At 38.4% G+C, this 71,826-nt stretch overlaps 4 protein-coding genes and 2 pseudogenes across 5 annotated transcripts; 5 read left to right on the top strand and 1 right to left on the bottom strand.

The window, feature by feature from the left end:
* Nucleotides 1-5,254: 5,254 nt before the first annotated feature.
* LOC140870695 (uncharacterized) lies at nucleotides 5,255-6,808 on the top strand. Its single transcript, XM_073273086.1, has 3 exons — nucleotides 5,255-6,098; nucleotides 6,204-6,402; nucleotides 6,529-6,808. The coding sequence occupies exons 1-3, from the start codon at nucleotides 5,255-5,257 to the stop codon at nucleotides 6,806-6,808; spliced, it is 1,323 nt and encodes a 440-aa protein (XP_073129187.1).
* Nucleotides 6,809-8,858: 2,050 nt separating this feature from the next.
* Nucleotides 8,859-11,939, top strand: LOC140875700 (disease resistance protein RPM1-like; annotated as a pseudogene).
* Nucleotides 11,940-14,659: 2,720 nt separating this feature from the next.
* On the top strand, nucleotides 14,660-53,019 carry LOC140870686 (disease resistance protein RPM1-like; annotated as a pseudogene).
* On the bottom strand, nucleotides 43,611-46,593 carry LOC140875105 (uncharacterized). Of its 2 annotated transcripts, none has more exons than XM_073278650.1 (4): nucleotides 46,381-46,593; nucleotides 44,555-45,579; nucleotides 44,187-44,385; nucleotides 43,611-44,031 (listed from the first exon to the last, which is right to left on the bottom strand). In XM_073278650.1, the coding sequence occupies exons 2-4, from the start codon at nucleotides 45,552-45,554 to the stop codon at nucleotides 43,752-43,754; spliced, it is 1,479 nt and encodes a 492-aa protein (XP_073134751.1). In that variant the 5' UTR covers nucleotides 45,555-45,579; nucleotides 46,381-46,593; the 3' UTR covers nucleotides 43,611-43,751. The 2 variants fall into 2 exon arrangements, with proteins under 2 accessions (XP_073134751.1, XP_073134750.1); XM_073278649.1 differs by having other exon boundaries at nucleotides 43,612-44,031; nucleotides 46,301-46,593.
* LOC140875106 (uncharacterized) lies at nucleotides 49,771-52,648 on the top strand. Its single transcript, XM_073278651.1, has 3 exons — nucleotides 49,771-50,429; nucleotides 50,969-51,350; nucleotides 52,089-52,648. Exons 2-3 carry the CDS (start codon nucleotides 51,127-51,129, stop codon nucleotides 52,363-52,365), a joined length of 501 nt encoding a protein of 166 aa, XP_073134752.1. The 5' UTR covers nucleotides 49,771-50,429; nucleotides 50,969-51,126; the 3' UTR covers nucleotides 52,366-52,648.
* Nucleotides 53,020-54,105: 1,086 nt separating the features above from the next.
* On the top strand, nucleotides 54,106-57,698 carry LOC140870684 (uncharacterized). Its single transcript, XM_073273081.1, has 3 exons — nucleotides 54,106-54,701; nucleotides 54,771-56,353; nucleotides 56,452-57,698. The coding sequence occupies exons 1-3, from the start codon at nucleotides 54,106-54,108 to the stop codon at nucleotides 57,696-57,698; spliced, it is 3,426 nt and encodes a 1,141-aa protein (XP_073129182.1).
* The last annotated feature ends 14,128 nt before the right edge of the window (nucleotides 57,699-71,826 follow it).

The following is a 71,826-nucleotide window of genomic DNA, read 5'->3' as shown; positions in this document are numbered from 1 at the left end:
TTGTACCCCACATATTCATGTTGATGAAATTTGGATAGCTTTACACTATCTACACTGTTAAGTTTTTTAGCTTTAAATTTTAACTACCATTTGTTTTAATAAACTCAAGCTTCCGAACATGCCATGATATTGGCTTTAGCATAGGCTTGTTTCTGGAAAGTTCTTGTGATTTGATCTTGTGATGTGATCATGTTATCTTGGGGCATTGATAGTCACTGTCGAGAGATTAGGAGTTAGGACCTTGTTATTTACTATTTAAGGATGGAAAAGTATAGTGATACCTTTAAAAGTTCGGTGAAGTTAAAATTTGTTTTTCTTAAAAATCAATGATACGTAAGTAAATTCTCAATGTCTAAAATTATTTATATTGGAGTTTCTTTTACATTTGGTTTCAATTTTAACTTGTTTAGCTGATTTTTCTCCAGTGCTTCATTGTTATTGGTGAGGTTCATCTTCTTGCATAGTTTTGACATGTACATAGGAGTCCTTTAGCTTAGTTTTTACATGAAAGGTGACAATTTATTTATTTTTAATGGTAGTAATCAAGTTTTTGAAAATATCAGGACCTATACCATATAACATTGAATATTTCAGGATCCATACAATCTTGTGTACAATAGACAGTACCTTATATCCGCGCAGGTTTTTGAAATATTAGCCTAGCAACCAAAATATTAGCAAGTTTGAAACTGCTTCATCTGCATCCCTTTGATGAAATTTTTTTTGCCTTCATCGCCACCATCTCCTTTCGTCCTCCTAATTCTGAACAGAATTTATGCAGTGGATAAGAACATATAATCATGTTTTCTCATTCACGTCAATGGGGGTTAACATAAAATGCTTCTAAGCACTGAAACTGAATGAGATATCGAAAAGAAATTTGAAGAGAAATTCAAAAGTTCTTCACGATTCTGAAACAAATAAGGTGACGATGTAAATCTGGTTAGCAGTTATCGATCCTCTTACCAATGTTCTGCATAGTTGTAGTGGTTATTAATTTTTGTCCTTTTTAATTGTTACAAATGAAAAAAAGTAGCAATTGGAATAATATCTGAAGCGGTGGATGACCAAGTACATGAAGCGCTGAACATAAATCTACTTATGCTATATTGGCATAATGATTTATGCTCGGTATAAAATTATGTGTATATTTGCTAAATAAGTGTGCTCAGAATGAAATTGTGTGTGTGTATATACGCCCAGCATACACAAATATCAGGATTGATTTTGTACTTACGTGTGTGTTTACAAATCTCGGTACAATCATTAGAACACTGAATTGAAATTATTAAAATACCATAAATTGTCATCCTTTACCTGAAGAACATCACTGGACACTAAAATGGACAGCAGGATGTACCTTATATCTGTGCAGGTTTTTGCAATATTAGCCCAGCAACCAAATATGAGCAAGTTCGAAATTGTTTCCTCAGCATCTGTATGATCAAAAACTGTTTGCCTTCTTTGTTGCATAAAATCGAATGTTAAGAAAATAATAGAGGAAAATAATTAATTAACATACTCATGTACCAATAGTGAAGTTGCATGAAAAGATGTTAATGAAAAGTAATTCTCACTAATTCAAAAAGGAACTTGAGAACATAAAATTTTAGGCTATCAAGAAAAAAACAACATTGAATCAGCTAATCATCGGCCATATACGAAAACTTAGGATTAAGACACTATAACAATGAAGCACACAATAATATTAAAATTTATAGATGAATTCAAATCATGGCAAAACTACAAAGTAATAAACTAAATAATATTCATAGTGTATATTTACCAAAAATATATGAATAATTTTATTTATTTCTAGTTTAATGACCGACATATGATCAAATAGAAGTATAAATTGGTGTAATGAATCTAGTAAAGAGTTCATCGAACTACAAAAATAAAATCGATTGATTCTATAATTTTTTCCCAACACTCAGCAGTAGGATTTAAGATGAATTGAATTCAATCACTCCATGCGCTAGGAGATGGTACTTCCAATGACTTAAAAATAATGATGGAAGAAGAAATTTGCACCACACTCTCTACGGAATATTTAGTTCAAATCTGGGTGTTGGTGTAAATTATTTAATTAAGAGATTCAATGCAGTTTAGGTGAAAGAGTAGAAGAAATTGTTGGAACATGAAAATGAAAGGAAATCGAGGAGAAGTTACCTCAAATTGGTACTTACAGAGAAGAAGTAACAGTTGGTGGAAGACTCAATTAGCAGAGGGTGAGTTGAGGTATTTTTCTCGAATTCTAGGTTTGAGTTTCATCACAGTGGAGAATTGATTGGAGTCATTCTACCATACACATACGTACATGACCATTGGTCCATTTGAGTTCTCTGTTAATCAATCGTAGCATGTTCATGTTAGTGGAAGGAAACTGTTTATGGTGTGTGTTTTTTTATTATTTATTATATATATATTTTTGTAGACATACCAAGATACCAACTAAAAAACTCTTACATAATAATAGTAATAAATGATACATGCACATTGCTTTAAACAGAAATTTTTGTTAGATAATTTGAAAATTTTCAGAAATAAAACTTTAGAAAATATTTTTGGCTTATCAGAAGCTTTGGAGAAAAAAAAAAACAAAATCTCCCAAAAAGATAGCAATTAAGAAACACGAAAAGAAAACAGTATATGAAAACCAACTCATGAAAATAGAAAAGAAGGACAAAAAAAATCACCTAAATTTCAGAACCAAAAGAGTGTCAACCTCATTGATAAAAATTTGGAACAGCCCACAAAAGCAATTGTTTGTTAAGAAGCATATATCTACACTAAAAGGTTTAAAACTAAAGCAATCTTTTAATCTTCACACACTATTTAAGCGATGAAGAGAATGAATAAATAAAGAAAAAAAGTGAGAATATAATTCGATATAGAAGACAATAAAGTATAAGATCAAACCTTGGTTATATAATTTGGGATTCGTAATTTTTAACGTAAAAGTTAGTAACATTACATATTACACTATTACGAACCAATATTACGTAGAGTTAGCAACTTTACTTTGTATTTTTACTTTTTAACCACTTGAACTAATTTTAATTTGAGAACAAATAAAACTTGATTTTTGTAAAGCAATAGAATGTTGTGTTAAAATTTTTCAATAAATTACCTATGCCAATTCATGTCAGGAAAATAAAAGAAACGAAACAAAATATTTGTTAACCTAAAATTAGTACAAACTTGGCTAGCACATGACAAATATTAACTCAGATTGTCATCTTGCTTTCCAACTACTGGAGCTCATTTTTATCCCAGAAGAATGAAAACAGATTTTTGTAAAGCAACTGAAAGTTATGATCTTACCTATTCATAATATGTTCGTAAATGAAAGGGATGCACAAAAATCTTTCCTATATGGAGAGGAAATATGATTTTCGTAATAGTTCAGATTTTTGGGAAAAATACAGAGGAAATTATTTTACATTGTTGTTGTTGATTATGGCCAAAAATGATTTTCTAACCGTGTTAATTTTTCTGGGACTTTAGAACGTGTTTACAAAAATCTGGTTTGATAGGTATGATCATAGGTACCATATTAACGATAACATACTCCTTTCTTTCATTTACGAACATATTACAAAAATCTGAATCATAATTATACACTATTACGAAAATTATATTATATGCACATATTGTAATATGCTCGTAAATGAAAGGAAAATTATGATCGTACCTATTAATTTTTATCCCAGAATAATGAAATCAGATTTTTAAATTTTTTGGGGTTCAATCTTTTACAATAATCTATATCTATTGTTCAATCTTTTACGTTATTTTTTTTGGCCAGTATAACGTTAACATATTATTTTCTTTCATTTACGAACATATTACAGAAATCTGAATCATAATTATACATTATTACAAAAATCATATTATATGCACATATTGTATTATGTTCATAAATGAAAGAAAAGTTATGATCATACCTATTAATTTTTATCCCAGAAGAATGAAACCATATTTTTTATTTTACTTTAATTTTTTGGTCATAGCTATTAGAATCTTTTATGAAACCAAATTTTTTCTTTTACTTTAATTTTTTGGTCATAGCTATTAGAATCTTTTTTCCCCTAAACTCTACAGACTGCTTCTATATGCCATAATGAAAAATCCACCATCAGAAGACCTTCAATGATCGAATGAAATCCCATCAAATAAAATTAGAATTTATGGTTGTTTACTAAACTAAATACGTCTGTGAAACGCAGAAAATGAAATTCAGAGAAGCCGAAGAAGAGTTTTGTGTGTTCCTAAACTAAACGATACTTTTAAACACAGAGAATTGGAATTCATAGAAAGCCTCACCTGGAATTCATAGAAAGCCATTCAAGATTGGAGCCGATTCCTTTTAATGCTTCAACAGATTTAACCTGAATCATGCATTCATAATGATTCAACATATATATACACAAATTAAATCTGATTATAAATTCAATTAACATGTTGTTTACCCTAGAATTTAGATTAGAAAAGAGAATAAAAGAACGCACTAAGAAAAACCTTGGGCATCTGGGGAAATTATTTTGCCATAGAGATTGACCCACGAGTTTCTTCTTTGGGTTGCCGCAGAGAATTTTTGGAGTTGTCGTATGATTTTTGCGGATTTCATTAATGAGGCGATGTAAAAGTAAATAACCGATCGGTGTTCATAGTCTTCCACGTCAGCCACAATCACAGAACACGATTTGAGAAGAAGAAAGAGATAGCGTTTTTTTTTGTTCGGCCATACCAAAATGAGGGTCTTACCAAGCGCGAGGGATTTTATGGGTTGGGCCATACCAATTTTACAAAGCGGTTTTTATATGAGGCTGAGGCTTAATAAAATAGTAAGAGATAAATATATATATATATATTATATTATATAGTAAAAGAGATGAAAAAATATTGTTAAATATATTTATTCAAGCAATACATATATTGGAACAAAAAAAAAGTGACATATATATATATATATAAAGATTAAGATTGGGTGGAAATATATATAGCAGAAAAAGGTAAAGAAGAGAAGAGTTTGCATGCATCTCGGGAAATGCAGAAGAACTTCGAGAGTTGTTTTCATTCAAGAAAGAAAAGACCCTCCACCTATCTGATCCACCCGGGAAACGAAAAGTTCAGCTAGCCTACAAAAACGGTAGGAATTCCGAGAAAAAAAGGTGAAAAATCACACCCCTAGCTACTTTCTTGCTGTTTATAAAAATGTAGCTTCATTTGAGGAAGCTATTCAAGAAAAATGGGGATTAATCTCAATCTCCGCGGAGTTAATTCAGGCTGGAAAACAGAAGGCGACGAAGCTCGAAGGCCGATTTCTCCCAACCTAACCCCTCCTAATTTCTTCCAAAGATTAGGTGAAAGGTTACGCTGTACTTTGAAGAGGATTTGGCGTAAAATATGTTCCGTCCCAATTTCACTTTGGAAATGTTTGAAGGGAGTCTTTCACAGGATTAGGAGCCTTTTCTACCTTTCACAGCCAAGAAAATCAGCTGACCCGCCACTCCTCCCTGTTGAAAACCCGGCACCAAAACCAAGCGATCATCCTCCATTGGAGCAATCCCTTCTCGTTTCTAATGAACAGAACCACCAGGAGGACTCAAGCGAGACTTATAAGAATCATGCAACCATTTCTATACCCAGTTTCGGTAGTCACGTTCTTGATTCCCACAGTACTACAGGTTCCATCATTGACACAGTACTACTCGTCACAGACTCGGCTGCTGATACTACTCAAGAAAATGCATCCCGAAAGATTAATGTCTCGTACGCAGTGCATCAGGAGACGGGGATATATTACTCCGAAGCCGCGGGTTCAAGAATTGACACTGCAGACTCAGCATCAGCTATTGTCCAAGAAAATGTATCTCAAAAGAACGAGTACTCTTGCGCAGCAGATAAAGAAAGTGAAGGGGAGAAGGTGATAGAGACCGCGGTGGTGGTGGAACAAGCGAGGTGGATTATGCATTACAGCAGCCGCCACCGTATACTACTGGTGGGCGAGGGAGATTTCTCATTCTCACACTCTTTAGCAAAGGCTTTTGGTTGCGCTTCGAAAATGGTCGCTACTTCTCTTGATTCTATAGGTATTTACATGATCCATCCTAATTTTGACATCCTAATCATAAACATTAAAAATATAAATAACTTCATTATTTAACCATGCATTAATATGTCAACTGAATTGTCAGCCTTTTTGAAGAAAAATTATTCCATGGCTCCGTGGAACATCGGTCAATTAAAGAAAAGGGGTTGCATTGTTATGCATGAAATTGATGCCACCACCATAGCCACTCACCATCAGCTCAAACACATGACTTTCGATCGTATAATATACAACTTCCCGTTCGCTGGATTTTTCAAAGGGTTATCCCGAGATTCTAGTCTTCGGTGAGCCACGCTACAGTACACTTGTAAAAATCATTTTTCATATATATATTTTATCGACAATATTTGTGAGCTCTCGATCGAATATTTAGTTCCGTTTATAGTTTGCTCTTTATATAATTAATTTAGGATTCACCGAAGACTTGTGAGCCTGTTTTTGAAGAATGCCAAGGGGATGATAGATGAAGACGGTGAAATTCACATATCCCACAAAACCAATAGTTATCACAATGAATGGAATCTGGTGTCTATGGCTTCTTCACACAGGCTCCGGCTTATCGAGGAAGTCGCATTTAGGTTGAGCGATTATCCAGGCTACAACACAAAGCGTGGTTTCGGGGGAGATGAAAACTTCAATTGCTACCCCAGCAACACCTTCAAATTTGGACTCAAGTCCGTTGGCCATTGATATGGTACTAAATCATGTTAAGTAGAACAAAAAATGGTTACTATGCATGCGATTTGGTGTAAGAAAAAGTACCTACTCAAACCTTTATCATGATAAGCATCATATTTGGTTATTTACTAAAATCTCAATGATTATGAGAAAGCTAGTATTTGGAATTTTGGATACAATTTCGAAATTTGATATGAAATAATAATTATATCATTATTTAATAGATCCTTATCATATAAGATCAGATTTTGTTATTAATTACTAAAACCTCAGTACTTGTCACGAAAGGCCCAGAAATCATTAATTTTCGTATCTATTGGGCTTTTCTTCGACAATCGGGAAACTGGTGGACCAATATTATTAAATCCAATTCAATTAAACCCATAATTTGAGGATGACACACAATTTTAGAAATGTACGTACGTGCAGTGGTGTGCTAAAGATGCACATATATTATATATTTTTTTTCTTTAATTCATTGTCAAATGTCACAGTTATAATTTATATATATAATATATATGTTTCACAAAGATGCAGGAGTCTAGAAATGGAGCACGATAGCGTGTTTCCAACATATATACTGATACCAACCCTATTGGTCTTTGTTTAGAGACTTAGGTTTGCTGGTGGAATATTAGTTAAGAGTGTGCAGAACATCTTTTTTTAATTTTAATAGAATAGTGTTCGTGCATTTTTAAAATATTTTAAAAGTTTGAAACCATCCTTGAACACGAGTAATTACTCATAAATAATACATAAAATTGTAATTTTAGTCTTACAATTTTGTCTGTTTTAATTTTAGTCTTACAATTTTTCGAAATTTGGTTCTCATATTTAATTAACTAAATTTTTTTTCTTGTTTTGCTCATTTTTGTTGAAACCTCTAAGTCCAACGGATATTGCTTAGATGACACCGGTACTCTCATTTTTAACTTATAAGTTGAAAATAAAAATTATATTAGGCGCATTAAATTTTGTTTTTTTTTTCCTTTATTTTTGTCATGTATATTGTTATCATCAATGCGACAATGCCAAATAAGTAACTTTTGGTGAATTTGGTGATTTCAGGGTGTAAAAAAAACTTTAAAAAAAAAATCCATTTTAGCGAATGACCACCAATTTTTACATGATTGAAATCCAAAACATACTAACTTATAAGATTAAAATCCAAAACATATCTAGAGATTAAAACTGCAATATTCATTTGTGATAATTTAGTCCAATATCTTAACAAACACACCGTGGGGCATAGGATTTGGAGTTTTGATCATGATAAATGTAAGAAGAATATGTAATCCAAACGAAGTTGATACTGCATATTCTTTCTTGTTTCCATTTCAATTAAATTAATAAGATAATGGTTCAAAATTTTTTTTTAATAAGATAATTTCACCACTTGCTCAATCATCGGATTCCAACCAATTAAGTAACAACTTGATTATTTTACTGTCAACTCTACCCACTTGTTTGATCATCAATTAATGGTCAGTGTCAATAGATTTCGCCTTCTCGATTTTTATATGGAATTCAAATTGCTATGAGAATCTTTCTTGGCTAAAATTTTACATCGCCTAAAACAAGCTGCTTTCTTATTAATCAATGTTTAATCTCCAGGCTAAAATGATATATCATTTCTTTTTAATAAAAAAATTATGGCCTGAAAGTTGTTTGTTGTCTTCACTAATAAAATTGGGATCATTTTAATATCTGAGCTTGGTTACTTATAAGTTTAGCCTGAGTTAGTCCATACTATACCGAAATAATACGACTCCCCTATATTTTAATACAAGAATTCAAGATCAAAATATACATCCATGGTTCATCGTATACATATATGATCAATAAAACATGTTACATCGGGACATCGAGGAGTATTCAAATACAAGGGAGTTGACTTTGGAGTTTTGTTGTACGTTTTCCCTTTCAATCCCACAAGTGTATTTATGACGTGCTTGGCGTGACATACTTAAGTTTTGTGAATTGAATTCAACAAGTTGTTATCCATTACAGCTAGAGCTAGCTAGCTCATTTGTGTTTTCCATTTCAATTTGACTTACAAAATTTGATGTACTTGTGACTCATCTATCAAACAGGTTTTTGTAATAAAAAGAGCATCAGATTACAACTCTCATCCACAACCAGCGATTAGGAATCATGGCTGAACTCGCGATCAGTGCAGCAACGTCGATTTTGGTCGAGTTGGCGGTCACTAAAATCCTGGAAAAACTCGACGTCAATAGGGACGTGGAGAACGACGTGCAGTGCATGAGAAGTTGGCTGGGGACAATGCAGGCCTATGTAGAAGCCAACAGCGACCGCAGAGGGGACGACAGGAGGCTTGATGCAAAGGTGGAGCAAGTTCGAAACATCGCTTTTGAAATCGAGGATGTTCTTGATGAGATTGTACTTCACTCCACCCGAGTGTTTCACCGCCACAGAGTCACACAAAAGGCTTACAAATTGGGCCACAATATCCGTCACGGCTTCCCTCTTCATGGGTTTTCTGAAAAGATCGCAACTATCAAGAGGAAGCTAGAGGATATAAAGTCACAGACCGCAGCTTTTCCAGACCGCAGCTCCGGTTCTTCTGGCTCTCGGATTGGACACCAGCTGAGTACTCCTCTTCTTGACAATGAGATGGTTGATGGAAACGTTTACGAATCTATTGACTGCTGGAGAAAAGAGACTGGTCACGCTAGCCGTGGTCGGTCCTGCGGGGGCGGGGAAGACTACATTCGTGAATACAATGTTTGGAACGCCAAGGATTCGAAGACGATTCCATTGCCATGCTTTGGTTCATGTCTCCAAGGAGTTCGACTTGAAGGCGATTTACAACGATATGCTGAATCAATTTTGGGATCGGAGGAAGGAGTCATATTACACCGTTTCAGAGGCCTTGACCAGGTTAAGAAAATATTTGGAAAAAAGGAGATATGTAATTGTTGTAGATGATATTTGGAAAAAGGAACATTGGGATCGTATAAAAGATGCACTCCCTGATGGACTTTTGTGCAGCCGAATAATTGTCTCCACGAGTGCCTCAAATGTTGCCTCATTATGTGCATCCTCACCTCAATTTGTGCATGAAATAAAAGGCTTGGAAAGGCCAGATGCTTGGAGCCTTTTCTGCAAGATAGCTTTCAAAGACTACAAGGGGGAATGCCCTGCTGAATTCAAAACCTGTTCTTTAAAAATCTTGGATCGATGCGAAGGGCTGCCCTTTGCTATCGTGGCAGTTGCATGTGTACTTGTCCAGAAACCAAGGCTTCCGATCGAATGGGAAAAGTTTTACAAGGGTCTTGGATGTGAAATCGGGAGCGATCTCAACAATACTCTTCTTCCTGGTTACATGGATCTCTCTAGCAATCTTAAGAGTTGTTTCTTGTACTTCGGCCTTTTCCCTGAGGGTTACTCTGTTCAACGTGGTAGGCTAATACGCCTTTGGGTGGCCGAACTATTCGCGACAGGGACAGATAGCAAAACTGCAGAGGAGGTGGCCGAGGATTACCTCGGTGAACTGATTCACAGGAACCTTGTTCATGTTTCAAACTGGGATTTCGATGGCCGGCCTAGAAACTGTCGCGTCCCAAGCCCCGTGCTAACGTTTATTGTTCAAAAGTGCAAGGAAGAGATTTTTGCATCAGTTTTCCCTAGAGAAAATACAAGTGCAACAGACAAGATCAAACGCCTATCGATCCATGGTGATTGTTCTCATTTGCCACAAAGCAATGACTTTGCTCTTATTCGTTCCCTTTTTTTATTCAGGTATCATAACATCCTTGATTCTTGTTTTAATGTTGGGAACAACTTGATGATCTAACCTTTTTCTAACACCTCTTTCCCATGTTTTCGTTCAGGTGTGGTATATATTTGTCCGCTTGCCTTGGTGACAATTTTCGCGATTTCAAGTTGCTACGTGTCTTAGACTTGCAAGGTGCCCCTCTTGCTGAATTTCCCGAGCAAATCACCCGCCTCACCCTTCTAAGGTATCTTAGTTTGCGGGGTACTAATATCAAGACAATCCCCAAGTCCATCAAGAAGCTTATTTATCTTAAAACCTTGGACCTCAAGCAAACTGCTGTCACACAGCTTCCAGAAGCAATCACCCGACTGCATAATCTCCGTCACCTCTTTGTCTACAAATACAACGTGGACAATTATGTAGCTTTTGACTCTGTTCAAGGTGTTAAGTCATTTGAGGGAATTGGAAACTTGAAAAATCTACAGAAGTTGTGTTTTGTAAAGGTAGGCAAAAAGGATGGAATCATAAGGGAGCTTGGAAAGCTATCCCATCTGAGGAAGCTAGGACTTATGGGCATCAGAAGAGAGCACGGGAAAGACTTGTGTACGTGCATCTCTTGAGCAGTTGAAAAATCTGACGACTCTCGATATATGGTCGAACACGGAGGAAGAGTTCCTTGAGGTGGGAGAGATCAGAAATTTGAGTCCCTCTGGCCTGAAAGCATTTCCAGAGTGGATCTCCAAGCTTGACAATCTGCAAAGGATCGGCCTGAAATGGTCAAAATCAAAGGACTGTCCCCTGAAGGCACTTGGGCGTCTGCCAAACTTAGTGGAGATTCATCTAGTTGACACTTTTGAAGGTGATACACTGGAGTTCGTAGCATCATCTTTCCAAAAGCTGAAGATTTTAGTAATCGAAAGCTTTTCGCTGTTGAACGCTATTGTTATAGAAGAAGGCGCGATTCTGGAGCTTCGAAGGATGAATCTGTGCAGGTGTCCTAATCTGATGATGCTTCCATTGGGCATCAATAATCTTTCCAAGGTTGAAGAGCTAGTTCTTGGGGACATGGCCGAGGAATTCATTGCTCGACTGAGACGAAACGGCAAGGGCCGACAGATGGTCGAACGCATACCGGTGATCAACTCTTTTACTCTCGGTGATCAGGGCTGGACTCTTGAGAATCTTTCTGGAAGCAGCTTTTCTGCTTGATGGAATTGGATGCTTTCAACTTAAGACTTCATTTTTTCTTTCAACCTTGAATATAAAAAGTGTTGCATGGTTGTTGCTTTATCTTTTAATCAATCTGTTTTGAGTTCAGTTGGAAAGATTCTTTAAAATTGTGGTTTGTTAAATAAAATTGGTATGAAAGGAAAATGTATACAAAACAAAGAAAAATAGTGTCTGTTTTATGGCTTATTAAATACTACGTTTATTTGTAATGTAACTCAAACCTGAAGTGTATTAAAATGTACGTTTTTAAATTCCATTCATTACACATTAAAAATAATTTTTTTTAATAGTTTCTAAATTTTTTTTTTTTTTTTTTTTGTTTTCTATGTATTTGCATTCCAATTTCATCTACTCGGACGGTTTTAAAAACATAAAATTTATTTCACTTATTTATGGGAACTATTGAATACATTATAAAAACTAATTTTGATAGTACCATAGGATATATTTTAAACTAAATAATACGATTATGAATTTCATTTGGTTATTTCTGTTGGATTTTTTTGTTGAATGTAGTTTCATTTATACTTTCATAATTGATGGTACATTTTGATTATTACGGCCGGGCAGTAATCACACAACCGAATATAATAATACTAAATAATAAATTATTATATATACAAATTGTCACACCGTATTGTTATAAAGAGATGCAAAATTCTCAGAAAACACTCGTTCGTTTAAATGATCAAAATTCGAAAAAAAAAAAGAAAAAAAAGGAACAATATTTTCACAATATGATTACAAGTATTAATTAATCTATCCTGGATATACTAACTCAAAGTAATTAGAGAATCTTGAATTTTGCCCGCCACGTAATATATATACACTTCAAACGTATGATAGCGGCGTGTTCCAATCTTCAGCATCCCAACTAAGGGCATATTTTTAGTACAGTTGACCCTTGTGATAGTAAATGGTCTTTGTTTACTGTGTGTACATTAATATTAGAACAAATCTCTGTTCTGGAATTAAAATACTTCCATGAGCATTATTTATACGACAATTCAATCATCAAACTATTTGTTTTGAATGATAATTAATAGATTATTTTAGTATAAACTATCAACAACCTGTTTGAGGTATTATTATCAATACAATCATTCCATGAGTTAATAAATGGTCTGTGTCGTTATATTTCACTTTCTTGATTTCAACATGAGATGCAACTTGCTGCCAATAAAAGTACTCATTATTTTTTATTTATTTTTTTTCCCTTTTTTTTTTTGGGTTCGAAAGATGGATGTATTTTTGTCCTCACGACAAGTTTTGAACGAGTCGCTTAATTTCTAGTTTAGTTTTTCAATCCAACAATTGAATAGATCTGTATTTATAACGTACTTGTGAGTTGGGAGACACAAGGTTATGGATTTGGATCCCCTTTGATGTTGATGTGTAAATCTTTTTTATATGTATATATACAAGATGATCAGTTGATCGTGTAGCGGACGTATGTCAGTCATGGTTTGCAATTGCGGTCGCGAAAAGCGTTGTGAAAGCTGTCGTGGAGGTTCCATTGATATTTTATGGAACGGTCGCAGAGTATTTTAATAATAAAAATATAAATAATTATATAATTTGAAATATTTTTAATTCAAAAAAATTGATAAAATTACATAAAACGTTTCGCCATGACCGCGAAATCCGTGAAATCGTCGTTCCGTTTCGCGACGTCCGCGAAATCGCTGATATTTTAAAGAAGAAGAGTGTTATATTAATCAACCGCTTTCACCCGAAACTTTGTCGCGGCAGCTGCATTCCGAAACGGCCGTTCCAACCGTTTCGTGACCGTTTTTGCGAACCATAACATCAGATGAATTTGAAAAGTTGTCGGATCACTTGAGCTGATGATCATGTAAAAGAAAATGCACAGGCACATGAGCTGAGGATTTGGTCGCAAACCCATGGTTATAGCTTTTCAACGCAATAAAAATGCCAAGAATTGAATTCTTGATGTACACTCCATGCATTCACAACTTGTTATCCATACACCTTGAAACGAATATTTTATTCCTTAAAAACACCCTAATATAAAAAGATTTTATTTAATATTTTTTGCCTTTCTTAGACATGAAATAATCTTTATTTAAGTGTTTTATTTCATATTGATAAGCTGATTAGAATATTTATCATATCATATCTAATACTTATCTTTCCTTATTTTATGTAGATTTGATATGATCAAATAAAAGGAATTCTACGTCTACAAAAAAACATATTGAAGAAGTATTCTTTGCATATATATGAGATTAGAGATCGACGAAAACAGATTGAATAGAGAGCTTCACATATGTACGTGAGAACTGAAGAAATTCTGAAGTTTGTCACGATCGTGATTGCTTGAAGCCGTGAAGAACACTCGAAGATTGTTGAACGTGTTTTGGCTTCAAGTTTTTCTTTCTTACTATGTTTTCTTTATTCTATTTCATATAGAATTTTTAGGAGAACTTTTATTTTTTATTTCTCACTTGTATTGAGAAATTGATTTTTACAATAATCACTAGTTTTAGGGTTTGTAAAACTCTTTAAAAGTTTTTCTAGTGAAGTTTTGCTCTGAGGCGCTGCAAGAGTATTTTATACTCTTGCTTAAATCATTTGAGTCTATTAAATTGGTTGCATTTACGCTTTAATTATATTTCGCTGCAAATTACTCAAGATGTTATAGTAGGTATTGTCAACACCTTGTAACAACAGCTCAAACTGTTTATGTGCAACCCCCATTCCCTTACAAGTTGTATCATATGTGCTTGTTTACCGATTCAAGTGGGCTTACAAAATTTGTTCTATTGGTCAACACCCACGCACTTTCACCAAGTATCCATTGCCATATATAAAAGTGCATCAGAACACTAATTTTTTTCACAAGGAAAAAAAAAAAAGCAATCAAAGTGATGGCTGAACTTGCTATCAATGCAGTATCATCGATTTTGGTCGATTTCGTCGTCTCACGGTATCTGGAACAGCTCAATATTAATGAACGTGTAGAGAAGGAAGTCCAGAGCATGAGAAGTTGGTTGAGAACGATGAAGGCCTTTATAGAAGACAATGGCGTCGACCGTGGTCGTGGAAGGGCCATCAGAAAGCTTGAAGATAAGGTGGAGCAAGTTCGCGACATCGCGTTTGAAATCGAGAATGTTCTTGATGAGATTGTCCTCCACTCCACCCATGTATTTCATCGCCACAAGATCACAAAAGAGGCTCACAAATTTGGCCACAATATCTGGCATGGGTTTCCGCTCAATGGGATTTCTGAAAAGATAGCGAATATCAAGACGAGGATAGAGGATATAAAGTCACAGGCTGCAGCTTTCTCAGATGGCAGCTCCAGTTCAAATTGGGAGTCGGTGTACGGCTCTTGGAATGTTGGACACCGGGTGAGTCCTCTTCTTCTTGATGATGAAATGGTTGGTTACAAAAACTTGAAGGAAAGTTTTATGATTCAGTTGATGGATGGGGAAAAGGGTAAGTCACACTAGCTGTGGTTGGTCCGGGCGGGTCGGGGAAGACTACGTTTGTAAAGAACATGTTTTGGAAGCCGAGGATTCGAGGACGATTTGATTGCCATGCTTAATTGGGTTCACGTGTCTAGGGAGTTTGATTTGAAGGCACTCTTTATCAATATGCTAAAGCAATTCTGCGGTTGGAGGAAGGAGTCGTATTGTACACTTCACATTTCTGATGTTTTCATGCAGTTGAGAAACTAGCTGGAAACGAGGAGATATTTGATAGTTCTAGATGATATATGGAAAAAGGAGCACTGGGATTTTCTGAAAGATGCACTGCCTGATGGACTTTTGGGCAGCCGAATCGTAGTTTCAACGAGGGCCTCAAATATTGCGTCGTCATGTGCATCGTCACCTCAGTTCGTGTATGAATTAAAAGGCTTAGAATGGCTAGATGCTTGGAGCCTTTTCTGCAAGACAGCATTCAAAGACAGCAATGGGGAATGCTCTTCTGAATTAAAGACATGCTCTTCAAAAATCGTGACACGTTGCGAAGGACTGCCTTTTGCTATTGTGGCAGTTGCCGGTGCTCTTTCCCAGAGACCGAAACTTCAAATCGAATGGGAAAGATTTCACAAGGGTCTTGGATGTGAAATCGGGAGCGATCCCTATCTATCAGTATACATGGATCTCTCTAGCAATCTCAAGAGTTGTTTCTTGTACTTCAGCCTTTTCCCTGAGGATTACTCTGTTGAACGCGGCAGGCTCATACGCCTTTGGGTGGCCGAACGATTCGTGACTGGAACAAATAGCAGAACCGCAGAGGAGGTTGTTAGGTGTAAAATCAATTCAAGAATTTAAAGTGGGATGGTGGCAGATGGAAGGTGCTGGTTGGAGGCTGGGAAATGGAATTAATTGCCACGCGTTTTTGAGCCTATAAATAGGCTGTATCCCCCTTTAGTATTATCATCCCAAGCAAAGCTTTCTAAAGCATTCAAAGAGAGAAAAAAGAGTGATCTTTTGAGTGTTTCTCTTGTGTGAGTTAGAGAATTATTTCTCGGTAATACTCGGTGTTTGGGTTGGTGAGAGATATAGTGTTTTGTATACACTTGTAATATTTCTCTGGTAATAAATATTGTCAGCAGCTCCGTGGACGTAGCCTATATTGGGTGAACCACGTAAATTTTTGGTGTTCTTGTTGATTATTTTATTCCGCAATTATTATTATCGTCATGTTCGCACCGACATAATCCATAACAACTGGTATCAGAGCTGTTACGGTGTTCGGGAGCCTTGGCGAAAAATTTCTTAAAATTATGAGTTTGCTCTGTGGTTGCAGCTTTGTCTGATCTTCCACATCAGAAATTTTTTTTGAAATTTTATTAAGGCAGGTAAAGCGATGGCCGGAAATGACGGATCGGGACCGGGAATCAATAAGTTCGACGGTACAGATTTCACGTTCTGGCGGTTACAGATTAAAGATTATCTTTATAGCAAGAAACTACATCAACCTCTATCCGGGGTGAAGCCAGAAAAGATGGAGGATGATGAGTGAAAGCTTCTTGACCGACAAGTGTTAGGGGTAATACGATTGACCCTAACAAAGAACGTGGCACACAACGTGGCGGAGGCAAAAACCACGGAGGAGATGATGTTCATTTTGTCAGACATGTACGAGAAGCCATCAACAAATAATAAAGTGTTCCTCATAAAAAAGTTATTCAACTTAAAGATGGAGGAAGGGGCTTCGGTGGCAGCACACATCAATGAATTCAACACGATTGTTTCCCAACTAACATCGGTTGAAATTAAATTTGATGATGAAATTCGAGCACTTATTCTATTGGTGTCTTTGTCAAATGCTTGGGAGCCGATGCGGGCAGCGGTTAGCAATTTTGCTGGAAAGGGAAAGTTACAATTCAACGATGTCAGAGATCGAATCCTTGGTGAAGAAGTTCGCAGGAGGGATTCGGGAGAAGCAACATCATCGAGATCTGCCCTAAATCTCGAAAACAGAAGTAGGGGCAGAAGTGCTGAAAAGAATTCTAACCGATAGCGTGGCAGATCCAAGTCAAGGAATGGAAAAGACAAAAATACCTTGGAAAAGAAATTGAAGTGCTGGAGCTGTGGTGAAACTGGCCACATGAAAAAGGACTGCAGAGCACCCAAGAATAATGCAAATGCTGTTACTGAGGATGTACATGATGCCTTAGTACTATCCATGGAAAACCCGGTTGATTCATGGGTTATGGATTCGGGAGCTTCATTTCATACCACCGGTGATCGTGAGGTATTTAGTAATTACACTGCTGGTAATTACAGAAAAGTTTTCCTGGCTGATGGAAAACCGTTGGAAATAGCTGGTATGGGTGATATCAGTTTGAAAATGTCAAACGGATCCATCTGGAAGCTCAACAAAGTGAGGCATGTACCAAAGTTGATCAGAAATCTGATCTCAGTGGGACAGCTCGATGACGAAGGCCATAAAGTGACCTTTGGTGATGGCTCTTGGAAAGTGAGCAAAGGAGCCATGATTGTTGCTCGAGGACAGAAGACTGGAACGCTCTACATGATTTCCAGTTGCAGAGATGTGTTAGCAGCTATGGATGTTGGAGCTAACTCAAGTCTATGGCACTGTAGACTTGGACATATGAGTGAAAAGGGAATGAAGATGCTGATATCAAAAGGGAAGCTACCGGATTTAAAGTCCGTCGAACACAAGCTATGTGAAAGCTGTATACTTGGAAAGCAGAAAAAGGTTAGCTTTTCAAAGGGAGGCAGAGAACCAAAGGCATCAAAGTTGGAGTTAATTCATACTGATGTATGGGGACCATCTCCTGTGACATCCCTTGGAGGCTCAAGATATTATGTCACATTTATCGATGATTCGAGCAGGAAGGTTTGGGTTTATTTTCTGAAAAATAAATCTGATGTTTACGAGACCTTTAAGAGGTGGAAAGTCATGGTGGAGAATGAGACCAAATTGAAGGTGAAGTGTTTACGGTCTGATAATGGTGGAGAATATGAAGATTTTGAGTTCAAGAAATATTGTGCACAGAACGGGATCAAGATGGAGAAAACCATTCCTGGTACACCTCAACAGAATGGTGTAGCTGAGAGAATGAACAGGACCCTGAATGAGCGAGCCAGGAGCATGAGATTGCACGCTGGACTGCCGAAATCATTCTGGGATGATGCAGTTAACACTGCAGCATATCTGATCAACAGAGGACCTTCGGTACCATTAGATTGCAGAATACCAGAGGAGGTCTGGAGCGGCAAAGGAGTAAACCTTTCATTCTTGAAAGTGTTTGGTTGTCTCTCATATGTTCACATCGATTCAGCCAACAGAACGAAACTTGATCCGAAATCAAAGAAATGTTTCTTTATTGGTTATGGAGATAATGAGTTTGGTTATCGGTTCTGGGATGACCAAAATCGAAAGATTATTCGGAGCAGAGATGTCATTTTCAATGAGCAAGTTTTGTACAAGGACAAGTCAGACATTGCAGCAGGAGATAAATGTCCCGAAGTCCTGAAGTCAAATGAAGTGCCATTGATAGATATTCCTATGAATGAGTCGGAGAATAGTAACCAGGAAGAAGAAACTGCACAAGAAGTTGATCCACAAACTCCGGTGATTGAACTCAGGAGATCGTCGAGAACAATCAGACCACCTCAGAAATACTCCCCCTGCACTTCACTATATTTTGCTGACTGATAAAGGTGAACCTGAGACCTTTGAAGAAGCAATTCAAAATAATGATTCAATCAAGTGGGAGTTAGCCATGGAAGATGAGATGGATTCACTGTCATCCAATCAGACATGGGAGTTGACGGAACTTCCGAAAGGCAAGAAGGCATTACACAATAAGTGGGTGTACCGGATCAAAGAAGAAGTTGATGGCAGCAAACGGTACAAGGCAAGACTTGTTGTAAAAGGCTTTCAACAAAGAGAAGGCCTTGATTACACTGAGATTTTCTCTCCAGTGGGTAAGTTAACCACTATCAAAACAGTACTTGGACTAGTGGCTAAATATGATTTACATCTGGAGCAGTTGGATGTAAAGACGGCGTTTCTTCATGGTGATCTGGATGAAGAAATTTATATGAAACAGCCACAGGGATTCAAAGTACGAGGGAAAGAAAAAATGGTATGCAAACTTCAGAAGAGCTTGTACGGTCTCAAACAAGCTCCAAGACAGTGGTACAAGAAGTTTGACGGATTCATGAATAACAACGGTTTCCTGAGGTGCCAGGCGGATCACTGTTGTTATGTGAAGAAGATTGATGGTTCATATATCATTTTACTGCTATATGTGGATGACATGTTAATAGCAGGAGCGTGTCTAGAAGAGATTGATAAGCTCAAGAGAGAGTTATCAAAAGAATTTGATATGAAGGATTTGGGAGCTGCAAAACAAATTCTTGGTATGAGGATCTTGAGAGATAGGGTGAACGGAGTCTTGAAGCTATCTCAGGTAGAGTACGTGAAAAAGGTGCTTAGCATATTCAACATGGATGAAGCTAAACCGGTGAGTACTCCTTTGGCTAGTCATTTCAAACTAACCAAAGCCCAATCACCATCGACGGAGCAGGAGCATGCTTATATGAATAAGGTTCCTTATGCATCTGCTATCGGAAGCCTCATGTATGCAATGGTGTGTACCAGACCAGACATAGCACATGCAGTGGGAGTTGTGAGCAGATTTATGAGCAATCCAGGGAAACAACATTGGGAAGCAGTGAAGTGGATTCTCAGATATTTGAAAGGTACTATTAGTTCATCTTTGTGCTTCAGAAAGTCAAATTCAGGCTTACAAGGTTTTGTAGATGCCGACATGGGTGGTGACCTAGACGACAGGAAGAGTACTACTGGATATGTGTTTACATTGGGTGATACGACAGTAAGTTGGGTATCCAAGTTGCAAAAGATTGTTGCACTTTCGACTACTGAAGCTGAGTATGTTGCAGTGACAGAAGCTAGCAAGAAAATGATATGGTTGAGATCATTCCTTGAGAAGTTGGGTCAGAAGCTTGAGGATAGCACATTACACTGTGACAGCCAGAGCGCTATTCATTTGGCAAAGAATCCTGTTTATCATGCTAGGACGAAGCATATACAGGTACGGTACCATTTCATCAGATCAGTTTTGGAGGATGGAATCTTGATGCTTGAGAAAATTTCTGGAAGCAAAAATCCAGCTGATATGTTCACAAAGGCGGTGACCACTAACAAACTGAAGTTATGTTCGACTTCAGTTAGATTGCAAGTATAAGCGAGGAAGCATGAGCTGCTGCATTGACTGTATGAAGCCATGATTGAAATCAAGTCTTCAAATGGGAGAAATGTTAGGTGTAAAATCAATTCAAGCATTTAAAGTGGGATGGTGGCAGATGGAAGGTGCTGGTTGGAGGCTGGGAAATGGAGTTAATTGCTACGCGTTTTTTGAGCCTATAAATAGGCTGTATCCCCCTTTAGTATTATCATCCCAAGCAAAGCTTTCTAAAGCATTCGAAGAGAGAAAAAAGAGTGATCTTTTGAGTGTTTCTTTTGTGTGAGTTAGAGAATTATTTCTCGGTAATACTCGGGGTTTGGGTTGGTGAGAGATATAGTGTTTTGTATACACTTGTAATATTTCTCTGGTAATAAATATTGTCAGCAGCTCCGTGGACGTAGCCTATATTGGGTGAACCACATAAATCTTTGGTGTTCTTGTTGATTGTTTTATTCCGTAATTATTATTATCGTCATGTTCGCACCGGCATAATCCATAACAGAGGTGGCTGAGGATTACCTCGGGGAACTGATTCACAGGAACTTGGTTCATGTTTCCAACTGGGATTTCGATGGCCGGCCTAAAAGCTGTCGTGTGCTAAGCCTCGTGCTGACATTTATCGTTCAAAAGTGCAAAGAAGAGATTTTTGCATCCATTTTCCCACGGGAAAATACACGTGCAACCCACATCATCAGACGCCTATCGGTCCATGGTGACTGCTCTCATTTGCCACAAATATGCAGCAACTATGCTGTTATTCGATCTGTTTTCTTGTTCAGGTGTTTTAACTTTATCCTTTGTATCGTTTCATGATAATCGAACGATTTCTAACACCCCCTTCTCATATTTCTCTGTTCAGGTGTGGTACAATTTCGGCCCTTCACCTTGGTAACAATTTTCGAGATTTCCAGTTGCTAAGAGTCTTAGACTTGCAAGGTGCCCCTCTTACTGAATTTCCCGAACAAATCGCCCGCCTCATCCTTCTTAGGTATCTTAGTTTGAGGGACACTGATATCAAGACAATCCCCAAGTCCATTAAAAAGCTTATTTATCTTAAAACCATGGACCTCAAGCAAACTGGCATGACACAACTTCCGAAAGCAATCTCCCGACTTCACAATCTCTGTCACCTCTTTGTCTACAAATACAGAGTGGATAATAATTATGTAGCTTTCGACTCTGTGCAAGGTGTTAAGTCATTTGAGGGAATTGGAAACTTGAAAAATCTACAGAAGTTGTCTTTTGTAAAGGTTGGCAAAAAGGATATTGGAATCATAAGGGAGCTTGGAAAGCTATCCCAGCTGAGGAAGCTAGGACTTATGGGCATCAGAAGAGAGCACGGGAAAGACTTGTGTACGTGCATCTCTTGAGCAGTTGAAAAATCTGACGACTCTCGATATATGTTCCAAGACAAAGGAAGAGTTTCTTGAATTGGGAGAGATCCAAAATCCCAGTTCCAATATTCAGCGCCTATACCTGAAAGGGCGCTTGGAAGCTAGCATTTCCAAGGTGGATCTCCAAGCTTGACAATCTGCAGAGGATCGACCTGAAATGGTCGAAATCAAAAGAGTACTGCCCACTGAAGGCACTTGGGCATCTTCCAATTCAGCTAGTTGACAGTTTTGAAGGTGAGGACCGAGAGATGGTTCAACACATAGCACTTGTCCACTCTTTTACTCTCAACAATGAGAGCTGGACGCTTGAGAATCTTTCTTCTGGGAGCAGCTTTTCTGCTTGATGCATGCAATTAAGCACACATTGCTAAACATATATAGATTATTATTTTGTCTCGTTTTTTTTCGTTGTTCATTTTTTTTGGGTATTTTTATTTCCGTCCCGAAAAAATCTTAACCCGAAAGTTTTTCGACCCTAACTTTCGGGACTTTTTCCATCCCGATTAATATGGAGAGCGAGATCGGGCATAAGGTTTCAACTCATATAAGACTTAATTGTGGACTTAATTCGCATAATTTTTATTATTGGACAATCAAATTGTAAAATCACGAAATGTCATTTTATTTTTGTGTATTTTTTAAAAATTAAATTAATTCATATTTATAATTATATAATTAGAACAAAAATATGTAGAACAAGACTCAAGAGATTAATTTGACAATCTATTTAACAAAATTTATTTAGTAATTTTATCCAAATATTTTATTAATAATTATCCGATACATTTTTTTTCAATAAAATAATTATCCGATACATTTTTTTTCAATAAAAAACTTTGAAACATTATCCGAAATATTTTAATATTATATGTTTTAAATTGAATATTTATTTTTATTTATAAATATAAGTTTCAAAATATTATATTTAATAAAATTCTCACTTTTTTTTTTATTTTTTAAACGAATCTTGAACATGAAAAAAAATTCGGGATTTTATTTCCCTACCCGACGGAAACCCGATTAGTCGGGTCCCGAAATGTTTCGAGTACGGGATCGGGACAAAAAAAACTTTTCCGATTCTTTTCGGGACGGGAGTTGGGTAGGGAGTTTACGGGACGGATCCCGACCCTATTCCACCCCTAGTTTATTCTCACTGATTCGTGTGTTTTAAAAATTTACGCATGCATTGATTTTCTTTTTTGGATTTGATGAATGATTTCGATATTAGAAGTACTTACTGATATTCTTCTTATCGTAAGAATGGAATCCAAACAACTGATTCACGAGGTTCAAGGTATTATATGATCATGAATATAAGCCATTAATGAGAAGTTGATTTCGATCGACATTTTTCGTTTCCAGAAAATTCTATGGTCCAATATGAGTAAGCTAGAAAGAGATTATACTAATATAAATATATTTGTTTGAGAAATAAAAAAAAAAAAGGAATGGTGGAAATACAATTATTTATCTTAAAGATTGGAGCTGAAGATTCACACAACATTTAATTTTGTCGGCAAACGAGGCATCAAATTTAGCTATTTTTTGAAATTATCTAAAGGGCAAATTATTTAAAACTCCCCATTACCAAACTTCTCTTTAACTTAACTTCCTACCTATCCCTCTTTTTGTTTCCACTCCCTAATGGTCCCCATTTTTGAATATTTTTGAATTAACAATTAATTAAAACTAATCTTTTGTACGTGGCTTTGTTATACCTATCAAACCAGTCTCGGCCATGTAAGACTATCGGTTATGCAAGGTTTCCAGCCGATATACTCTAGATTAGGGTCCAACATGCTTCCGTAAGATAAATTAAATTCAAATACCTCTTTGACCATAATATCGTCGGGTCATACCTGCCGAGTTTTACGAAGTGATCCTCACACTCCAACCATGCAGTCGCAACAGATGGTTTCTGCACAAGCTCCTTCAACGACACCCAGCACATGCTTAATTCGTTTTCTACCTTAAGGCGTATGGTATATAAATTTAATTATAAAATATGAACATGAAAGAACAAGAGGCTTTAAAAAAATTATTCAGACATAATATTATTACATAAATCAACTCCTTTGAAGAGGAGAAACAACTTGTTTAGCTACTCATAGTAGCCTTATTCTTGAAATACATAAAGAAAACTTAATACAATAGAAAGAGAAATATTATAACAATTTATTTGTAAGAAAACTGAAGGGAATGATCGATGTCTTCGGCTTCCTCAAATGCCTATATTTATAGCTGTAGTTCCACTCGTTTCACCGAGAAACTTCAGGAAATCTCACAGCTGTCTTGTATTTCTTTATGCCATTATTGATGACATCTTTTACTAGTGGAGGAGGCAGTTGTCTTGAATTTTTTATGCCATTATTGATGACATATTTTACTAGTAGAGAAATCACATGTCTGCCACTTTCTTTTGGCTTTATTCTCCTCACATGGCTGCTTTATTGTTGTCGGGGCATCTTTTGCTTTTGAAGTAGACCCCTGTAAAAACGCATTTTTGGTGGTCCTTGTCCACCTTTGCTTGTCTCGGAAAAATTCTTTCGATCCGTTCGGGGTCTAAAGGTTTTTCCAAATTCTGACTCCTTCTGATTTGGGCATTCTTGGTAGATATTCTCTGATCATCGTCCAACATGAGCCATGTTACAAAATTTTCGGCGAGTTTCTTTACTCCCCCCGTCAGCTTGTTGTTCCACAAAAGATTTCTCTTCTTTTCGAAGAGTTCTTCCGCAAATGCTGTAGTTTTTTCCTGTCATTGTGTTCAACAGGAACGATCCATTCACAGAATTCTGATAAAATTTGAATGAAAACTTGACTTTGTCCATCTCAGTAAGACAGACCCAAATACCCCATGCCCTTCTGGTTGAGATCTCATTTTCCCCGAAAGTGGACACCAAGGGTATTTCTTCAGTTTTAGGATCCTTGATAAATTTATGGCTGTTTATATCAGGTCTCCTCAGCTTGATGAAATGAAAAGGTTCGTGTGATCCTTTCACTGTTGGTTCTGGAGCTGTACTGAAAAAATATAACTCAAGCACATCTCCTCTGGACAAATGATCATTATTTGCCCATGTTTCTTGGACTGCTTCCTGGATCTATTTTGGTAATTGTGATATCTCCGGGAAGCTTGGTGACGTTGTATAAACTGAGGCCAAAGCCCCAAATTCATACCAGAGTTTTACATCTTTAGGATTGACATTGTTTTTTAGCCAAATCCTTGGATATATTCCTGCAACATCAACCCTGCAAGTGTTCGGGTTGATTTCATTCCTTGTATTCAATTTCTCCCATCTCTGTTGATAAACCTGGAATGGAGAAATAATAGATGGATTAGTATCAATCTTAGATTTGCCCTTGTCAGTGTTGGGCCTAAGATTGATCTCTTCCTCTTTTACCCCAGAGGCGGAGGGTTGACTTGATGAGTTATCCTCATCAATTGTTGCTTCATCCAGATCATCAAAGGCTGATGGTAGATTAGCGCTTGTTTCTTGAGTTTTAGATTCCTCAACATCTTGTTTCACAACCGATGGTTGTATTTTTTGTTCTTGTAAAACCAATGGTTTTAGCATATCTTATTTATGATAAACCAATGGTTTCTCTATAGCCTTCATAATTGGCCCTTGAATAGCAGATCATAGTTGTGTTTGAGCTTGCATACATCCTGTAATTCGATTAGATACTTTGATCCGATCAGCTTGTTGTAACCTGTCTGCCATTTCAGCATTAATGGCTAACTGGTTGAACTCGTTTTGAAGCAATCCAAGGTGTTCCCTGAGACGCCTCTGCATTTTCATGATGGAATCCACGTCACTGCCTTCCATCTCTTGTTAAGAAATCTGCAAGAATATTTTCATGAGATTTAATAATAACAATATCAAAAATATAATTTTGACATAATGCTTGTCATCTTAATAACCTAGCTTTCTCAGGTTTAGATTCAATCTTATTCTTTAGGAAAACTTTTACCTGAGTGTTATCAACCTTCAGAGTGAATTTTTTAGCAAGTAAAAATAATGCTCACTTTTCAAAAGCCCTTTTAACCGCATAAAATTCCTTCTCGTTGATATGTCATCTAATGGCCTCAGATTCTGAAAAAAGACCGCTACAGTATCTGCATGGTATTTCCCCATCTGGAGTGATTTTGGTAAGGACTGCTGCCCACCAATCGTCGCTGGCATCCGTAAATAATATCAGATCATCTTCATCTATGGGTATAGCCATTTTTGGGAGATTCTTACATATCTCTTTTAATTGGTTTACCCCTTTAGTATGGTCATCGGTCCATATAAACCTAGCATCCTTTTTTAACAAAGGATTGAACACCTTTCTGTACATTGCTAGATTATTAATGAACATTCCTGCAAAATTAACTACTCCAAGAAAACTCTGGAGTTGTTTTACATCTTTGAGTTTATCTGGAAAATTTTTTACCTTTTCCACAATATGGGGTTGTAGAATTATTCCTGTTTCATCAATCTCAATACCGAGGAATTCAATTTTCCTTGTTGCTATGACTGCTTTCTTTTCAGATAACACCAGTCCTTCTTGTTTACAAATTTTAGAGAAAATCTCTAAGTGTTTAACGTGTTCGTCTATATTTTTTGATGCTATAAGAATATCATCAATATAAACAAACATAAAGTTGAAATAATCTTTAAAAAGGTTATCCATATTTTTTTGAAATATCTGGGGTGCATTAGCCAATCCCATAGGCATAACTTCCCAAATATAGTGTCCTTGTGGAGTAGAGAAGACTGTGAATTTTTTACTTCCTTCTTCCATTCGAATCTGGTAAAATCCAGACTTACAATCAAATTTTGAGAACACTTTAGCATTTCGTACACAACTAATTAGGTGTTCTCTACTTGGTATGAAGTACCCATAAAACTCCAAGATTTTATTAATACCTTGGTAGTTGATAACTAACCTGGGTTTCCCTCTTTTTATTTCACCATGATTTCTGATCAGAAATCCTGGGCTGCTATATGGTGAAACTCCTTCTTTGATTAGACCAAGGTCCAAATGTTTCTTGATAATTATTCTCATATCCCTTTGATCTGTTATGTTCATTGGGATAGGCTTATATCTGACGAATTCATACTCTTTGCCTTTCTTTAGAGTAAGGCTGGCTTTGAGTTGATTTCTATCCCACCATGCCAAAGGATGCTCGTTATAACTTTCCTTGAGCCTCTTTTTGACATCTTCAAGGGATACCTTATTCTTTAACTCTATATCTCTGTGATTTAGAGTTACCTTGAGAAGCTCCATATCATCCGTTTGGAGTTCTTGTTATGTTGTTATTTTCAACATGATTTCTCCAAACCTTCTTGGATCTTTCATTTTTGGGTGAAAAAGTTGTCCTTTATCACCACGCTGGCTGCGAAATATTATCGGCAATTGTCGATAAAAAGCAACCTTGAGTCTTTGAACGATAATTTTATGATCACAAATTGTAGTGAACATAAGTCTTCTTGACTCATTGTTTTGTGTGTACTTCTTAAACATTTGTAAGAAGTTATTTCCTAACAGGATATCAGCTCCTGTATCATGAAAATAAATTGGTGGTGTCTTTACATTGTACCAAGGTGTCTGACCTGCTCCTCCCATAAGGATCTCTGCTTGTTTTATTCCTTTGCAAAGAATTAAAATTCTGAAAGAGAAATCTCGTCCAGAAATTTTTGGCAATTCTTCTTCACATTCTTCAGGAAAGACTCCTCTTTTTGCTGTACAAATTCCTGCTCCTGAATCAATATAAGCTGCAAAGTATTCAGCCTTATATTGTTCATACAACATTCCTATCGGAATGTATATGGAGAAAGGACTTGTTGTCATATTTTAAAGGGATTACTAAATGGCCCTGCCATTTTTAACAGACTGTGTTGCAACTCAGTAATCTGATTAAGACTATTCACCTTTAGTCTTTCTAAAGCTTCAGAAGGTAGAGTATGGTTAATCCTTTCTGCCTCTTCAATGCGTTCTAGTAAATCATGTTCATGACTTACTAATTTCAACAGTTTCTTCTTCCTCTGTTTGTAAACAGAGTTTTCGAATCTGATTAAGAGATTGTCCCTTATCCAATTCTCTTGGTTTTCCATCTCGCAGAATTTTTATTGAATCCTCCAAGTCTTCTCTTTTGCCATGAACTCTATTCCTTTTTCAAGATGTTTTCATGGTTTATGGTTCTCCAGAAATTTTAGGCCAAGAATGAGCTGATCCATTTTTTTTCCTGGAATTCCACATATTTGAACTTCCAATTCTCCAATATTTATCACTCCTTGGTAAGTTCCTTTTTCTTGTTGTTCCAAATAGTAAATCGAGTTACAAGAGAACTGATTTCGATGACTTGTAATTTCGAATACTATTTTCACTTCTTTCCATCCTTCTGGAGATCTAAATTTTCCTATTATAAAAAACTCCTTTTCTTCTGATTGAATTTCTTGAATAGGAGATTTGTCTCATCTCCTACTTGTCATTCGGTCTCCTTGAAACGATAACCTTCGGGGTTCTATTTTAAGATCTCTGTATAGAACAAGTCTGTCTTGAATTTGAATGTCTGTTTCCTGAATTAAAGGAAACTCAATTCTTTCCGGGTATATTGCATGAGCAACTTTCCCAAATATCTCTGGAATTTTAATGAACTCATTTCTAATAAATAATTCAGAATGATGAGTATTAGAAAGAGCATATGAAATTTGATATGTAATAGAATATGGCCTATTACCTTCCTTCATTAGTCTTTTTTCCTTGAAGTTTTGATGTAACGTCAAGGCTCGACTAAAATCTCTATCAGCTAAATTGTAGGCTATTCTTGGATAAATAACTCCCACAATTTTTCCTGCGCACAAATTTCCCGAGATAGTTCCTAGAACCGCATCTTGTATATTCCCCATCCTTTTATCGCATACTACGATGTCTATAGGTGAATCTATTCCTTCTTTAAAAGTAGCTTTGATCATAATCTGGATTGCTCTAATATGAATCCAAGACATTGTCTTTGCTACTTCTGCTTTTAATTTCTGTAATTCCTCTCGAATTTCTTCAAAGGGAATTAACTGCATCTCAATTTGATTACTGGTTAACTCCATAGGAATCGCCATTTCCCTTCTGGATACCTTATAAATCAAATTATGTCTTCTTTGTCTTAGCCCTAGGTTTCCTAAGACTCTTTCAACTTGTCCTGCCGAAAATCCTTGGTACTTCTGTAATGTTGGATTTTCTCTCATAATCCTTTGGACCATATTATGAGATATCGTGGTTTGACTAAAGAACCCAGCCAAACTTTCATGTGTTTCATGTCGAAACACCTCCTTTTTACTCTGATTCTGATTCTGATTCATCTTCATCCTCAGAAACTTCTTGACTAAATAATATCTCTTCTTCGTATATACTTTCATCCGAGGGGATATCCTCAAATTGATATACTTGGACTAGATCTTGAAAGAAAACCGCATCATCCATATCTGGTGTTGCTTCAAAGAGTTTGACTCTTTTTTTCTCGTTTTCTGGACAATTTGTAGATATATGTCCTCTTGCTCCACATGTAACACCCGGTATTTTAAATTCGTGAATTCGCATGCATAATTAGGAAATTTATTTATTTAGAATTTTAGATTATGGGTTAAATAATTATGTGGAATTATTTGTGCATGTTTTAGGTTATTTTAAGCAATTAACCCATAATTAGTGATTTTTCATGATTTATGGAAATTTAATGGTTTTGATCGCGTAGACGGGACCGTGGACGGACGAGATACCAAAATTTTTAGCCAAAAATATTTTGTGAGTTTATGAGTCTTAAAATAATATTTTAAGGTGTTTTGTCAAGAAAATTTTAGTATTTAATTATATATTTATTTAGGAGTTTATTTTTAGCCAAAATAAGTCATTTTAATGACTTTTATTAAATTTTAAAAATTCCCTATTTTAATATTTCGGGATTTAGCTTTTTCCATCAGATTATAATTATTATTAGAGGTTTTTAAATATTTGTTTTAGGGTATATTATCTTCCTAAATAAGTTATTATCCTAATTAAATTCTAATTAACCAAAAATCTATCCTATCTACCCTAAACTCACGTCTCCCTCTCCCTTAGCCGCCTCCAACCTTCTTCATCAGCCTCCCTCACGCTTTGATAGAAAACCACAAGCCCTTAGCCGATCAAGCTCTAGATTTGAAGGTTTTTGGTCCGTTCGTCGTCCCGGAGCCCGTAAACGCATCTATCTTCGTCGATTTAATTATCAAGGCATGATTCTTTCTCTTTTTTTTCGTGCCATATCAGGGATTATATGTGTGAGTGTGTAGACATCAGATTGTTCCATGAAATTTTCAAGAGAGGATCGGTTTTTACGATATTTTGCACATTGTTCTTTGGTTTCTTAATCATGCTCACGTTTTTGGTTAACCATGGCTTGTATGACTGCTGGTCAGGGTTCCTAGGAGGTGTGGGGATGGCCTGGACTCAAATGGCTCGAGTGGTTCGAGCCAAACGAGCCCAGGAAACCAGCTCATTCAGGCCGGTCATAGGCGTGCGCAGGTTAGGGTTTATAGGAAGGTGGCTCGGGCTCGGCTCTGTGGGTTGCATGGGGCTGGGCCAAAGTCTAGGTTCAAACCGCCCAGACGTGGGCTACGTCTGGGCGGAGGGGCTCCGGCCAGGGGCGGCCGGAGCAGGGCGGCAGCAGCCCTAGAAGGGCTTCTGCTCGCGGCCGCGGGCTGCAGGGAAAGGGGGGGGAGGGGGTTCGGGGTAAGGGTTAGGGTTGGTTCCGGGTCGGGTCAAGGGCCTGGGTCGGGTCTGGATAGTAGTGGGTCAAGTCGGGTTGGTCCGGGTTCGGGTCAAGTTAGTCGGGCTCGGGTATTTTTATTTTTAAGTCTTAAGTTTAATTAAGTTTTTAATGGGCCTAATTAAATCTCAAAAATTTATTTGGGCTCCATTTAATTATTTTGGGTTGAGTTAATTATTTTTGGGCTTGAATAATTATTTTAAGTTAGTCCACTAATTTTTATGGTCTTTTGAGCCCATGAAAATTATTGGGCCAGTTTTGGGCTTTTGGGCCCATCGGGCCAGATTAATTATTTAATGGGCTTAAGAAAATTAATTGGGCTTACATATAATTATTTGGGCTAAAAAAGTTTAAGTTATTGGGCTTAAGTATGTTAATGGGCCAGTCTCAGTGTTATTGGGCCAAATTTAAGTAATGGGCTTGAGAGTTTAGGGCCAGCAGTCCAGTACAACTCATGAAAAATTGCATGTGTCCTGAATATATATTTAATTATTTTTATGCATGGAAGTTATTTTTAATATTTATATGTTAGAATGAAATTAAATTAAATATATATGAAGGACACACATTTTAATTAAGTACATGCATTCATGAAATAATTTTTATGCATGATTTAATGTTTAAGGTTGAGCAAAAGAAAATATTTTATGTTGGAAGTTGAAGTAGTGTGATAATTTAAGGGGGACTCGTCCCCATATGAGAACTATTGAAGGGCAGTTTACTGCCAATTTAAGAGGTGATTCGTCACCGCCACGTACGTTGATTTCCACGCTGATCAGTATTTGATGTATGATTTAAGGTTACACTATGGATACAACCATGCGATGTTAGAAAATAATTTGTTCAACAATGTTTATGTATTATGTATGATTATGATATTTAAGTTAATTTATGTTATGTTATGTCATGATATTATTTTAAGCATGCTCATTCATGTATATGTTATGTATTAGTATTAAAGTGATTTAAATTATTTTAAACCCTTGTTATGTTAGCATGTTGGGCCTCTAGGCTCACTACACTAGTATGGTGCAGGTGAGTACGTGGAGGAGGATGTAGCTCCTACCGGCGGCGAGGACGTATGAGCAGACTGGCAATGATCCCCCGTGACCGTTGTTTGAGTCTTTATGCATGTCTCGAATTTTTAGCATGTTACATTTTAATTATTTTCAGTGGTTGTGATTTGGGATATTTTATTTTAAGAAATTTTCAGTGCATGCGAAACTTTAATTTATTTCACTTTTGTCAGTATTTTATTTAACGCATGACTCAGATATTTAACTTATGAAATGTTAAGTTTTCGATTTGTTGCATTATTTTTATTCAAGTTATTTATTTTTAAATCTATTTATTCTGTGCATATATGTACATATTTTTACTTAGAAAAAAAAAAAATTCCGCATATTTATTTATTAATTATAGAGTTAGGGTCATTTCAGTTGGTATCAAAGCACGGTCCTTGGAGGGGTCATTACTGCTATGCGAGCTCAGAAATCCACGCTACCGGTCTGTAAGTTTTAAGTGTTTATAGTATGATTTATTTTTTTTAGGATTTAAGTTAGCATTAATTTTAAACCACTTAGTTATGCATGGCGATTTACGTAAAGAAATATGTGGTGGTGCAGAATGCCTCCCAGACCGATGAACAGACGTGGGGGATCTCCACCTACACCTCCACCTCCACCTCCACCTCCGCAGAACCCACTTGCAGCATTGGAGCAGGCCAATGCTACTTTGATGGCAGGAGTTACTGCTCTGTTAGAGCAGCAGGCTTCACGTCCCAGAATGTCCCATGAGGAGGACGTAGCTGAGCGGTTCCAGAAGAAGGGGCCGAAGGAGTTCCTTGGTACCACCGATCCATTGGTGGCTGAGGGGTGGATTCGTTCTTTGGAGTCCATCTTTGCATATATGGGGATCACAGATGCGGACAGGGTGAACTGTGCGACGTATATGTTGAGGGGAGACGCAGCTCTTTGGTGGGAGGGTGCTGCCAGGGGAGTACACCTCCCTACACTGTCTTGGGCGGAGTTCAGGCGTGTCTTCTACGCCAAGTATTTCACGGAGGATGTGAGGAGTCGCATGATCCGGGAGTTTATGAGTCTCCGGCAGGGGGACAGGTCAGTGGTGGAGTACGTGAGCTAGTTCGAGAGGGGTTGTCATTTTGTGCCTCTGATTGCAGACAGTCCACCGGAGAAGATGAGGCAGTTTGTGGAGGGACTGAGAGCGGATATTAAGCACGACGTACGTATGATGGACGTCGCTACATATGAGGCGGCAGTTAGTAGAGCACTGAGGTCAGAGGAGGGTAGGAGAGAGATGCAGCGAGAGCAGCAGGGGAAGAGACAGATTCAGTCGGGGTATCAGCGACCATCTTCGCAGCCTCCTGCGAAGAAGCAGTTTACTGGGCCGGCTAAGGGCCCGAATCCGCAGCAGAGGCTGCAGCAGCAGAGGCCACAGCAGCAGAGGGGCGGGGCCCCTAATGCTATAGGTTTTTCTACTTGCCCGAAGTGTCAGAAGATGCATTCGGGACCTTGTCTATTGGGAGCAGGAGTTTTTTACCATTACCGGGAGCCTGGGCATCAGATAGCTAACTGCCCGAGGAAGAAGAACACAGCTGGTAGAGTGTTCGTCATGCAGGCGGAGGAGGCAGACCCAGACACCTCCTTGATCACCGGTATATCTTATCCCTAATATTTTATGATTTTTCCTTTGGTTAAGAATCTCGTTTTCTTGCGAAATTGTTGTTATTTGGGTTATCTATCTGCATGTTAGAATAAAAAGCATGTCTTACTTGTGATTAGAATTAAGGGTTAGTAGTGAATCGTTGGGGAAAGGTTTAGTAGTGGTATGAAATTGTTGGGAATTTTCTGCGTGCAGGGAGAATTCTAGTTGGAGGCAACTCCATGTTTGCATTGCTAGATTCAGGGGCTACGCATTCGTTTATCTCCCTGGAATTTATCAGGCGGATAGGCATCACACCTGAGATTATTGACAGTGGGTATGATGTTACTATGCATCAGGGCAGATTATTACTACCTCTAGTGTCATCCGAGAGCTGGAGTTAGAGCTACAGGGACACTCCATTCGCGCAGATGTAGTGGTTTTGCCGTTAAGCGGCTTTGATTTGATATTGGGTATGGACTGGTTGACAGTCAATGGAGCTTCGATTGATTTTCGTCGGAGGTCAGTGTCAGTGAAACCGTCAGGAGGCGACCCGTTTACTTTCCATGCATCTCAGAGCAGTGATTTTCCTCAGGTGATATCTCTTATTCAGGCGAGGAAGTTGTTGAGACGGGGTTGCCAGGGGTTTCTAGCGAGTATTGTCACGGCCTCAGAACCATCTAGCAGATCATTATCAGAGATAGAGGTGGTTCGTGACTTTCTAGATGTCTTTCCGGAGGATGTTGCAGGAATTCCACCAGTGAGAGATGTGGAGTTCAGCATTGACTTAGTGCCAGACACCGTGCCTATCTCTAAGGCACCATACAGACTTGCTCCTACCGAGATGAAAGAGTTGAAGGAGCAGATACATGAATTATTAGAGAAAGGCTTTGTTCGTCCTAGCTTTTCTCCATGGGGAGCTCCAGTGTTATTTGTGAAGAAGAAGGATGGCAGTATGAGACTGTGCATCGATTATCGAGAGCTCAATAGGGTCACAGTGAAGAATAAGTATCCACTGCCGAGGATAGAGGATTTATTTGATCAGTTGCAGGGAGCGTCAGTGTTCTCCAAGATCAACCTGCGATCTGGTTACCATCAGCTGCGAGTTAGAGATGCAGATGTGTCCAAGACTGCTTTCCGGACACGTTATGGGCATTACGAGTTCTTGGTGATGCCATTTGGGTTGACCAATGCTCCAACGGTTTTCATGGATCTCATGAACCGGGTATTTCAGCCGTATCTTGATCAGTTCATCATAGTCTTCATTGATGATACCTTGATCTACTTTAGGAGCGTTGAGGAGCATAGACAGCATCTACAGACAGCCTTGCAGACCTTGAGGGAGCATCGTTTGTATGCCAAGTTCAGCAAGTGCGAGTTTTGGCTCGAGCAGGTGGCATTTCTTGGCCACGTTATTTCGAGAGATGAGATTGCAGTGGATCAGTCGAAGGTTGAGGCAGTGCAGAAATGGGGTATTCCGAGGAATGCTTCGGAGATTCGCAGTTTCTTGGGTTTGGCAGGATATTATAGGAAGTTCATCAAGGGTTTTTCCTCTATTGCAGTACCCTTGACTTCCTTAACCAAGAAGAATGCGAAGTTTATTTGGAGTCCAGACTGTCAGAGGAGATTCGATCAGCTGAAGGAAGCACTCACTACCGCACCGATTTTAGCGATGACAGTACCGCACGAGGAGTTAGTGGTGTACACCGACGCGTCTAAGCTAGGTTTAGGCGCAGTACTTATGCAGTGTGGTAAGGTTATTGCTTATGCGTCGAGGCAGTTGAAGATTCACGAGCAGAACTACCCGACACATGATTTGGAGTTAGCAGCAGTGGTCTTCGCTTTGAAAATCTGGAGGCACTATCTGTATGGTGAGAAGTGCAAGATTTTCACAGACCACAAGAGTCTCAAGTATTTCTTCACTCAGAAGGAATTGAACATGAGACAGCTCCGATGGTTGGAGTTAGTGAAGGATTATGACTGTGACATTAGCTACCATCCAGGTAAAGCTAATGTAGTGGCCGATGCTTTGAGTCGGAAGTCGTCAGTGGTATCATGTTTGTCAGTGCAGCTACCCCTGCAGAGTGAGATTCAGAGGTTTGATTTGGAGTTTTACTTGAGTGGTCATGCACCGAGCTTGTCAGTGTTGACGGTGCAGCCAGTTCTGCGAGATCGGATCAGGGATGGACAGTCTACTGATGAGGAGTTGCAGCGATGGATACAGAGAGATGAGGCCAAGGGTAATCTTCTGTATACAGTTGTAGATGGCATTGTTCAGTACCGTGGTAGGATGTGGGTACCGAACGTCGATCAGTTGAGAGCTGAGATTTTAGCAGAGGCTCACACATCTCCGTACTCCATTTACCCCGGAAGTACGAAGATGTACAGAGATTTGCAGCTATTTTATTGGTGGCCCGGGATGAAGAGAGACATCGGGAGAGTGGTGTCAGAGTGCTTGACTTGTCAGCGAGTCAAGGCAGAGCATCAGCGTCCAGCAGGACTTCTTAGACCTCTTCCTATTCCGGAATGGAAATGGGAGAATATTACGATGGACTTTGTGGTTGGCTTACCGAGGAGTGCCAAAGGTTGCACAGCGATTTGGGTGATTGTGGATAGACTCACCAAGTCAGCTCATTTCTTGCCGGTGAGGACTACTTACTCATTGACACAGTATGCAAAGCTTTACATCAAGGAGATTGTTATGTTGCATGGCATACCAGTGTCGATTGTGTCAGACAAAGATCCGAGATTCACATCCGCGTTTTGAAAGAGTCTGCACACAGCTTTGGGGACTAGACTTTTGTTCAGCACAGCATTCCATCCCCAGACAGATGGTCAGTCTGAGAGAGTGATCCAGGTTCTCGAGGATCTTCTGAGAGCTTGTGTCATCGATTTTCAGGGCTCGTGGGAGACTAGACTGCCATTAGTGGAGTTTACCTATAACAACAGTTTTCAGTCGTCTATAGGTATGGCTCCTTATGCAGCATTGTACGGGAGGAGATGCAGATCTCCTGTGCATTGGGATGAGGTTGGTGAGAGAATTTTACTTGGTCCTGAGATTGTGCAGCAGACAGCTGACATTGTGACTCAGATTCGGGATCGGATGAGGACTGCTCAGAGTCGTCAGAAGAGTTATGCAGATACTCGACGACGAGATTTGGAGTTCGCTGTAGGTGATCACGTATTCCTGAAGGTGTCACCTATGAAGGGAGTAGTGCGGTTTGGCCGGAGAGGCAAGCTTAATCCGAGATATATAGGGCCATTCGAGATCTTGGAGAGAGTTGGTACGTTGGCCTACCGTTTAGCTTTACCACCAGGGCTTGCAGCAGTGCACAACGTTTTCCATGTATCCATGCTTCGGAGATATGTCTCCAACCCGTCGCATGTGTTGGATTTTGAGCCTCTTCAGTTGACACCGGAGTTAGCATTTGAGGAGAGGCCTATACGGATCTTGGCTAGGGAGGAGCGGAGGCTTAGGACGCGTGTCATACCGATGGTCAGAGTCCAGTGGCTGAATCACTCGGAGGAGGAAGCTACTTGGGAGACCGAGGCAGATATGAGGACTCGCTACCCGGAGTTGTTCGGGTAAGTACTTTAATTTCGAGGACGAAATCCAATTTAAGGGGGGGGGGGGGGGGGAGAATTGTAACACCCGGTATTTTAAATACGTGAATTCACATGCATAATTAGGAAATTTATTTATTTAGAATTTTAGATTATGGGTTAAATAATTATATGAAATTATTTGTGCATGTTTTAGGTTATTTTAAGCAATTAACCCATAATTAGTGATTTTTCATGATTTATGGAAATTTAATAGTTTTGATCGCGTAGACGGGACCGTGGACGGACGAGATACCAAAATTTTTAGCCAAAAATATTTTGTGAGTTTATGAGCCTTAAAATAATATTTTAAGGTGTTTTGTCAAGAAAATTTTAGTATTTAATTATATATTTATTTAGGAGTTTATTTTTAGCCAAAATAAGTCATTTTAATGACTTTTATTAAATTTTAAAAATTCTCTATTTTAATATTTCGAGATTTAGATTTTTCCATCAGATTATAATTATTATTAGGGGTTTTTAAATATTTATTTTAGGGTATATTATCTTCCTAAATAAGTTATTATCCTAATTAAATTCTAATTAACCAAAAATCTATCCTATCTACCCTAAACTCACGTCTCCCTCTCCCTTAGCCGCCTCCAACCTTCTTCATCAGCCTCCCTCACGCTTTGACAGAAAACCACAAGCCCTTAGCCGATCAAGCTCTAGATTTGAAGGTTTTTGGTCCGTTCGTCGTCCCGGAGCCCGTAAACGCATCTATCTTCGTCGATTTAATTATCAAGGCATGATTCTTTCTCTTTTTTTTCGTGCCATATCAGGGATTATATGTGTGAGTGTGTAGACATCAGATTGTTCCATGAAATTTTCAAGAGAGGATCGGTTTTTACGATATTTTGCACATTGTTCTTTGGTTTCTTAATCATGCTCACGTTTTTGGTTAACTATGGCTTGTATGACTGCTGGTCAGGGTTCCTAGGAGGTGTGGGGATGGCCTGGACTCGAATGGCTCGAGTGGTTCTAGCCAAACGAGCCCAGGAAACCAGCTGATTCAGGTCGGTCATAGGCGTGCGCAGGTTAGGGTTTATAGGAAGGTGGCTCGGGCTCGGCTCTGTGGGTTGCATGGGGATGGGCCAAAGTCTAGGTTCGAACTGCCCAGACGTGGGCTACGTATGGGCGGTGGGGCTCCGGCCAGGGGCGGCCGGAGCAGGGCGGCAGCAGCCCTAGAAGGGCTGATGCTCGCGGTCGCGGGCTGCAGGGAAAAGGGGGGGTTCGGGGTAAGGGTTAGGGTTGGTTCCGGGTCGGGTCAAGGGCCTGGGTCAGGTCTGGATAGTAGTGGGTCAAGTCGGGTTGGTCCGGGTCCAGGTCAAGTTAGTCGGGCTCGGGTATTTTTATTTTTAAGTCTTAAGTTTAATTAAGTGTTTAATGGGCCTAATTAAATCTCAAAAATTTATTTGGGCTCCATTTAATTATTTTGGGTTGAGTTAATTATTTTTGGGCTTGAATAATTATTTTAAGTTAGTCCACTAATTTTTATTGGCTTTTGAGCCCATGAAAATTATTGGGCCAGTCTTTGGGCTTTTGGGCCCATTGGGCCAGATTAATTATTTAATGGGCTTAAGGAAATTAATTGGGCTTACATATAATTATTTGGGCTAAAAAAGTTTAAGTTATTGGGCTTAAGTATGTTAATGGGCCAGTCTCAGTGTTATTGGGCCAAATTTAAGTAATGGGCTTGAGAGTTTAGGGCCAGCAGTCCAGTACAACTCATGAAAAATTGCATGTGTCCTGAATATATATTTAATTATTTTTATGCATGGAAGTTATTTTTAATATTTATATGTTAGAATGAAATTAAATTAAATATATATGAAGGACACACATTTTAATTAAGTACATGCATTCATGAAATAATTTTTATGCATGATTTAATGTTTAAGGTTGAGCAAAAGAAAATATTTTATGTTGGAAGTTGAAGTAGTGTGACAATTTAAGGGGGACTCGTCCCCATATGTGAACTATTGAAGGGCAGTTTACTGCCAATTTAAGAGGTGATTCGTCACCGCCACGTACGTTGGTTTCCACGCTGATCAGTATTTGATGTATGATTTAAGGTTACACTATGGATACAACCATGCGATGTTAGAAAATAATTTGTTCAACAATGTTTATGTATTATGTATGATTATGATATTTAAGTTAATTTATGTTATGTTATGTCATGATATTATTTTAAGCATGCTCATTCATGTATATGTTATGTATTAGTATTAAAGTGATTTAAATTATTTTAAACCCTTGTTATGTTAACATGTTGGGCCTCTAGGCTCACTACACTGGTATGGTGCAGGTGAGTACGTGGAGGAGGATGTAGCTCCTACCGGCGGCGAGGACGTATGAGCAGACTGGCAGTGATCCCCCGTGACCGTTGTCTGAGTCTTTATGCATGTCTCGAATTTTTAGCATGTTACATTTTAATTATTTTCAGTGGTTGTGATTTGGGATATTTTATTTTAAGAAATTTTCAGTGCATGCAAAACTTTAATTTATTTCACTTTTGTCAGTATTTTATTTAACGCATGACTCAGATATTTAACTTATGAAATGTTAAGTTTTCGATTTGTTGCATTATTTTTATTCAAGTTATTTATTTTTAAATCTATTTATTCTGTGCATATATGTATGGGCATGTATGTACATATTTTTACTTAGAAAAAAAAAAAATTCCGCATATTTATTTATTAATTATAGAGTTAGGGTCGTTTCACCACATGTCCAGCAGTTGCAATCCTTGAAACTTTCACTTGCTCTTGTATGAGTTCTTCTGAAAGTTCTTCTTGATGGTGTTCTTCCCTTGCTTTGTGATGAGCTTGTTACTGGGGATGTTCTTGTAGGTCTACTTCTTCTTCCTGATCTATAAGATCTGGCCTTTTGTTTGGACCAAAATGTTCTTGGTTTTCAAGAACTTCTCATTCTTTTATTATGGGGATTATTTCTGAATTTTTTCCTTTTAAATCCCTGTGATCTGTTCTAATGATCGTTGGAAGATCATTTTCTCTACAACATAAAGGTGTACGTTTGTCTATACCCCTTATTTTCTTGTAGTTATTCTGTAATGCTGCCATATGGCACCATTCTGCCAATTTTCCTTTCAAAAAGGACGCGCGTCTTGCCAATGTATCAAGATGACCTGGAACGTATTCTTTAATCAGCATTTCTCTCCAGGAACTTGGCATTTTTGCAAAAAATAGCTGAATAGCTACATTTTCCTCGACTCCTGAATTCCATCTGTATTTAGTGAATAACATAATGTATTCATCAACTAAATAGATATTATGTAACTCGAGGCTATACAGAGCTTGAGTATATCTTCTCTTTTTCTCTGTATCTTGATTATTGAAATAGTCTACTCCTATGAATTGTGCTTTAAATATGGTGGCCATTCTTTCTCCAATCTCGCTGAGGGATTCTCCTGCTAAGATTGATTCCTTCGTATCTGGCATAGTCATCTCCCATGCAATCTTGACTGATCCTATTAGACTCATTTCTAGAAGTTTAATGAATCCTTCTTTATTGAGATCTAATGTCCCTGCTACAATTCTCATAGCTGACGTCCAATCATCTATAAGATCTTCTCTGTTTTTTAAGTCCAAAACATCAAGGTTTAACATAACCCCGTAAGGATGTATTGGATCTAAAACAGTTTTTCCGTAAGGAGTTTGATGGAGTGGGATTTTACTCCTTCTTGATCTGGTTCCTGCTGAATGTGAATTTTCTCCAACCTAGAACTCACTATGTGGTTATTCTGTTTTAACCACATATCTTGGGGGATTCCCTATGGGTTGTTCACCCTCAGGGGAATTCATTTTTAGATCTACTACTTTGAGATTCGCAAAAGAATCCGCAAGATCTTGTAGATCCTCGAGATTTAATCTTTCTAAAGTAGTCATCAGATAGTGGTTTTCTCTGATACTGCTTTTATAAGATTAATCATCCTTTCATCATCAGTTAAAGGTTTTTGAACCATTTTGGTTTTACCTTTCTGATGTAACAAAGATTCGGTATCAAACGAGAGTGGTAACCTTCCTCCTGTATTACCTTTTCTAGAACCAGAAGTATGTTCTAGATTTATGATTTTATTTTAAAGATCCTTTAGAGTCCCAAGAATTTCTTCTTGTTTCTTAAGGATTTCTTCAATTTGCCGAGGTATTTCATACAGCTGATTGCTGTAATATTGTACCGTCTTTTGAATTTTTCTAAGATCTCCGGAGAGTTTAGAGGAATCTGGGGTAATCTCTAAAAATTTAGAGTTAGAAATCATCTTTCTTTATCTCTTCAAAATTGAGAGTATTAATCCCAACCTGTCGTAAGTAATCTATTGTGAACAGATTAACTTGTTTATAGGATTTCATATAAATATAATCATCTTGATTCAAACCTTCATTTGAAGTCATATTTTGTAAAAATCTTCTCCTCAACAAAGAAAAGCATGAATTAACGAATAATATTACGTCTGAATAATTAACCTAAAGTTCTGATACCATTTTTACACAAATTCTTTGTACCATGATTAAGCACGAAATCTACAGATTTTAGCATAAAGTCTTTAGATTTTGAGCATAAAAAAACATAAATCCAGTACAAGAATTAAACAATTTAAATATTCAAGTTTGGTGGTCCTAGGGAGCTATTGCAAAGAATCTTATGAGTAGGGAGCTAGGATAAAGTTAAATTTAGGTTTGGGGATTTATCACCAATTTGCTCTTATCTAAATATGTCTTAACTAATAGGAAAATGGGAAAATTGGCCAATATTCTTTTCCAGAAAAGTTGCCTCGAGTTTTCCCGGAAACATGCATGCAATGGAATGCCCTTTTGTTTTTCTATAAATTTCTAATATTAAAGTAAGTGTTTTTAATTTTCTATGCATGGAATGCCCTTTTAATTTTCTATAAATTTCTAATATTAATGTAAGTATTTTTAATTTTTATACAAATTAATTTCATCCTTCTCGATTATACATGACATCTTTCTTTTTTTTTTTGTCCTAATTATATAAAATTACATTATAATTAATTAATAATATTTTTTTTACTAATATATCCTATTAACTATATCTTAAAAACTGTTAAATAATTTGTTGAATACATGGAGTATGGATAAAATGAGAATGTTATATATAATTTACTTTACAATGATTTTTCTTAATCTATGTGGGAAAAAATATGAACTATATAATCAGAACGTAGAGATAGGAGTATTTATGTATAATCATTCTGAATTTATTCTATTTTGATATATATATCATATATTATATTTAAATTCAAGTGATCATAAAATAAACAGAATTATTTTAAAAACATAAATTTTGAAAGTCGTCTGATGTTTATTGAATAATTTTACGATTTTAATTTGCAAATCAAATTCACAAGTGGTTTCGCATTGTATTCTAATTTAAACCGGGTTATGTTAGTAAAATAAATAATAAACTGATATCTGATCATGACTAGCTAGCTATAATAATAAGCAGTGACTTGTAGGTTGTAATATTCATGGATAAGCGAGTTCCCTTAAAAAAAATGCTGTAGACAACTCCACCACTTGCTCAATCATCAAACTTGTTTGTGAACTATTTATTTATTTTTTTTATGTGGGAATCTGCAGCCGCTGTCTTTATGTGCGCTCTGGGTAAATCTCAGAACTAACACAATAGCCTGCAAACTACGCTAGTCAGATAAACCACACTAGGTAAACTCTGTGCGAAAGGCTAGTGCAAACTACGCTAGTCAGGTAAATCACACTAGAAAAACTCTGTGTGAAAGGCTAGTCCAAAAAAGTATTGGCAGGGAGAATCAAACTCCTAAACTTTGACCAAAAATTCATGTGCTCCACCAACTTGAAATCCTTAGGGCATTTGTGACCTATTTATTATATTATCAATAAATGGTTAGATTTCGCTTTCTTGACTTTTAAATGGTCAACTGGCTATAAGAATCTTTCTTGGCTTCGCCTACACGCGCTTTCTATCATGCTAAAATATTCTGGTGATCTCAAAGTTGTTTTTTGTCTTCACGAGTAAAACTGAAACGTGTATACCAACAAATAAAAAAATCCGTGTTTTTTTTTTGTTTATATATTATATGCTAATGCAATATCCTGTAAATTATGTTAACTTAAACGGAATCATACAGAGCATACGTTCGCCAAGAAAATGTTGTTACTGATTAGTGAAGTCTCGTGATAATTTATCAATGACAAAAAAGGTGATAAATATGTATTTTTGACGTACTTGGGGTGACATAAGTTTACGTCAAAATTCACAACTTGTCACCCATACAGCTCATGTGTGGTTAATTTCCCTTCATCTTCCTAACTGAAGTGGACTTTTTATAGAATAATATTTTTGTTTTCTAAATGACGATTTATATTCCATTTGGTATGTAGTATTTTAATTATTTATTCAATTGCTTAGATTCGTTCATCACATGAATGAAATACTGATATATGTTGAAAACACGCTGTCGTGCTCCATTTCTAGACTCGATCAGCCTGCACCTCTATGAAATATATATATAAATTTTAGAGGAAAATACAATTGTGAGATCGAATTAAATTAAAGAAAGAAATTCTTGAATAATATTTGTGCATCTGACTTTTAGCACGGCATGCACATGAATTTCTTAAATTTTGCGATTGTTATCCTCAAATTATAGGTTTAATTGGATTGGAATAGTATTGATCCCCCAGTTTCCCGATTGTGGAAGAGAAAGGCAAAATGATTTCACATCTCAAAAGGACAGATGATTGATCTTTCTTATACAAATGATACTATACATAACCAAACAGCAAACATTTACCATATCAATGGCCAACGAACTTGAGTCCAAATTTGAAGGTACTGCTGGGGTAGCAAACGAAGTTTCCATCTCCCCCGAAACCACGCTTTGTGTTGTAGCCTGGATAATCGCTCAAATCAAATGTGACTTCCTCGATAAGCCGAAGCCCGTGTGAAGAAGCCATAGACACCAGCTTCCATTCATTGTGATGTTCATTGGTCTTGTGGGATATGTGAATTTCACCATCTCCATCTATCATTCCCTTCGCATTCTTCAAAAACAGGCTCACAAGTCTTCGATGACGCCTAAATTAATATGGAGAGCAAACTACAAGAATCAGCCATTAAATAACAGAAACTCATTGGATAGCTCACAGATCGTTGTCCAGGAATGTCGATAATATACAAAAAATGATTTTTACAAGTGGATATATACAAGGCAGCTAGCTAGTGTGGCTCACCGAAGAGTGGAATCTCGGGACAACCCTTCAAAAAATCCAGCGAACGGGAAATTGAATATTATACGATCGAAAGTCATGTGTTTGAGCTGATGGTGAGTGGCTATGGTGGTGGCATCAATTCCATGCATAACAATGCAGCCCTTTTTCTTTAATTCACCAATGTTCCATGGAGCCATCGCATAATTTTTCTTCAAAAAGGCTGAGAGTTCAGTTGACTAGATCAGATTATGTTACATTAATTAAGTAGCATAAGAACAGTGAAATGGTTTCTAAAAAATTCAATGCAAATCGAGGGGAACAATATTTTTAAAGTTCAGGATGTTAAATATCCGTGTGAAGGATGAGACTGGATAAATTTTGATAAATACCTTTGGAATCTAGAGAAGTAGCAACCATTTTCGAAGCGCAACCAAAAGCCTTGGCTAAAGAGAATGAGAATGAGAAATCTCCCTCGCCCACCAGTAGTATACGGTGGCAGCTGCTGTAATGTTTGATCCACCTCGGTTTTTCCTCCGCCACCACCGTCGTCTCTATCACCTTCTCCCCAGCTTCATTACTTTCTTTTTCTTCATACGATCCTTCGTATTTCTTTTCTGTCGAGATACATATTCTCTGATCCTCATGTTCCGCTGCGTATGACTCGTTCTTTTGAGGTACATTGTCTTGGATAATAGCGGCTGCTGCTGAGTCTGCGTAGATGCTTAAACCCGCGGAGTACTCAAGAGCATTATCCCTGAAATTGGGTACAAAAATTGTAACAGAATCTACAACATTCTTGACCTCGCTTGGGTCGGAAGAATATCCTTCGCAGATCTCTCCTGCTGAAATATACATCCCCGTCTCCTCATGCATTGCGTATGAGACATTCTCTCGGGGTGCATTTTCTTGAGTAGCAGCAGCAGCTGAGTCTGTGATCGAACTTGTACTGTAGGAATCAAGAACGTGACTACTGAAACTGGGTATAGAAATTGTTGCGTGATCTTTAGTATTCTTAGTCCCGCTTCTTGAGTCCTCCTGGTTGTTTTGTTCAGTAGAAACGAGAAGGGCTCGCTCCAATGGAGGATGATCGCTTGGCATTGGTGCCGGGTTTTCAATAGGGAGGAGTGGGCCAGCTGATTTTCTTGGCTTTGTAAGGTAGAAAATGCTCTTAATCCTGTGAAATATTCCCCCCTTCAAACATCTCCAAATTGAAATTGGGACGGAACATATTATAAGCCAAATCCTCTTCAAAGTACAGCGTGATCGTTGACCTAATCTTTGGAATAAAGTGGAGAAAGGAGGGGTTAGGTTCGGAGAAATCAGCCTTCGAGCTTCGTCGCCTTCTGTTTTCCAGCCTGAAACTCTGCAGAGACTGAGGATAATCCCCATTTTTCTTGAATGGTTTCCTCAAGGGCTGAACAAAAACAAAATAGTAGCTCGAAAGTTCAAATTTCGGGAAATCACGTAACTAGAATTCAAGCCATACAAATTCTAGAAATATTAGCATAATTCCTTCGTTTCTAACTCAAATTACCAGATGTTGGTGTCAGTACAAGTTTTATTCACACCATGTCTCCAGATTCTTAATCAATATTACCCAGAATTCACAACAACACACTGCCTGGACATGAACTCGAGTAACATTCCTACACAGAACCAATTTCAGAAATATTATCATATCTCGCTCAATTTAAATCGAAATTGGGCAATTCCAAAGACATTTTACTGTAAACTTAAAGGACTATAACTTTCATTTGAAAAGTACTTTCAAATTCCAAGTATATAATGCCCAGAGTTTCGAAATACAGTTAGTATGTTCGCGACCTCAAACAGTGAACACAATTTTGACATATTTCAGTGGAAAACTCGTATCTAATTCATATGTTAACGAAATTAGGTCATTCCAGCGCCAAATTGAAGCCAATACAAAATATTATATTTTACTTTCAGACTACAAACAAAATTCCCAACATATAAAACACAGAAATTCGAAATTCATCCATACAATGTATTGTTGCACACCAAACCATAAATGCTGTTAGAACACACTTCATCTTATATTTCGACCTATTTGTATAAATGAAAAGAAAAAGGCACAAAGCAGCGCTCAAAAGAGGGTTTGAATAACCACTAACCAGTAACCACTACATCCACAGCCCAAAACCTACGAAATCGACCAACACTTGACTGAAATTTTGGAAGAAACCGTGTTTACCGAACTTGCGCGAACAAGTTGTTCGAACGGATCGATTTCTTGCTGTAATTTGACGATTCAAGGCTTGAAATTAAGCCATAGACCACGAGCTACCTTCATCCAAGTTCGTTGCACCATTCCCGGTAGTGAACAGGTGTTGATTGGCCGGAGTCGAGAAGGAGACGGGTTGGGCAAGGGGTTGAGTACGAACTGGTAAGGTGTTTTCTCTTTTACTTTTTTTTTTAAGAAAAAAGTTAAAAGACAAACTTTTTACTTTTCAGACTCTGTTTTTTAGGAGCTTATAATAGTTAGAGTAATCCTACGTGTATAATCAAATTTGTACATCAATTTTTATATCACAAAAAATTCAATACAAAATTTTAATTTATCAAATTTTACAATACATTGAATGCAAAATCTCACGAGATAATAGCAAAATATCACGATATAATTGTTGTAAATATCGTTGTACGATATATTGGTTGTACCTCTAGCATTATTCTAATAGTTAATAGCTTATAAGCTGTCGTGTTTTATTTTAAAAATAAGTTGTTAAAGTGTTTGAATGAATTTATTTAAAACAATTTAAAAATGTTGATGTGTTTGATATTAATATAAGATCTTTTTATTGTCGAAATTACCAAAAAAGTAAAATACTATTAAAATAATTTAAATAGTAATATGCATACAAAAATAATTTTAAATCTATCATAAATGTTAAACATATAATAAAAAATTATTTTTAATTAATTTATAAAAAAAATTTTGATAAATTTTGTATACAAAATGAGCAGAGGGCATGATGAAAATTTAATAAAATATATATAGATAATATGAAGAAGTAAAATATCGAAATAAGATTTTTTTTAAAAAAAAAGAAAAGATAACCTTACTTTTTTTAAAAGCAGCTTATAAGTTGTTTGACAAAATATTTGTCAAACAAATTTAATGAGCTTATAAGCTATGAAACAGTCAATAAGTTGTTTATAAGAGCTTATAAGTTCTCTCAAACACTTTCTTACTTATAAACTGATGTTTTTTTTTTTTTTATCTTGAAAACAAGCTGAAAGACAAATGAACTATTTCTTTTACCCTACAAATCCATTAAAAAATTGTTACCATTGTCTTTCACCCTTAAAAAATGGTTTTTTAAAAACCGTTAATAAAAATTTTTGTCCTAGCCCAAAAAAACACGCTTTGCGTTTAGTTTAAGAAGTCAAAAGAAAAAAATAAGTGATTTTATTATTTAAAATGTGTTTGGATAAATTTGAAGTGCGCGCTTTTAAAAGCATTTATTTAAGCCAAAATAAATGTTTTTTTAAAAGCTCATTATTTATAATTTTTCAAATGTTTTTTTTATAACCCAACATTAAAAAAAAAATTCAATATATTCATCCAAACACAAAAATATTATTTTAGCTGTTACTTAAAAAGTGTTTTTAAAAGTCAACTTAAAAAAACACTTATTTCTAATAAAAAACTTTAGAAAGCAAACGGGCTCATTGACAACAGTTTATTAAAAACCGTTGTCTTTTGAAAAACCGTTGTTTTTTACCTCAAAAGACAACGATTTTTAATAAACTGTTGTCTTTGAAAAAAAACAGCAGTTTTAATTAAAACATTTGTTAAAAGGAAAAAAAAAGACAACATTTTTTTATTAAACCGTTGTCTTTAAGTGTTGTTTCTAAATTTTCTTGTAGTGACTTCAAGAATTAATTTATAAATGTTGAGGTTTGAGTGTGGATTTTCACCTTTTTCTCAGAATTCCTATCGTTTTTATACGCTGAACTTTTCGTTTCCCTGCCGGATTAGATAGGTGGTGTCACGCCCCGAGACCGACACGTGACATCGGCATTGTTTCAAATCCACACAAATTATAAAACAACCAGCCTCGTAGTACAGTATATACCAAACCAGTCTTTTTCATAAATAAATTCCAAAAACGTCTTTACAACTCGATAAATCCAAAAATAACAAAACAAATTCTGAAGCGTCTAAAAACTTAATAACAAAATATTAATGCAAAAATCCCCAAAATAAACATAACAAAATTTAATGTTAATATTTCTCTATCATCATCCCCAAAGGAAAAGTAAGATGTGAGTATTTTGGAAATCACTCAGCAAATGGGGGCCGATCGATCATATCAAATATATACATATATATTTATTTCAAAAACTCATAGCATAATTCAAAATGTAAACAATTCATATCATGTTTTAACATAGCATAGTATTAACATCATCATAACATAATTGACATGACATAACATAGCATAACATAACTTTGGTCAGACACTGAAATTTCTATCATTATTTGTGGCTAACTGATCAGTCCCTATATGTAATCCCTCTAAGGGGTGAGGTCATAGAACGATTATTATTACCCGGGTGAGGTCATAGAACGGTTATTATTACCCACCGCATCAGGGTCATAACATAACATGGTTCGGAAATTTCCTTTCCACTCATAATTTGAGTCATAACAGTGCCAAAACATATTCTTAACGAATCTTATCATGAATAAGAATTATATAGCAAAATTCCAAAGATTATCATGAACGATCGAATTTTAAATCATACATAATATTTTAAAACAAAGGCCACTTACCTTGATTTGCTAAAAAAAATAAAGTAACCGAAGCTTGGAACCGATTTCTCGAAACTTTACTGGTTGCTTCCTTGAACTTTCTTCCCGAACTCCTAATTGACAACCTTCGAATTTAAGGTTAAATTGGCCCATTAGCGAGGCTTAAATACTAGCTTAATCATTTCGAAAATTACGCAGAAGAAGTGGGCAAAAGACCAATTATACCTCAATTTTAAACTGTAGTGGACATCTTCTTAGAATTTTCTTCTCAATATCTTTAGCCAAGACCCACGTGCACAAGAGAAATTGAGCAGATTTTCTAACTCCAAGTGGCAGCCTTTATTCACGTGAATATGAATGAAAGTTGACAGAATTCTTGCTTCAAATTTTATTGCTTGTCTCGGTAAAATGGAGAGAAAAAGTAAGGATGAAAGAGATGGCTTCTAGTGTTTAAATAAGAGACTAAAATCAGACGACTAAGAGCCCGTTTGGATTTTGTAGACATTTTTTAAAATAAGTGCTTTTAAAAGCTATAATTTTTGGCTTTTAAAAAAGCTTTAATTTTGACTTAAAAAAATGCTTATTTAAGCACTTTTTTGGTTAATCAAACATCTTATTAACTGAAAAGCACTTAAAAAAGTGCTTTTTTGGCCTGACTTTTGAAACCAAACGGGGCCTAAAAGGAACGAAATCTGCCTTGATTTCTGTAGCAAGAAAATAAAATTTTTGCAGCTTATTATTCCTCGATTTGTTTGCCAAATAAAAGCTGATATGGTGCTATGGTTTCGGCCAATATCTCGCACCCCGGGAAGGAAGAATTTTTCCATGTAGAGAGTTTATTCCTTATTGAATAAACTTGGGGCCAAAGTTTCGGGTTTTACAGGTGGAGTGTCTTTTTCTTTCTTGAATGAAAACAAATGTGAATAAAGATATGGAGAAGGACGTGAAGAGTATGAAAAGTTGGCTGGGAAGAATGCAGGCTACGTAGAAGCCAATAGCAACAATAGGAGCATTGATGAAAAAGTGAAGCTTGCTCGAGAGACTGCTTTCGAGATTGCGGATGTTCTTGATGAGATTGCCCTTCACTCCACCCATGTAGTCCACCGCCACAAGATCACACAAGAGGCTCGCAAATTCGGCCACAATATTCGCCATGGGTTTCCGCTTAAAAGGATTTTTGAAAAGATAGCAGATATCAAGAGTGAAAGATATATTGAATTTTGAAGAATTTAACTTTAGAAGAATTTAAGATTTGTTTCCTAAAGCGTGACTCAGTCAATATTTGTTTTGCCTTTCTTTCTTTAAAATTCTCTTTGCAAGACGATATTAATTTTACTATCTAAATATTTGTGTTTTCAGGATTTACAAGATCGGTTATATACAAGGAAAAACAAAGATCGTTAGAGATTAACTAAAGTGGAAAGAAGATTTAGCAAAAGATATAGAGAAAAACAGCAAGGATCAATCAGACGGTTCTTTGGGTAAGAAGTAATCGAAGCAGAAGAAAAGAGGAAAGGGGTGAACGAGACTTTAGGCAAGAAAAAATATTGATTGAAGAATATCAAGGCTTTTTCATATAGCTTACTTTTGTTTCGTTTTTTTTTTTACTTTGTTTAAATTACACTCTTGAAGTTTGTTTTTCAATCTAGGATTGAATTTAGAGCGTTGTTAGGATTTCTCAAAGTGTTGAGAATCTAACTTTGATGTGGTTACTAGGATTGGTTTTTATAATTGAATATTACTTTGTTCTCGTAATAATTTTTGCCATGAGGACTTGTGTACTTGTGCACATTAAAGTTTGTATTATTCTTTCCGTTGCGTACTCATGCATACATGCTATAATTACTTAAATTATTTTGAACGATGTTGTTCCTTGATATTATTGACTTCGTAAGACAATATCGGGGTATTTGACTTTATATGTTTTTTTGTTAATAACCTGTGAATATAATTCTTACAAATGGCATCAGAGTCTTCTCTTGATACACTAAGAGTGATTCTGATTGTTTTATTTTCTCAGGAAATTCATGGATTCTGCCTCAAATAATTCATTCTTTAAACCACCAGTGTTTGATGGAACGAATTATGCTATGTGGAAATCCAAAATTCGTTTCACAATAAAAAGACTTGGATGAAAGAGCATGGAAAATCATTCTCAACGGGTGGACACCTCCAAAGATGCAAGGACCTGAAGGAGATTATATCCTCAAACCCGAAGCTACATGGTCTACTGAGGAAATCTTGATTTTGAGTTTTAATGCAAAAGCCTTAAATGCAATATTTTCCACCGTTGATATGAGAATGTACGGAATAATTGCTGACTGCACAATTGCAAAAGATGAATGGGAGGCTCTTCAGAAACACTGTGAGGAATCGAAAAGTGTGAAACGGACAAAGATCAGGTTAGTTAACTCCAAATTTGAATATCTCAGAATGGAAGAAACTGAAACAATTGCAGAATATGATCACCACCTTCATCAGATTGCTACTGAAGCCTACTATCTTGGAGCTCCTATCGCCAATGAAGCCCTTGTGAATAAAGTCCTTCGGTCTCTACCAGAAAAATTTAATGGAAAAATTTGGGCTTTGGAGGAAGTCAAGGACACATCTAAGATGAAGTTGACTGACCTTATCAGCACTCTTCAAGTGTTTGAGTTAAATTCCAAGAAGGACAAAGGAAAATCTATAGCACTTGAAGTGTCAAAAGAATCCTATGGTGATATAGTCAAGTGTTTGGGTGACCGAACGATTCGTGACAGGAACAGATAGCAGAACTGCAGAGGAGGTGGCCAAGGATTACCTCAGGGAACTGATTCACAGGAACTTGGTTCATGTTTCCAACTGGGATTTTGATGGCCGACCTAAAAGCTGTCGTGTGCTAAGCCTCGTGCTGACATTTATCGTTCAAAAGTGCAAAGAATAGATTTTTGCATCCATTTTACCACGAGAAAATACAAGTGCAAACCACATCATCGGACATCTATCGGTCCATTGTGACTGCTCTCATTTGCCCTAAATTAGCAGCAAATATGTTGTGATTCAATCTGTTTTCTTGTTTAGGTGTTTTAACTTTATCCTTTTTATTGTTGCATGATAATCGAACGATTTGTAACACCCCCTTCTCATATTTCTCTGTTCAGGTGTGGTACATTTTCGGCCGTTCACCTTGGTAACAATTTTCGAGATTTCCAGTTGCTACGAGTCTTAGACTTGCAAGGTGCCCCTCTTACTGAATTTCCCGAACAAATCACCAACCTCATCCTTCTAAGGTATCTTAGTTTGAGGGACACTGATATCAAGACAATCCCTAAGTCCATTAAAAAGCTAATTAACCTTAAAACCTTGGACCTCAAGCAATCTGGTGACTCAACTTCCGAAAGCAATCTCCCGACTGCACAATCTCCGTCACCTCCTTAACAAATCTGCAGAAGTTGTCTCTCGTAAAGGTCGGCAAAAAGGGTGGAATCACAAGGGAGCTTGGAAAGCTATCGTAGCTGAGGAAGCTAGGACTTACAGGAATCCGGAGAGAACATGGAAAAGACTTGTGTGCATCTCTTGAGAAGTTGAAAAATCTGACGACTCTTGATTTATGTTCCAACATAGAGGAAGAGTTCTTGAATAGGGAGAGATCCAAAATCCCAGTTCCAATATTCAGCGCCTATACCTGAAAGGGCGCTTGGAAGCTAGCATTTCCAAGGTGGATCTCCAAGCTTGACAATCTGCAGAGGATCGACCTGAAATGGTCGAAATCAAAAGACTGCCCACTGAAGGCACTTGGGCATCTGCCAAACTTAGTGGAGATTCAGCTAGTTGTCAGTTTTGAAGGTGACAAATTAGAGTTCGTAGCATCATTTTTCCAGAAGCTAATGATTTTAGCAATCAAAAGGTTTTCGCGGTTGAACACTATTGTCATAGAAAACACGACATGGCAACGGAATTCGTCGCTGGACTGAGAAAACACGGCGAGGACCAAGAGATGGTTCAACACGTAGCACTTATCCACTCTTTTACTCTCAAAATTATGAGAGCTGGACGCTTGAGAATCTTTCTGGAAGCATCTTTTCTGTTTGATGCATGCAATTAAGCACACATTGCTAAACATAGATTATTTTGTCTTGTTTTTTCATTTTCATTTTTTTTTTTGTTTATTTTCACTCGTGTGTGTTAAAATTTACGCATGCATTGATTTTCTTCTTTGGATTTGATGGATAGTGATAGATGCTTATAATTAAAATTGATACCCGGAAGAGGAAATTTCCTCAGCTCATAGATGACCCTAAGGTAAAGATCAATCCTTAGCTAGCCAGAATCGTCCGGGGGGTCAGCTCGGGTCGGGAGTTTGGGAACTCGGGAGCTCGGCCAAGCTCTCCCATTGTAATGTCCAGCTCAGCTCGGGAGCTCGGGAGCTCATCCAAACTCCTCCACCATCACCTCCAGCTCGGCTCGGGAGCTCGGGAGCGCAGCAAAATTCCTTCACCATCCTCTCCAACTCGGGTTGGGAGCTCTGGAGTTCATCTCAGCCCCGATGTTAGTAGGGAGTTAGCTTAGTAGAGGGGTTGAATAACCTTGATGAGCTAGCTAAGATGTTAGGATCAGTGTTCAGGTGGAGTTCAGGGGTTCAGCAATAACTCACTCACCCCTTTTCCATATGACCTCAGGGAGAGCAGCAGTATAGCATCCCCATGATGACTGTTCAGCTCAGATTAAGTGTATTGTTATTTTCTTTGTCAGACAAGATTCGGGCGAGATCTCAGCCTAAATATTCGGGATTGTGATCCCGGGATTCGCGGATTTTTGATAAGAAAAGTAGGCGCTAAACCCGGAGCCCTCTCCTATAAATACCAGGTACACTTTCATTATTTGGATCCTAATTTTTTCACTCGTGTGCACACACCACTCTCTATATTTTCGCTAGCCTAGCATCTGACTTGAGCGTCGGAGAGAATACGCCGAAACACCTTCCGGCCCCCCTTAACACTCTTGTTAGTGGTTTCAGGTCTGCAGCAGTTCATCTTTTATTTGGAGGAGCTTCTTCAGCTCATCCAAGAAGATCATTTTATTGAGGTATATCAATTGGCGCCGTCTGTGGGAACTTCAAGCTAAGACGTAGATATGGCAGGAAGAGGAAGATGAAGGGGAAGAGGAAATGTGGCGGATATGACTATAGATCAGCTCAGCCAGTTCTTCACTCAAACGGTGCAAGCGGCCATGGGTCAAAATCCACCACCTCCTCCCGTAGGTCAGCCAAACCCAATGGATGCGGTGTGGGAAGAGATCAGGAGACTAGGTCGGCAAGTCGAAGGTCGGCCTGGGCCTATACAGAGGGAAAGTCCTTTTGCTCGGGCTATTCTAGATGAAGAACTCCCTGCAAATTTTAAGCAGCCTACTTTAGGGGAATATGACGGGAGCTCAGATCCGGAGGAACATTTGGGGAGATTTGAAAATGCAGCCTTGTTGCATAGATATTCAGATGCAATTAAATGTCGGGTCTTCCTCACTACTCTGGTAAGGTCAGCCCAGCAATGGTTTAACCTTTTACAGCCTGGTAGTATTCAGACTTTCAATGACTTCAGCTCAGCTTTTCTACACCAATATGCGAGTTGTAAGAGATATTTGAAGACTTCTCTCAGTTTGTTCAATATGAAGCAATCTGAGGTGGAACCGTTGCGGGAGTATGTTCAGCGCTTCAATACAGCAGCTCTGGAAGTACCTGCTGCCACTGCTGTCACCTTGGTCAACTCTTTCACTCAAGGGTTGAGAGGATGAGAGTTTTTCAGATCCTTGGTCAAGAAGTCTCCTTTGACTTATGATGAGCTCCTTAGTCGAGCTGAGAAGTACGTGAATTTGGAGGATGCACAGAGGCAGAGGAGACAGGAAGGAACGTCTGGGAGTAAGCCCAGTGCCAAGGTGGGAGCAAAGGCAGAGGGGAAGACAGAAGGAGGAAGGAAGAGGGTTGCAGAAGAGATGAACAGGGTAAAAGAACCCTACCCCTATGTACCACTCTCGGTAAGCCTGGGGAAGGCAATGCAAGTATGTGAGGATAGGCGAGCACTTGTGAGACCCCGTAATGCGGAGAAAGGCCCGCGGTTACCGCCATCTGACAAGTTTTGCGATTTTCATCAGGAGTATGGGCATATCACCAGTGATTGTCAGATGCTAGGTGAGGAGGTTCAAAAGATCATGTATGATGACCCTCAAATCAGAGCTGAGCTGACTCGAAGGGCAAATCCTCCTCGCCAAGGCCGAGCTCCCCAATGGAGGAATCAAAGGAATGAAGTTAGAGAGAATCAAGGTGATCGTCAAGGAAGAGCTCCTCAAAACGGTCAAGGAGATAGGGTGCAACAAATTGCAAATCATCCCAATCGGGGTGTTATCCATATGATCTCAGGGGGTAGTACGGATGGAGATTCGGGAAGGACTCACAAAGCTCACGGGCGTAGGTTGGAAAATTTTGAGGTAAATTCTCAGCTCAGCTGTCCCATTGATCCGAACATCAGTTTTGGAAGGGAAGATTTAAAGGATGTGGTGCTACCTCATAATGATCCCTTACTGGTCACCTTGACCATAGCCAATTATGACATGGCTCGTATCTTTGTGGATACTGGGAGTTCAGTAAACATTATCTTTAAAAAAACTCTGGACCAAATGAAATTGGAAGGATTTGAGTTGGATCCAATCACCACAGAGTTGTATGGGTTCACGAGTCATGCTTTGCAACCGTTGGGACAGATAGTGCTCCCCTTGTTCCTTAGGAGTGGAGAGCAGAGAATAACCAAAATGGCTTACTTTACAGTGGTGGATGCCCCATCTTCTTTCAATGGAATATTGGGACGCCCTGCCCTGAGTGATTTCCGAGCTGTGGCTTCCACCTACCACCAGAAATTGAAGTTCCCAAGTGGAAAAGAAGTGGGGGTTGTTAGGGGTGATCAAAAGGCAGCACATTTGTGTTATGTGAATGAAGTGAAGGTTGATGCAAAGAGAAGTAGGAGGGAAGTAGGAATGGTTTTGATAGGCCGAGCACCAAGGGTGTTGGATCAAAAGGTATTTTTCATGTCTGAAGAAGATCATGAGAAAGTAGAGCTAAGTCCTGGAGCTCAGATGGTGAAGTTAGCCGCTGATCTCAGTTCTTCAATGAGACAAAGGTTGATTGATTGCTTGAAGGAGAACAAAGATGTTTTTGCTTGGTCTGTTTCAGAGCTCACAGGGTTTAGTGCAGACGTTATGGTTCATCGGCTCAACATTTTCGCGGGAGCGAAGCAGGTAAAACAGAAAAAGAGACACTTTGGGCCTGAAAAGGATAAGGTTATTAAGAAAGAGGTGAATGAACTCCTTAAGGCATGTCATATTAGGGAAGTCCAGTTCCCTACTTGGTTGTCAAATGTGGTTCTTGTCCCTAAGAGTTCAGGCAAATGGACGATGTGTGTTGATTTTCGAGACTTAAATAAGGCATGCCCAAAAGATTGCTATCCACTGCCTCGAGTTGATCAGTTGGTGCTATGGCAGGTCATCAGTATTTGTGTTTCATGAATGCCTATCAAGGGTACCATCAGATTTCGTTGGCAGAGGAAGATCAGGATAAAGTAAGTTTCACTACCTCTCATGAAACTTTCTGTTATAGAGTGATTCCTTTCGGTTTGAAAAATACAGGGGCTACTTATCAGAGGCTCATGGATAGGGTGTTTGCTTCCCAGATTGGCCGAAATGTGGAGGTTTATGTAGATGATATCCTGGTAAAATCCCAGGATGATGCAGGTTTGATGACCGACTTGAGGGAGACCTTTGCCACGCTCAGGTCCTACGGAATAAAGCTCAATCCTGAAAAATGTGTGTTTGGAGTAAGAGGAGGCAAGTTTTTGGGATACATGGTGACTGAGAGAGGGATTGAAGCTAACCCCGAGAAAGTGCAAACTATCCGATCCATGTCTCATCCTCGAAATCTACAGGAAGTTCAGAGGTTGGCAGGAAGGATAGCAGCTCTATCTCGATTCATATCCAGATCAGCTCATAGAAGTTTACATTTCTTTAAGGTTCTTCGGAAAGCTAAGAAGTTTGAGTGGGATGCTGAATGTGGGAAGGCGTTCGAGGACTTAAAAAATTATTTAGCCGAACTTCTTGTATTGGCTAAGGCAGTTCCGGGTGAACCCTTATACATCTACCTCTCAGCTTTGGAGGGGGCGGTCAGTTCGGTACTCATTAGGCAGGAAGGAGCGGCTCAACATCCTCTCTACTTTTTCTCACATTCTCTCAAGGGTGCTGAGCTCCGGTATTCAGAGGTCGAGAAGTTGGCACTTGCACTTGTTATAACGGCCCGGAAGCTCAGACCTTATTTTCTATCACATCCTATTGTGGTGTTAACCAATAGTCCCATGGGAAGGATATTAACTGACGCTGACATTTCGGGGCGATTGGTGAAGTGGACTACTAAACTCAGTGAGTATGATATTCAGTATGAACCAAGAGCAGCGATTAAAGCTCAAGCATTGGCTGATTTTTTAGCCGAAACAAAACATATGGAAGGGCAGGGCTTATGGAAAGTGTATGTTGATGGTTCTTCTAACAGCGAAGGATGTGGAGTGGGGGTGCTTCTGATATCCCCTCAGGGAGATGATATCCGATTGGCAGTCAGGTTGGATTTTCGAGCTTCCAATAATGAGGCAGAATATGAGGCCGTGTTAATTGGCCTTCGGGCAGCTAAGCAAGTTGGGGCAGCCCGAATACATCTCTATTCTGATTCGCAATTGGTAGCTTAGCAAGTGAATGGATCTTACGAGGTGAAAAGTGAGAAGTTAAAAGAGTACATGAAGGCAATAGAGAAATCTCGGGGCCTCTTTGATGAGGTAATGTTTGAGCAGATCCCTAGAGAGAGCAACGAAAAGGCGGATGTTCTGGCCAAGATGGCTAGCTCACTTCATAACTGGAAAAGGAGAGAGGTAGTCGTACAAGTGGAATTAACACCTTCTACTGAGCTCACACCATTAGCTTCGGAAGAGAGTGACTGGAGAAAAGAGCTCTTAGAATACATGAAGAAGGGCGAGTTACCAAAGGATCCCAAGAAGGCATATCGGTTGAAACAAAGGAGTCTCCGCTTTGTGATGGTGGAGGGAGTTCTTTATAAGAAGTCATTTTCTGGACCTCTTCTCAAGTGTTTGGGTCCTAAGGAAGCTCATTATGTCCTGAAGGAGATACACGAGGGGTGTTGTGGCAATCACTTGGGATCTTATTCTCTAGCCCGTAAGGTTCTTTTAGCAGGATATTTTTGGCCTACTATTGTGAAAGGTGTCATAGATTTGGTGACTTCTTGTGACAGTTGTCAGCGACATAGCAGACTTCAGCATCAGCCAGCGGCGTTAATGAAAGGAATCGTGGCAGCGTGTCCTTTCGATCAGTGGGGAATGGATATTGTGGGTCCTTTCCCTCTAGCCCCAGCTCAAAAGAAATTCTTGTTGGTCGCTATAGATTACTTCTCTAAATGGGTGGAGGCGGAGGCCTTGGCCCGAATTACTGAAGGAGACGTTCTGAAATTTCTGTGGAAGAATATTGTGTGTAGGTTTGGAGTACCGCGGAAGCTTATCTCCGATAATGGGAGACAGTTTCAGGGAGCCCGGACGCAAGCTTGGTGCAAAGTGATGAAAATTCAACAACACTTCACATATGTCCATTATCCTCAAAGCAATGGTCAGGTGGAGGTCACTAACAGATCTTTGGTGCAAAGCTTGAAGACCCGATTAGGAAAAGCCCAAGGAAATTGGGTGGAGGAACTCCCTAGTGTGTTATGGTCATATCGTACCACACCCAGAATTGGGACAGGAGAGACTCCATTTAGTTTGGTTTATGGAAATGAAGCGGTCTTGCCAGCAGAAATTGGAGAAGAGTCAGCTCGGATCATCTTCTACGATGAGAAGAATGGAGAAAAGAGAATGGAAGACTTAGACTTTATGGAGGAGAAAAGAGAAGCTGCTGCCATCAGAATGGAGGCATACAAGAACAGGGTATCTCGATCCTATAATCGTCGGGTGCGCAGGAAGGGATTCCAGGTAGGAGATTTGGTACTCAGAAGAGTTCAAGATGCGGCTGTAGGGAAGCTCGACCCTAAATGGGAAGGACCGTACAAGGTGGTGATGAGGCTCAGTTCAGATGCTTACTACTTAGAAGATTCAAAGGGAAGGATGTTGAAGAGATCATGGAGTGCTTATAATTTACGCAAATATTATTCTTAAATGTTGTAAGAACAATTTTTCTTTAAGTTGTAATTCATGCAAGCTACATTTCGATTTTATCTATAAGCAGTTATTCTTTCAGAAATATTGATGTAAACATTGTCTTAGTCACGCCTCTTAGGCCCCTGACTTTGGTTCAGCTCATCACCTTAGTCACGCCTGTTAGGCCCCTGATTTTGGTTCAGCTCATTACCTTAGTCACGCCTCTTAGGCCCCTGACTTTGGTTCAGCTCATTACCTTAGTCACGTCTCTTAGGCCCCTGACTTTGGTTCAGCTCATCACCTCAGTCACGCCTTTTAGGCCCCTGACTCTGGTTAAGCTCATTCCCTTAGTCACGCCTCTTAGGCCCCTGACTTTGGTTCAGCTCATCACCTCAGTCACGCCTTTTAGGCCCCTGACTCTGGTGAAGCTCATTACCTCAGTCACGCCTTTTAGGCCCCTGAATCTGGTTAAGCTCATCACCTTAGTCACGCCTCTTAGGCCCCTAACTTTGGTTCAGCTCATCACCTCAGTCACGCCTTTTAGGCCCCTGACTCTGGTTAATCTCATTCCCTTAGTCACGCCTCTTAGGCCCCTGACTTTGGTTCAGCTCATCACCTCAGTCACGCCTTTTAGGCCCCTGACTCTGGTGAAGCTCATTACCTCAGTCACGCCTGTTAGGCCCCTGACTCTAGTTAAGCTCATCACCTTAGTCACGCCTCTTAGGCCCCTGACTTTGGTTCAGCTCATCACCTTAGTAACGCCTCTTAGGCCCCCTGACTTTGGTTCAGCTCATTACCTTAGTCACGCCTCTTAGGCCCCTGACTTTGGTTCAGCTCATCACCTTAGTCACTCCTGTTAGGCCCCTGATTTTGGTTCAGCTCATTACCTTAGTCACGCCTCTTAGGCCCCTGACATTGGTTAAGCTCATCACCTTAGTCACGCCTCTTAGGCCCCTGATTTTGGTTCAGCTCATCACCTTAGTCATGCCTTTTAGGCCCCTGTCTTTGGTTCAGCTCTCTACCTTAGTCTAGTCACCTCGGCCCTGATTTTTGGGCTCAGTTCAGTTACGGCACTTTGATTTCAGCCCTTAGCTCATTTTATATACTCAAGTACAAATGGTGTTAGCAAGTTAATTAAACACGCGCTTGGTAATTATGAGGGGTCACTTCATAGTGCTCTCATGTAGATGAGCTGGCGGTCAAGAAAATTTGGCTGGGGAGCTCGGGACCTCGGGAGCCCATTTAGGCGATCTGAGAACATAGTTCAGATCAAGTCGGAAGTTTGGTTCCGAAAGCTCAGCTCGGCTCTGGCAGCTCAGCTCGGCTCCGGCAGCTCAGCTCGGTTCCTGAAGCTTCAGCTCAATACAACGCCTCCGGCTGTTAGTTTATTTTTAAACAAGTACTTTGCTCCTCTTAGGGAGCTCAGCTCTGTTCAACGCCTCCGGGTGTTAGTTTATTTTTAAACAAGTACTTTGCTCCCCTTAGGGAGCTCAGCTCAATACAACGCCTCCGGGTGTTGGTTTATTTTTAAACAAGTACTTTGCTTCCCTTAGGGAGCTCAGCTCAATAACGCCTCCGGGTGTTAGTTTATTTGTAAACAAGTACTTTGCTCCCCTTAGGGAGCTCAGCTCTGTACAGCGCCTCCGAGTGTTAGTTTATTTTTAAACAAGTACTTTGCTCCCTTTAGGGAGCTCAGCTCTGTTCAACGCCTTCGGATGTTAGTTTATTTTTAAACAAGTACTTTGCTCTCCTTGGGGAGCTCAGCTCAGTTCGATGCCTCCGGGTGTTAGTTTATTTTTAAATGTTAATCTTATTTCCCTTCAGGGAGCTCAGCTCAGCTCAGCTTACCTTCGGGTGAGCCTATTTTGAAGAGTTAATCTTACCTCCTCTTAGGGAGCTCAGCTCAGTTCACCGTCGAGTGTTGGTTTTATTTTTAATGTTTATTACGCTTTCTTTAGGGAGCATAGCTCAGCTCATCGGGGAAGGTTAAGGAGGTCAGTTTGAATTATGAAGGCTAAGGAAAATGTAAAGCAAATAAACTGACGTAAGAAGGCAAAAATTTAAATGTTTACATCCACAAAAACCCCAAACTAACTTTCATTCTCTCCCTCGCCCTCATCCTCACCCTGTTCATCTACGCCCCCATCCTCTTTTGCTGCCTCTGCTGAGGTAAGGGAGAGGGCAAACCCGTCTAGGTCCAGGAAGTCCACAGGGGTCCCTTCAGGAGGATAGCCTGCTGCCCTGAACTGCTGAGTGCAGCCGTCGAACCCTTTGGCCAGGTAATCATAGGCTTGGGCAGCCACCTCATCCATATATTCATCGGACTTCAAGAATGCCTCCTTGAAGCCTTCAGCTCCCTTGGACAGCTCAGCTCGGGACTCTTCCAGTTCTTGAAGGGCCTGAGCAAGTTGATCATGGGACCCCTTGAGTTTGCTCCGAAGATTCTCCTTCTGCACCTCGGAGACCCGGAAGTCACTTTGATGCTTCAGCCGTTCAGCTTGGAAGCCCATCCTCATTTCCTCTATCTGGGCTCGGAGATTGGCCACCTCCTTCTCATAACCAAGCTTCGCGTCCTCCGCTAACTGGTTAAGCTCAGCAAAATGAGCTTCATAACCTCGGGCATCCTTAGAAAGTTGCTTTCGAGTCATGGAAGCTCGGAGGGACATCTCGGCGTTCAGAACAGCAGCCTAAGAAAGGAAAAAAACAATTAAAAGAGAATATAAAAGAGGAACATAAAGTAATGGATAATGGAAGGTTACCTCAGCTGAGGCAGTGTTAGAACGTTGCATCAGCTCAGCCCATCCAAGGCTTTTCACATAATCGGCGTCAGCCTGGGAGATCATATCCCGAAGGACTGACCCAGTCATTGGAGTAGGCCCGACCCCCACAATACGCAGGGCATCGTGGTACATTTCGAAGAAATTGGTTCTGCACCGGACCATGGGAGTCTGAGGCTTCTCCGCCCTGAACTGACGAAGGGATGCCACCTCCGGAATAGAAGACTTCCCGGAGTCCAGCTCCACTACCTCAGGGTAAGGGCTTGACGGTGCCCGCCTTTTCGAGCCTTTGGACTGGGTGGCAGAAGGCTCAGGCTTGCTAGTGGCCCGTGGTGAAGGGGCTTTAGACTTGGTTGAGCTCCCTTCAGCCCGGCCCCCTGATGGGGCAGTTGTTTTCTTCTTCTCCAACATTCTCTTCATGGCTGAATCCATAACCTTTTTTTCTGCACGAGACATAAGGAAGGTCAGGATAGGAAATGAGAGAGCATAACATTAGTAAAGCGAAGCACGGGCGGGGGAAGGGCCGTACCTAAGTTTCCTCGAACAGAAACATCTGCCGAGCTAAGCCCATGGTGGCAGAGCAGGTCCTCTGCCAAAAGGGCAGAGACATCAAAGCACCTTCTCCCTATAGCCCTTTGGGCTCCAGTAAACAATTCCCCTTGACGGAAGCCCGGGGCGGGAACAGGTAGGAGTGGGAGAACATCCCTCCAAGCTGAACATATGTCCCAATCGTCGGAGGGACATACAAAAAAGAAAGCATTTTTCCAATTTTTATTGGAGCTGGGAGAACCCTTAAAAAATTTGCAGTTGGGTCGGCAGGAAAAGTAAAAGGAGCCCTCCTCAGAACGTTTGGGCAGCAAAAAGTTACAAATGGTAAAACAGTTAACTTTGAAGCCCAGAGTCCTAAAAAGAACTACAAAACTACAGAGAGTTCGGAAAGAGTTGGGGGTGAACTGTCCTAGGTGAAGCTCATAGTATCGGCTGAGCTGTTGGAAAAGTAAGGGGAGGGGAAATCTAAGACCTGCCTCCAGCTGATCTAAATAAAAAGTATAATACCCTGGAGGAGGGTGGTTAGCTCGGTCTGTGGGGTTAGGAATGATGAACTCATAAGTCTTCGGGGCGTGGGATAGAGCTCTTATCTTTTCCTCATCCGAGGCATCTAGCTCGGAGGGATACTGCTCAAACCACGGCACCACAGAGGCTTCTGGGTCATTGCCCAGGTCATCATCCCGAGCTAAGGTCGAGGGGTGAGCAGGGTCCTGGCCTGTAGGCTCTCCTGCGGGGGTAAGTGCGAGGGAATCAAATCGATCCACCTCTTGGAATATTTCATCCGAGCTTCCAGAGTTAGCTCGGGAGGAGGAGGCCATTACTTACAAGGATACTTAGGCGGGGATCTCGGTAACAGAAGAATCAAGAAAACACGGGAGCTTGGAAAAGGGAATCTGAAAGAAAATTAAGAGAAGCAAAGTGAGGGAAAAAGTGAAAATGAATTTTCACAGTCAAGACCTATTTATAGAAGGAGCAAATGAATCCAGGCCGTTGATTTTTTGGAAGATGGACGGTGACCGGCTAAATCGGTTTGATAAAAATCTACTGAAAAGCATACCAGATCAAGTAATAGTAAAGTGGACAGAGAGTCCAAGTATCGATCCCACAGGGACTGCAGTCAATTCTCAAGAATTAATTATTTTACTTAATCTAGACAAAATAATAGAAGGATTTTGAATTAAATAAAATAAGAATATAAAATAAAAACTGATTAAGAAATAGAATAAAAATAACTGAAGATAAAAATAATTAAGACAAAGACAACCAAGACACACGTAGGTACCGAACAAATTTTGTAACATGAAATCGATTCAGGACTCAGATTTAATCTTAATTCACGAGAATTCTCCTAATTTGTTCAAATGACTATTTCTAGAACAATCAAACCTATTCAAATGTTGATGAACTAATCTTTCATAATTCTAATCAAATTTGAATACATTAAATATTTGTGAAAATTCAGTTTACACCTAAACCGCACACTGAAACCGAATTCTATTTTTAGTCGGTTTTACAATATGTTAATTATCAGAGTGATCAAAATCAATACCTCCTCTGTCGACTTGGAATCGATTAACATGCAAGCAAACAGTTGATCAGACTATTCACAAGATAAATATAAATCTAACAATCAATAAAATAAAATCAACTCTGAAAAATCCCAAACAAACATCCAAGTTTTCTACATGAATTTGTCCGGCCCAATCACGCCGTCTTGGTTGAAAATAAACTACTCAATAATTAAAAACAATAATTCAAAAATAAAAATAAAAAGAAGAAAAGAAAGAAGAAATCTTCTCTCCCAAGCCTTGTAGCCGCCTCCTCTGTGTTGTGCGCGTTCTGGAACTTCGGAACCCTCAAAAATATGTTATATCTTGTATATATATGGTCCGGAACGCCTACCAGTTAATTTTCTCTCAAAACAAGGATTTTTCGGAACACATATGACCCCCGAACACGCGCGCACGCACAGCATAGGCCTCGCGCGCGCGCAACACATAAAAACAGAGGCCTAGACACGAAACTCGCGCGCGCACAGTACAAAAATTCTGCACCGAGCGACGATTTTCAAAAATTCATATCTTAAGATCTAGCCGTCGGATTGAGCTGAAATTTGGATAGAAGATTTCAAACATCTTAAAATATAATCTGAACGGTGAAGATCGGATTTGGAGCTTTATAAAATTAAATTTGATTTTTTGAACAAAGCTGGTCCGGAATTCATTCTTCAAAAATATATTTTCCTACAAAATTAACCCAATGAGTGAAATACACACACATGCACTAAAACACATAAAAATAATATGAATGCACACAAAATAGACATAAAAATAACATGAAATAATGCATACAAAATTCACTTATCAACACCCCCATACTTAACTCTTTCTCGCCCTCGAGCAAGACATGCAAAAACAAAATGCAAACAAAAACATAAGTAAGGACGATTCATAAATGTGCAAAGCCTCTGAGAAGTTTAATCACAAAATAAAAAACACAGACATGCTCTCAAATTTTCATAATACACCTTCGGTTTAACGTGAACGTGTGTGTGTGAAATGTCATTCCAGTTTCATACAATTTAGACCGAATTCGTTTCAAAACTGCTTGGCGACCTATGACAAATCAGTGCAAGTTTCACTCTTTAAGTTCTCATTCCTTCCAACGACCTCTAGACTAAACCCACCTCCCTTGAGATAATGAATTACACACCTCCGAATTTTGCACCCGGTATTGCTTTAGCCCCAATAATTACCCGCTGACTTAGCTATAACTGGCTAGGATACGAAAAATTATTCTATTTTTTTTAATCCCCTCGTCTATAGCCCGGATAGAGCATCAATCCCATTGAATCCGCATACTTAGCCTTAAATTAAATTTTTTTTTAGGTGCGCCCAAGATCATAAGTGTAAACTAGAGCCTCATCAAAATTCATAGAACACAATCAAGATCCACAAACCACCTATTGTCGTGCAATGGTCAAACAGACAGAAACTTCATCAAATCTTTCGCTACAATTCACTGGTCTAACATTAGTGCTTAAAAATATTCACGGTTCAACCTACAGTTTCTCATGTCCAGTCAAGAGCAAAAATTTTTCAAAAATCCATTTTTTTCAAATAAACTTCATCATCATTGGCTATCATTACTCATCCAACTCATGCAAGACAACATAAACGAACAAAAACAAACAATATGAAAACAAACACGAAATATGACAGATGCAACACAAACAATGCAAATAAACTATTCTACCCCCCTACTTATCCAAAGCATTGCCCTCAATGCTTCAAAACAATGAACAGAATGCATAACAAACACACAAATGCAAAGAAAAACAAAAAAACACAATGAGAATAAAAATAACACTCCCCTGGTTTTCGATTCATCATCTTCCTTCTTGACAGTATCAGCTGGGACAGAAGCAACAAACTGTGTATATCGGCAGGCTCGGCAAACTGGAATGGGAAAGAAGTAAAAATTAAATAAAAAAAAGCCAAGAATAAAATAAAAAACAAGGAAAAGAACTCTGGGTTGCCTCCCAGTAAGCGCTAAGTTTATAGTCTATAGTCCGACTATGCAAAAGCAACCATCAAAGAGCGGCTGTCGCCCATAGTAAGAATCATACGACTCTACGTATGGGTCTTGATTTCCTTCGCCCTCAAGCTTGGCGTGATATATGCATGGAAAGCTCGTCGGTCTAATAACACTCAGTCGGAACTGATTAGTTCGGAAGGAGACTCGGATTGCAGACTGAAGCTCATGGAGGATAAAATATTTTGGAGGTGGCGTCAATGGCAAGAAATAATCTTCTAACGGTGTACATGGAATGACCATTGACGAGGTAAAATCTGTAGCCTTGTATGTTTCTTCCTCCTCCAAGCCCACTATTGGCTCTTCTTCACAAGAAAATTCCTCAAAAATTATTTCTTCATGCGCTGGCTCAGTTAGTTCACTCTCTTGGCAGATCTCAAAAATTGGTTCTCTAAGAAGCGCAATCTGTTCATCCAAAAGACTCCAAGACTTGATACGGCTTTTTAAGAATTGATTTGTCTCTGTCTGTTGCCGCAAAATATTCTCCAACTGAGCCACATGATCCTCAAAATACCCTACACACTCTTCTTGACGCTCCGGTGGTTGGTTCGAAAAATTTTCAGAGTCGATATCTGGAGGATATTGGTGACTCCAACCCTGCAGTGAAGTAGTCGAAATCTGCCATATCATTTAACAAGTGCATCGCACTGTTTTCATCTCTGCTGAACAAGTGACTGCCAGTGGCCAAAGCTCCAGAATCTACCCAACTTCTTGTAATCTCATCCAAACCACCATAAAAAATTTGAACTAGAGTGTAGTTCGAAAAATCATGACATCTAAACCTGTTAGCCAAATCAATGAATCTCCCCCAAGCAACATGGAAAGGCTCCGAGTATTGTTGGTCAAACCTTATGAACACCTGTCGATGATCCATCTCCAAGTACCTCACAAGTAAGAAAAAAATAATTAATAATTAAAAATAAAAAAATAATGCAAGAAAAAAAAATGTCTAGTTTCAAGTAAATAATCTATCCTAATATTAACTAAACAGTCCCCGGCAACGGCGCCAAAAACTTGACCGGCTAAATCGGTTTGATAAAAATCTACTGGCAAGCGTACCAGGTCAAGTAATAGTAAAGTGGACAGAGAGTCCAAGTATCTATCCCACAGGGACTGTAGTCAATTCTCAAGAATTAATTATTTTACTTAATCTAGACAAAATAATAGAAGGATTTTGAATTAAATAAAATAAGAATATAAAATAAAAACTGATTAAGAAATAAGAATAAAAATAACTGAAGATAAAAATAATTAAGACAAAGACAACCAAGACACACTTAGGTACCGAACAAATCTTGTAACATGTAGTCGATTCAGGACTCAGATTTAATCTTAATTCACGGGAATTCTCCTAATTTGTTCAAAGGACTATTTCTAGAACAATCAAACCTATTCAAATATTGATGAACTAATCTTTCGTAATTATAACCAAATTTGAATGCATTAAATATTTGTGAAAATTCAGTTTACACCTAAACCGCACACTGAAACCGAATTCTATTTTTATTCGGTTTTACAATATGTTAATTATCAGAGTGATCAAAATCAATACCTCCTCTGTCGACTTGGAATCGATTAACATGCAAGCAAACAGTTGATCAGACTATTCACAAGATAAATATAAATCTAACAATTAATAAAATAAAATCAACTCTGAAAAATCTCAAACAAACATCCAAGTTTTCTACATGAATTTGTTCGGCCCAATCACGACGTCTTGGTTGAAAATAAACTATTCAATAATTAAAAACAATAATTCAAAAATAAAAATAAAAAGAAGAAAAGAAAGAAGAAATCTTCTCTCCCAAGCCTTGTAGCCGCCTCCTCTGTGTTGTGCGCGTTCTGAAACTTCGGAACCCTCAAAAATATGTTATATCTTGTATATATATGGTCCGGAACGCCTACCAGTTAATTTCTTCTCAAAACAAGGATTTTTCGAAACACATATGCCCCCCGAACACGCGCGCGCGCGCGTCATAGGCCTCGCGCGCGCGCAACACATAAAAACAGAGGCCTGGACACGAAACTCGCGCGCAGTACAAAAATTCTGCACCGAGCGATGATTTTCAAAAATTCATATCTTGATATCTAGCCGTCGGATTGCGCTGAAATTTGGACAACAGCTTTCAAACATCTTGAAATATAATCTGAACGGTCGAGATCGGATTTGGAGCTCTATAAAATTAAATTTGAGTTTTTGAACAAAGCTGGTCCGGAATTCATTCTTCAAAAATATATTTTCCTACAAAATTAACCCAAGGAGTGAAATACACACACATGCACTAAAACACATAAAAACACATAAAAATAAGATGAATTCACACAAAATAGACATAAAAATAACATGAAATAATGCATACAAAATGCACTTATCAGACGGCTCGGATTTTTTGAAATTTGAAAAGTTACCGTTACATGATGACACGTGTTATTAGAATTATAGTTGTCCTCACTCACGTACCTCAGCTCAGTACAGTCGAGGGTAACCTCACCCAGGCACCTTAGCTCGGCATCCATTTAGGGTCATCTCAGCATAAAAATGAATTTCGAGTCTTTGACCTCAATTCGACTTTTATGGGAGGGCTTGTGATACCCGGAAGAGGAAATCACCTCAGCTCATAGATGACCCTAAGGTAAAGATCAATCCTTAGCTAGCCAGAATCGTCCGGGGGGTCAGCTCGGGTCGGGAGTTTGGGAACTCGGGAGCTCGGCCAAGCTCTCCCATTGTAATGTCCAGCTCAGCTCGGGAGCTCGGGAGCTCAGCCAAACTCCTCCACCATCACCTCCAGCTCGGCTCGGGAGCTCAGCTCGGGAGCTCGGGAGCGCAGCAAAATTCCTTCACCATCCTCTCCAACTCGGGTTGGGAGCTCTGGAGTTCATCTCAGCCCCGATGTCAGTAGGGAGTTAGCTTAGTAGAGGGGATGAATAACCTTGATGAGCTAGCTAAGATGTTAGGATCAGTATTCAGGTGGAGTTCAGGGGTTCAGCAATAACTCACTCACCCCTTTTCCATATGACCTCAGGGAGAGCAGCACTATAGCATCCCCATGATGACTGTTCATGTAAGGTCCGAAAATATTAAATTATTAATTATGGAATTTGAGAATTAAATTCCATATTATGGGCTAATATTGATTTGAGAAGTTTTGAAAATGATAGATTTAATTTCCAAGCTGAAAATATTTAATTTGAGAATATGCGGATTTTGAGAATTAAATTCCGAGAATTCTTAAATTAAAAGAATAAATATTCGATTTGAATATTTATGGAATTGAAGATTTAATTCCATGTTTCGGAAATTAAAGAATATGAATTTGGAAGATATAACTCGATCAGGGACTGATTTGCACATACTGACATTTGAAGGGCTAAAGTGCAAAATGGCGGATTATTTAATTAATTCGAATTTATTTAATTTTAATCCGAGTATATTTAATTTGGGAATATTTAGAGTTTTGATTTAAATTCTAATATTCTTAAATTATTTTGGATTGAAATTGAATTAAAATGAAGGCCGAGGACTGAATTGCAATTACTGAAGACTTGAGGGACTAAATTGCAATTTATGCAATATCTATCCAATTTAATCAGAATGAAACGTGTTTGAAGCAAAAAGGTTTCAGAATTTGAGAACAGAGGTCGAAACCTCTTCCTTTTGCTTTTGAATTCGATGATTTTCAAAATGCCGTAACTTTTGCGTCGTTCGTCCGATTTCAATTCCGAAAGATGTTTTGGAATCCTTGCGATGATTACTTTGACTTTATGTAAGTTTCTGAGTACTTTAAGTATGTTTTGTAGAACGAAATTGGCAGAGATCAGTACATGAGCATATGATCTTGTTCTTGACGTGTTGTCTTGTTTATATTCGAAACCGGATTGAAGATTTAGTTTTGAATGAATCGTATGGATTCTCCAGCATGTATTCTCGAAATTTTAGCTGCTGGTATGTGGTTATTTGTCTGGTTTATGATCACATATGTTGAGATGAGATTGAATTCGAATACGATATTTCGTCGGTTACCGATTTTCAGTCGTTATGCCGTCGATTGATGTGTTGAGACAAGTTTGATAGATGATTGTCGAGATAAGATGTTATTTGATATGTTTAGCTACTGTTTTGAAGATTCAAACGATGTAGTATTGATTTGAAAAGCGGTATGAATTGAATTGAAATTAGAAATGAATTCGATACCGTAACGATTCCCGATTGTCAATCGCTACGATGATTGGTTATGTTTTGAAACCATATGGATAGTCTACGATTGAGCTAATGAACTTGGGATTGTATACTGATTTTGTTAGATGCAATCTGTATATTTCAGACATGCTACGAGCTCAAGCAACTCAAGAAGTTGAATAGTGAACCGAGGAAGTTCGCTTGTAATTTGAAATGGTTTGATTGAAGATGTGCTGATGATTTTGACTCGATTTTGAAAGGATTGAATTGAACGAAGATGGATGTACATGTTTGAGGTTGAAGAATTCAGAACGGACAATATACGAAGGTAAAAGTGGACTACGATTTGATTGGGATTACAACTCGAGATGGTTTGTATCGAGTTTCCTTAAATCACATACTTGTTTTCTTAATTGCTCTTATGTGTTTTTCTTTGAGTTATTAAATAAGTTTTTGATGTTATGAATGCTTTGATAATGATATATGTTGCATTCATCTTGAAGACTTATTCCTTGATTTTGAAATGAACGGAAACGTTCGAATAGACGATTTGAAGGATTGTATATGTATGGCCTGGGTGGTTGATTTAGCCTAGCGTCTGATTTGCACATATGATTGTTTCAAAGTCTAGAGAAGAAAGATAAGTAACCCCACCTCGAGCGGGAGAGTCGGTGGATTAGTTATGATATCTACTTCTCGGGATCCCAACCGACGAATGATGAAATGAACCTTGTTTTGAAAACATGCATTGTATTTACTGTTATATCATGATCTTGATATATGTTTGATATGCATGTTTAGTTGCTTTTACTGGGAAATATATTTCTCACCGGAGTTATCCGGCTATTGTTTTGTTGTATGTGTCATTTCAATAGGGGGATTGGAACAGGGCAAAAGCAATCATGAAGAACAAGGATTGAAGAGATATAGTGTGAGGATCCGAGTTAGGAGTTGTTTGAACTGTCATGAAGTTTATTGAGTCGTAAACATGATCATTTTAGAAGTTACTTGTATCAAGACTTGTTAAGGATGATCTAAAGGTCTTGTTATTATATTTGAAATTTGAGTAATGTTTCAAATATTTGACTCCAACATGTTGTATCTTGAACTAGTTTTTATATGACAAGATTATTGCATGTTTATGAGATTTTGATTATGTTGTAAAGCCTTGGAATGGTTTATTCCTAACAATTATAGCATGTTAGAATGCATGTTAGATGTTATGATTGATTAAACCATGTCTAGACTTTTGTAGGAGATGATCTTGAATCAATTGTAGGCTTGATTTCATTTTTGACAGCAGCTGAACAATTTTTCTGGTGCAGCGGCCGGCGCACGGGCGAGCAAGTACTCGCGCGCGCGCGAGCCAGCTTTTGAGATCTCGGTCTCATTGGCCGGCGCGCGCGCGAGGGGTGATGTCCGCGCGTGCGCGGGGCAATCCATTTGAAATTTTTTTTTTTTTTATTCTTTTGTTTAGACTTTGATTATTGTCTAGCATTGTTGATTAATTGTTTAGACTTTGATTATTGTCTAACAGTGTTGATTAATGAGAGATTAGAACTCGGGTCATCACAACAGGTGG

Source organism: Henckelia pumila, chromosome 1, assembly GCF_033568475.1.
Source record: "Henckelia pumila isolate YLH828 chromosome 1, ASM3356847v2, whole genome shotgun sequence".
In the NCBI taxonomy this organism is placed as follows: Eukaryota; Viridiplantae; Streptophyta; class Magnoliopsida; order Lamiales; family Gesneriaceae; genus Henckelia; species Henckelia pumila.
This window is presented reverse-complemented; position numbering and strand designations above follow the sequence as displayed.

Bases quoted from the DNA above. Each gene is read 5' to 3' on its own strand.
- LOC140870695 (XM_073273086.1), top strand. From the start codon at position 5,255: ATGGGGATTAATCTCAATCTCCGCGGAGTTAATTCAGGCTGGAAAACA. The intron at 6,099-6,203 runs GTATTTACATGA...CTGAATTGTCAG, and splicing joins TACTTCTCTTGATTCTATAG to CCTTTTTGAAGAAAAATTAT. The intron at 6,403-6,528 runs GTGAGCCACGCT...TAATTAATTTAG, and splicing joins TCCCGAGATTCTAGTCTTCG to GATTCACCGAAGACTTGTGA.
- LOC140875105 (XM_073278650.1), bottom strand. From the start codon at position 45,554: ATGGGGATTATCCTCAGTCTCTGCAGAGTTTCAGGCTGGAAAACAGAA. The intron at 44,386-44,554 runs GTATTTATCAAA...CTGAACTCTCAG, and splicing joins TACTTCTCTAGATTCCAAAG to CCTTTTTGAAGAAAAATTAT. The intron at 44,032-44,186 runs GTGAGCCACACT...ATATTAATTTAG, and splicing joins TCCCGAGATTCCACTCTTCG to GCGTCATCGAAGACTTGTGA.
- LOC140875106 (XM_073278651.1), top strand. From the start codon at position 51,127: ATGCAAGGACCTGAAGGAGATTATATCCTCAAACCCGAAGCTACATGG. The intron at 51,351-52,088 runs GTTAGTTAACTC...TTCTCTGTTCAG, and splicing joins GTGAAACGGACAAAGATCAG to GTGTGGTACATTTTCGGCCG.
- LOC140870684 (XM_073273081.1), top strand. From the start codon at position 54,106: ATGACTATAGATCAGCTCAGCCAGTTCTTCACTCAAACGGTGCAAGCG. The intron at 54,702-54,770 runs GTTGAGAGGATG...TGAGCTCCTTAG, and splicing joins GTCAACTCTTTCACTCAAGG to TCGAGCTGAGAAGTACGTGA. The intron at 56,354-56,451 runs GCAAATGGACGA...GTGCTATGGCAG, and splicing joins TCTTGTCCCTAAGAGTTCAG to GTCATCAGTATTTGTGTTTC.